Source organism: Lontra canadensis, unplaced genomic scaffold, assembly GCF_010015895.1.
Source record: "Lontra canadensis isolate GAN:19392208 unplaced genomic scaffold, GSC_riverotter_1.0 scaffold42, whole genome shotgun sequence".
Classification (NCBI taxonomy): domain Eukaryota; kingdom Metazoa; phylum Chordata; class Mammalia; order Carnivora; family Mustelidae; genus Lontra; species Lontra canadensis.
In genome coordinates, this window is record NW_022631036.1 from 1,594,052 (window position 1) to 1,666,140 (window position 72,089).

The window sequence follows — 72,089 nt, forward strand, 5'->3', positions numbered from 1 at the left end:
GCCTTGAGGTAAAGAAACCAGAGGGACAGGGAGTGAACCAATATCCCACTCAGGAAGTCTTTTGCAGGTGGTTCCCACTGGTCAGACACAACTGGAGGCCGGAGCCCAGGCAGAGGTCAGTCTCCCTGGGATGGAGAGAAGGGTGAAGGGACCTGGAGGAGCAAATGGTGGCTAATCATCATGGACAGGTCTGAAACAAGCAATCATCACTCAACCAGGGGCTGTCTTGTACTCGTCCTTAGTGTCCTCTGCGAGAATCAGCATGGAGAAATGGAAAAAGCATGGACCTCGAAATCAGAGGCCTGGTAAATGGATAGACCCTGTCAACTACCTGCTGTACAACCTTAAGAAAGTAATTTCACAGTAAAATCACACTGTGATTTACAGGGTTGCTGTGAGAATTAGAGAAGCCCTTTCCTCCTCCCTATTCTCTTTCTAACTAGGACTGAGGGTTTAGCTCTTATCTCCTCTGGATCCAGAAATGCTGAAAAATCAGTAAAAATGTGCATACTTGTTGATAAGAGAAACACTTCAGCGAATCCAAAGTCATTCTAGACAACTTAAGAAATTTGTATAGTCTTTGCTTAAAGCTGGCTTGTCCACGGAGAAAAGCTGAAAATTTTATCAAAGGGCCCACAGATCTTTAGAACCTTGCAAATCCAAGTATGGTCCAGCAGCATCCCCATCACCTGGGAGCCTGTTAGAAATGTAGAATCTCATGAGGCAATGGATATTAACTAAACTCGCTGTGGTAATCATTTCATAATATATGTATGTCAAGTCATTATGCTGTTTATGCCTTAAACTTCCATCTCAATAAAACTGAACAAAAATGCAAAATCTCAGGCTTCATACCCCCACTGGCCACCATAATTTGCATTTTAACAAGATCTCTGGGTGATGTGTATGCACATCAAAGTTTAAGAATTCCTTAAAAAAAAAAAAAAGTTTAAGAATTCCCGGTTTGGGGGGCACCTGGGTGGCTCAGTGGGTTAAGCCTCTGCCTTCAGCTCAGGTCATGATCTCAGGGTCCTGGGATCGAGCCCCTCATCAGGCTCTCTGCTCAGCAGGAAGCCTGCTTCCTCCTCTCTCTCTCTGCCTGCCACTCTGCCTACTTGTGATCTCTCTCTCACTCTGTGAAATAAATAAATAAAATCTTCAACAAAAAAAAAAGAATTCCCGGTTTTGAACTCAAGGAACCCCAGAGACCACGTACCTTCTAGTTGAAGCACCTCACTTTATAACTGAGCAAACTGACGTCCATACCAATACAAATTGTCCTGAAATTGTCTGAAAAGACGCTCACCCTTGACTAATCCTATAGGCATTTCCAACCCCCTCATCCCTTGCTACTTTCCACTTTACAGTGTGAAACCACTTCTTGCAAATCTGCTTTGTTGGTAGAAGAAGCCAGACATGGAAGCACTGTCCTTCCCTGTTTATGTTGCCTGAGTAGCCCTGGGGTCTGGAGTTGGGATGGGTCTCTTATGACGATAAAGCTACAAGCAGGAGGATAAAAGGGCCACATAAGGGCTGTACGAGGTAGACACAAGGCCCCTGGTCCTGGATGATGTCATTCAGCTGGCGGCTGAAATCTAACCAATGATTTCCTACTTTCAACTTTCCTGTCATCTAAAAGTAAATAAATTCCTTTTAGTGTAAGACACCACTTGTCCATCCTGTGTAATGTCACACAGCTAGCAAGTGGCTAAGCCAATATTAGGACTCAGGGCCCTGAATCCTAGCCCAGAAGTTCTTCCTATGCCTCCTTCCTGACTAAATTTTAATAAACACATATAGAATCAAGAAGTGCTAAGGGACGCCTGCATGGCTCAGTCAGTTAAACTCCTGACTCTTGATTTTGGCTCAGGTTATGATTCCAGGGTCATGGGATCAAGCCCCACATCAGGCTCCATGCTCGGAGGGCAGTCTGCTTGAGATTGTTGCGCTCTCTTTCTCTCCCTCTGCCCCTCCTGCTCATGCTCTCTTTCTCTAAATTAAATAAATAAACCATTATTTATTTTTTTAAAGATTTTATTTATTTGAGACAGAAAGAGAGAGTACAGAGGGAGAGTGAGAGGAAGAAGCAGACTCCCTGCTGAGCAGGGAGCCTGATGTGAGGCTCGATCCCAGGACCCCGAGATCATGACCTGAGCCGAAGGCAGAGGCTTAACTGACTGGGTCACCCACATGCCCCAAATAAATAAACCCTAAAAAGAAAAAAAAAAAAAAAAGTGCTAACATGGGGATGTACCTCCCATGAGAAAAGAAGTGTTATATCAATTCTTACAAAGTATACGGTAACATTTTAAGAGCGGATCATCAGGCTTAATCTAGGCTTTTTGGATGTGTGTAGTCTCCTGACTTTTAAAAAGGAGACTTGTACAAGAGGGATGAAGAGTACACAGCCGTTCATTTCACCAAAGAGTCTGCTCTGACCATTTGTGTACCATGTGGAACTTCATAAATAAAACTGGAATAAGTGCTAGGTATACTTCCTGTTCAGTGACACCGCTGCCAAATGTTATGTTGATTCATCCCTGTCTACAGATTCCATTCATATGGAATATGGATCTACAGAGATATGAAAAATGAATCTCTAACCACATGTTGCTATTCTCAAACTTACTTTTTAAAAAATCAACAAAATACAAGGGTTAGAATTCATTAAGGCAGAGAAACCATAAAAATAAATGAAAGTGCTGACACACCCAGAAATTGAGAAAGTTCCAGAAGCTGGACAGCCCATTGGAGGAAATGCCGATTCTGGCTGGGCCCAGGGAGGAGTCTGAAGAGGCATGGCCATCACAGCTATGGCTGATGGAACAGGGCAGACTTGCTTCCTTTCTTACACAGAAAGGCTTTTGAAGAGCTAAGGAGGGTCCTATTTGGGCTCTGGCCAAAACCAGTCTCCCATTTTTAAGTGACAAAAATGAGTTGCTAGACACTGAGCAGTCATAATCGTTCAGCTTCTGTAAGACTACGTTTTACGAAGCAACGTTTCATCCTTGCTGTGTCCTTGTCAGGTTGATTCTGTACACCGCTTTTACAGGTGAGATGTTAGGAAACTTACTCAAGATGACATACGAATAAGTATAATGAAAAAACCTCCATAAGCCCCTGCAGGATCTCGTCCTGCTTCTCTCTAACTTCACTAGGACACTTTTCCCTGTGTTTCCTCAGCCACAGCCGCTCTGGCTGGGCCCTGACTCACCGCACATTCTACACCCATTCTTACCTCTTATTTTTGGTCTCAGCTTCAAAGTTACCTATTTAAAATATCTTTCCCTCATGCCCTACCCCAATTATCCTTCTTGTGAGCTGCCACAAGGCCCTATACTTCTTTGCACTATGGCTGTCATTAACTAATCACTTGATTGATTGATTGACTGAGTAAATGAATTAGATAATGATTTGTTTACTCTGAGATGTTGGCACTGGGAGGTGGCTTTGTGTTATGGTGGGAGGGAGGGGTCTTTGACCACTTGACACTCTCCATCAGCTCTTCTCCACCATCTATTCCAAACAAACAGATAATGTGAGAGAAGTCATTTTGCAGAGCAAAATCACCTTCAGGACGAACCTTGACGCCACTCCCTTTCTCTGTGAAATCAGACTGAAGCCTTCATTCCCTCCTATGTAGAACTTCAAAATCATTTTTTAATGTCTTTCACTCTGACTAGAGTAAGAGCTCCACGAAGGCACAGACTAGGTTTCGCCCACTCTTGAATCCCAGCACCGAACCCAGTGCTCAGCACACAGAAGCACCACATTTGTTCAGGAAATGGATAAATGAATGGATGGATGACTTAGTCCTCCCAGATGGGTGGCTTCCCACTCTACCACTCTGCCTCCTGCCAGGAAGAAGGCTACAGCAACTGCCACTTTGGACACTGTCTTCTGCAGATCTCCAATGCACAGCCTTGGTGGGGTCAGGGGCTTGGAAACACAGAGCTCCCAATAGACCATTCTTGGCTGAGTTAGCCAAGATGTTTCATCCCACACTCAATGCCTTTTCAGGGGATTTTTCCCTTGGCTGGGGAGAAATCCTGAAGTGCTGGAGGTAGCAGGGCTGAGCAGAAGCTTCCCACCTGCCAAGACTGAGGGAGCCATGGTCCCAAGACCCTTGCTTCACATCTGTAATAAATCAAAATAGACCCAGGGCTTCCCTCCCAGGCCATTCTCCAAAGATAAGAGGAACACCCAGACCCAATAGAATGAACTCATGGAAGGAAGAATGTTGAAGGGACCAGATGTCCTTCTCTTCATCCAAGCTCTCAACATTTGGAAAAGCAAAACTTTATAGCCCCTTCCTCAAAACCACTTGGAGATATTGATCTATAAAACAGGAACAATTCCAGGACTCTCCCGAAGACCTACTGAATCAGAATCTTTAGGGATAATCTAAGAAATCTGTTTTGAACAAGCTCTCCAACAAATTTCTGATGCTCACTAAAGTCTAAGATGCCCTTAGCTCTCAAGTCCCTTCTTAACCTAGGACTTTTAGAGGCTGAGCATCAATTTTGGCCAAGCCAGGCGTTCGAGGTAGAGGAATTCCATGGGATCAAATGAGACTCCGTCTAACCTGATTCCTTGCCACCAATGGCAAGTGGCCTGGATCACTGCCTCTTCAGCCCTTCTTCAAGCTTATCCTTATCACAGTCAGAGTATCTCGGACCTGCCAGAATGAGAGGAAAACTAAAGGACTGGGACCTGGTTTTTGTCACTTAAAAACACAGTTCAAAGTACCAGACTGAACCTGGAAGGCACAGGAATGTGAGGCTTTTCTTTGTTTATTTTGAGGACAAGCAGGGGCATTTTGGCAGTCAAATCCCAAAACCAAGACAGAATCACAAAGCCCCTTTCATTTCCCAGTTACCCACTCAGTTGCTATTGGGTCTAGCCCCCCCTCCTACTATACAGCCAAACAACTGCTAAAAGTTCCCAGAGCCAGGTCACCCAAAATGCAGACTAGCAATTCATGGACTCTTTTGTTCTTTAAAAAATGGACACTTTTGAGAAATTGAGGACCACCAGAATCCCTCTCCTCAACACCATCAAAAAGCATATAATCCCCAAGATTTTTCATATAATTTCAGGGGTACCCAACTCTTTTGAGACCATCTATGAACCTCTGCCCATGAGCCCAGGTTAAGAATTACCATAAACATGATGGAAAATTAAGAACCAGAAATGGATAAAAATTCTTAGACACACAAAAGCAAAGTCAAGATGGGAATGGGGTGGGATGCATAAGGAAACAAGTTGTATGTGTGCTTTTTATTCGTGTTAATAGAAATTTGACAGAAATGCAGATACTTGCAATATTTAACTTTCTAGTGTTTTTGTTAATCTGAAGTTTTGTTATTTTAGGGACATTAATAATTGACTATATAGAATTTAATCCGCTCATAAAATAATCATGCTTGGCAAATTTAAAGGTATAATCTTCAAGACAATTAAATATTTACTAGTTGAATTTACTTGACAATGTTTTATATTTGCTGTGAGGTATGAAAACAGGTAAGCTTTTTAAGAATTCATTTAATTTTTTGCTATTATATATGAAGCATCCCCAAACTGTATTTTTCTTTAAATGAAAAACTATACTTTTTTAAAAAAATCCCTTTGTCCATCTCAAGTCCATACATCTCAGAGGACAGGTTCCTGCCCCCTCCATGCTCTTGAGACCTGTTCTAGTTCCTTTTTGGTACAGTCATTTGGGCACATAGCAGCAGAAGCATACAGTATGCCGCTACCCACACAAGGCTTGGTCAACGATCAGCCAGCCTTATGCTGAATCTCCTAATTGTAGGCCCCCAGCAGAGAAGGCATTGGATCTCTCTTTTCCTGTAAAATGGTAGTGGCTCCCTGAACTTTGTAATCCTGCATTTTGTACCATGTTCCATTAACTGTAAGGCAAACCTTTTCTTATGCATCACGTCCAATGGACATGTTCATTTAATGGCAACACATGTCTTAACCACAGTCCTCCGCAGTGGTGCAAGCCTTTTGTTGCTTTGACATCCACCCAACGTGGATGTCAAGGATGCTTTCCTCCACCCGACGTGCATTAGCAGTTTCTCCTGTCACTCGGCTGGGCTTGTGATGACGGCCAGCTTGACTGTGGATCTCAGCTAGAGTTTCTTCTACATGAGGGCATGGCTCTTCTGTTCATAGGCTCCAGAAAGCAGTAGGTTGTGGTTTTGCAAAAACCATGCAATTGTTCATTCCTCCAACCATGCATGTCTGCTTCACTGATATTAAATTCAAGTCCCGCAGCTCTGTTTCTGCACCTTTTTGCAACAGGACTTTTCTTTTCAGTGCCAAATAAGAGTGTCATCTTCTGAGGACCTTTTACGTAACAGTCCAACTCAATCCCTACAGTAACAACAGTACACTTACCTTGATTGTTGTGATGACGATATGAGCAGCTATGACCGAGTTTTGGCAATATTAGTAACTGTAACTCTGCTGAATTTAGCAGATGCCATCTGATTCCCAAAGATGTTGGAAGGTGGAAAATGTGTGTTCTAGAATCACTGAAATATGGTTTCCCACTCTTTACCCCTGCCCCCCATCTCCATGTCTCTAGCAGACCAGCAGACATAACTAAAATGAAGACGAAAAACTAAGAATAGGATAGTGGTAAAAATAACAATGTTTTTACTTCCCATAATGTTTTGACTCATTTCCATTACTCTGTCTTAAAATGAGGGACTCAATGCTATCTTTCTTAGCACTCACCTACACTATGTCATATTACTTTACTATGATCTTAATAACAGTATCTCATTACAGCTCTTTTTCTTTTCCTCTCTCAGTTTGTCCCTTTTTTCCCCTTCAGCAACCTGGAAGTGAAAGCAAGTGCTCAACTCCTACTTCACCTGTCAATACTATCTAGTACATGACTTAGAGTTTATGATAAAATTCCTTCCTCTCATTTTTATCATGAACCCCCATAATAACTTAATTGAGTGGTAGAGACAGGAAGAGACTATGATGTTTCTGATGATGAAACTGGAAAGAAATCCTGGAGTGTTGGCAGGGGAAACAACACTGGGATGCAGCCTCCCTAACTAGTATTTACTCTTCTCTGATTTCAAGACCCCTCTGAAAAGATCCATCCCGCAAACAGAAAGCAACTCTCACTGAGATCCCCAAAAGGGTCACCCATTACAAGCCCCCCTTCAGGATGGAAAGGCTTTATTGTGGATTCCTAGAAGCTCATATCTGCTTATATGTGTTCAATTTACTAAATACTCATTCAGAGACTGTGCATAAAGCAGACCAAGCAGGATGCTGCTGGATATTCAGGATGAAAGTTCTGGTGCTGCCCTCCAGTGACTCATAGTCTAGAGCTGTTCTCAGTTTGGGGATGGAGAGGCAGAAAGGGAGCATGGACCCTTTTGTGAATCAGACAACCTTTATAGGTCATAGAAAATTGTTCCAGATCTCCATACACCCACACAATTCAGCAAATAATTTCTTAGGGCTTATAGAGCTCCTGGATGTTGGACGAGTAGCTCATGTGTGTGTTCTGGAACATCCGGCCACAAAACTCATGGTGGGGGAGCTTTCTGTCATAGTTAGTCCTACCCAAATACAAAGAGACCAAATCAGTCAAATAGTTTAAGAAGAGAGTAATATCCTGCCCTTGGAGCTCAAGGTTTTCTTGACTAATAGCTGCTATTAGTCAAGCGGGGTAGATAGGGTGGCTGGGTTATGGACTTCGGGGCGGGTATGTGCTATGGTGAGTGCTATGAATTGTGTAAGCCTGTTGATTCACAGACCTGTACCCCTGAAGCTATTAATACATTATATGTTAATTTAAAAAAATAGCTGCTAGACAAAACGACTTAATCTCACTCAGATTTGTGTTTTGAGTCCTTCTTTTCTGGCAGGGACTGACTGTATCCTCCAGAATGCACAGCCAGCAAAGGCACTGTTCAGAAGAGCCAAGGCCCTCCTTGCTGGACTTGCCCACAATACTTCCTGCCCCAGCCCTCCATTTCCCCTTTAAAGCCCCTACACAAGACCTCCAGAGCCTCATTCTAAAATCTGACCATTCTAAAATCCTCTTTAAGAGGAGGGCTCCTCTTAAAGAGATTGGGGGATTCCACCCTTCCAGGGACATCTCTAGCCAGGGCTATGGCGACAAGGAGTTTGTGGCATTTGTGAGTTGGCTGGTGGTTGAGGATTTTCCTGTCTTTCCTAACTCTGTAAAAGCAACCAGATTTTTCATTTGAAGTTATTAGGATGTCGAGGTGTCACTGAATTGCTAGGGGTGATATGTGGGATCAGAGTCTCATCTTGACCACAGCCAGCGTCTCTGTATCACTTAAGAACACAGACACCCTGGCTTCTTCCCCATGTTAATTTGTGAATGTGAATGTGGGATTTTGTTATGTTCCCCACACCCTCTCTTAGGAAAGGGGTCAGTTCCCATTTGGCTTCTCTTTCTGATCCTCAGGCCCAGAGCCATGGGATTTGTTGGAACTCTGAGGTTGCATGCATTTTCTTGTGTCTGTCATTCCTCGTCTCTGGATGTCAGTGCTTCATGCCACACACAAAGGAAGCTCAGATATGGCCTCATTTGGAACACTACTACTTCGACTCCTAGTAATCATATATAGTACTTTTGGTTTTAAAAGGGCTTTCACCTTTATTGTTATTTTAACAATTGTTATTCCTCTCCAGATAGAGTATCATTTGGGATTGCACAGGAATCAAGGGCATCTTCAAAGAGTTTGACTGAAAATTCTTTAAAGAGGGAACTTACAGAGATATACCCACGTTCAATCAGGAAAACAGAAATTATGCTGACTGTTTTAATAACAAAGAATTACCTTAAAAGAGTTGGAGATCTTTACATAGCGTATTGAAAGCAGTCAAATTCATAAGGACAGAAAATAGAATGGTGGCTGCAAGAAGCTGGGGGCGGGGAGTTGTTTCAGAGTTTCAGCTGAGCAAGATGGATGAGAAAGTTCTGGAGCTCTGTTTCATGGCAATGTAAGCACACTCAACACTCCTGAACTGTACACTTAAAAATAAATGGTTAGGATGGTAAATTTTATCTGATATGTTTTCTGACTACAGAAAGAAAAAAGAAAAAAAAAAGAAAAAAAAAAGTGTTGAAGAGCTGAGTATGTGAAAATGGCTCCCTGAGGTAACACAGAGAAGTTAACTGCAGAGAAGCCTCAAGGGGCATGTGGGTGGCTCGGTCAGTGGAGCATAAGACTCCATCTCAGGATCGTAAGTTTGAGCCCTACACTAGGTGTAGAGATTACTTAATGAATATGTAGACAGACAGACAGACAAATTACTGTGAAAAGAGGGTGGCATTACTCTGGCCAGGGAAGCAAGGGATGAGCCTGGGAGTGTTATAACCCAGAAGTTCAGAGGCGCTGCCATGCTGATTACGGGTTACCCAGCTGTGCTAATGGCTCAGGAAATCCTGGCTGTTGTGAGGGAACTAGAACAGGAAAAACAAGCAAAGGGAGGACCAGGTCCCTCCTCCTCCTCGGCCTTGCAGGCTCCTGTGGCACCCAGTATTGGCAGAATTGACAGGAAATTGTTGGCACAGAGGGGTGTCATTTGCAAAGTCCCAACCCAGCACCACAAAGGGCACAAACGGGTTAGGAGCTTTGATGGATTCCAAAGTCCAAAAGTGAACGTAGGCAAGTAACCATGTTGACATTGGCCTCAGCAACTTCTTTCAAGACACGTCTCCAAAGGGAAGGGAAACAAAACCAAAAATGAACTTTTGGGATTTCATCAAGATAAAAAGCTTCTGCAGAGCAAAGGAAACAGTAAACAAAACAAAGTAGCAACCCACGGAATGGGAGAAGATATATGCAAAAAACACTACAGATAAAGGGCTGATAGCCAAGATCCATAAAGAACTTCTCAAATCAACACCCAAAAAACAAATATTTGAGTCCAAAAATGGGCAGAGGACATGAACAGACACTTCTCCAAAGAAGACATACAAATGGCTAACAGACACATGAGAAAATGTTCATCATCATTAGCCATTAGGGAAATTAAAAGCAAAACCACTTTGAGATACCACCTTACACTAGTTAGAATGGCAAAATCGACAAGGCAGGAAACAACAAATGTTGGAGAGGATATGGAGAAAACGGAACACTCTTACACTGTTGATGGGAATGCAAGTTGGTGCAGCCACTTTGGAAAAGTGTGGAGGTTCCTCAAAAAGTTAAAAACAGAGCTCCCTATGACGTGGCAATTGCACTAGTGGGTATTTGCCCCAAAGATACAGATGTAGTGAAAAGAAGGGGCACATGCACCCCAATGTTCATAGCAGCAATGGCCACAACAGCCAAACTGTGGAAAGAGCCAAGATGCCCTTCAATAGATGAATGGAGAAAGAAGATGTCCATATACACAATGGGATATTACTCAGCCATCAGAAAGGATGACTACCCAACTTTTGCATCAACATGGATGGAACTGGAGGAGATTATGTGAGCAAAATAAGTCAAGCAGAGAAAGTCAATTACATATGGTTTCACTTATTTGTGGAACATAAGGAATAGCATGGAGGACATCAGGAGATGGGAGGGAAAAATAAAGGCGGGGGGGCGCAGTATCAGTGGGAGATGAACCATAACTCCATGGTTCCATAGAAATAAACTGATGGTTTTAGAGGGAAGAGGGGTAGGGGGATGGGTGAGCCTGGTGATGGATATTAAGGAAGGCACATTTGCATGGAGGACTGGGTATTACAAGCAAACAATGAATCATGGAACACTACATCAAAAACTAATGATGTACTGTATGGTGACTAACATAACAGAAAAAAAGTGTTAGGAGCTGAGCAATATTAGCTTAATGTGCACAAAAGGTGTGGGGTGAGGTTAAGGGAATGATAAAACCGCCACCAACTGGGAACAGCAGGAGGCATTTACCACCCTAAGCCTAAGGGGTCAGAAGAAGGAATGACCTCATAGAGACCTCCTGAGGGTCAAGGCTGTGGAAAAGGGTAGACCAGTGGGAGTGGTGATCTCCTGCCTAAACTAGAGCCAAGCAAAGAGGGAGCAGGCCGGAGTCAGGGGATAACCCCCTCAACTCTCTCCTCCCACCTGCTCATCTCCTGAAAACCAGCCTCAGCTAAGCCAAACCAAACTGGAAGCCAGAGATCTGTATGTTTAGTATGCATTTTATGAAAATAAAACCTACCATATTCACGTATCTGCATCTTTGTTTCCCCACCTAAGGACAACAATAACAAAACAGAAATCCCTCCAAGTGAGTACCCATTCTTTCTTAGCAATAACTTGGCATGAAAATTTGCTTTTAAGGATAAAAAATTAGGAAAAAAATAAGTGAAAAATTGGAATATTTTTTAAATCTGTCAAATGCCTCATATACGCCACTAAAATACTTGTTGATTTTCACGGCCCCTTACTGTAAAGAGTGGACCAAATGTTTATCACCTGCTTCCCTTGCCCATGGTGGAGTTGCCTTTAGGTTCCTCCTCTAAAATGGGAACAATAATAATACATCTCAAAGGATTGTTTTGAAGCTGAAATGACAAAAAAAAAAATAGGTGAAAGTGCTATAAAAAGATGAGGTTTTATTTCCCCTTCAGTACCCCCTGGACCTCGGATCGCCACCATCACCATCACCACCGCCACCACCATGGCCAGCACCTTCATCACTGCTACCATCATCTTCAGCATCTCCACGGCTGCCAATAGCATCCCCATTGCCATTATCAGCCCTAAAACCATCTTGGCTCCAGTTCCTCAATTTCCTTGCATTTCATTGCCTTTGGGGCCTTCAAAATTTTATTGAGCAACAAAACACAAAACCCTCTTGCAGGGAAATAAGATGTGGGATTTGGAGTCGGAAGAGCTGCCCTGAGGCCTACTCCAGCCAGTGGCCGTTTGTAGGTGCCTTCTGAGTTTCCCAGTTTTCTCAGCAGTTAAGCAGGAATACCCACTTACCTCTGATTGTTCTCCTTTTACCCTTCCAAATCCATTCGTAGCCCATTGTTATTCTAGTCTGTGTTCACGGAGGACGACCTTTACAAACTAAATCATCTGAGCTCTCTTGTATGTGCACATGGTTGTACGACTATTGATAGAAGGGCTAGAAAATATACATACTAAGCTTAAGTTACCTGGTTTAAGGGGCAGGAGGGTGAGCATCTGCCTTCAGCTCAGTTCATGACCCAGGGTACTGGGATCGAGTCCTGCTGTGGGATCCTGCTCAGTGGGGAGCTTGCTTCTCCCTCTACCCCTGCCCTCTCCCAGCTCATGCTCTCAAGGTACACACATACTCTCTCTCAAATAAATTTTAAAAATAAATAAATAAATAGGGTGCCTGGGTGGCTCAGTGGGTTAGAGCCTCTGCCTTCAGCTCAGGTCATGATCCCAGGGTCCTGGGATCGAGTCCCACATAGGGCTCTCTGTTCAGCAGGGAGCCTGCTTCCCTCTCTCTCGCTCTCTGCCTGCCTCTCTGCCTACTTGTGATCTCTCTCTGTCAAATAAATAAATAAAATCTTAAATGAATAAATAATAAAAACATGCTGAGTGAAAGAAATGAGATACAAAAATCATACCTATGTATGATATCATCTGTGTGAAATTCTAGAAAATGCAAAATATGTAGTGGTGGAAAGGAGATCAGTGGTTGCCTGAGGCCAAAAGTGGAGGGAAAGGCTGACTGTGGCAGGGAATGAGGGAACATTTTGGAGTGAAAGAGATATTTGGTGTCCTGATTGTGGTATTAGTTACAGGGTACATACATTTGTCAAAGTTCAACTACCTGCATTTAAATTGGTATAATTCATATGTAAATTATACTTCAATAAATTTTCAAAATACCCACAGCATAATATAAATGGGAGCTATCTATCAGAGGATCCCAGCTGTGACATTACTATAAATCCATATAACTTGAATGTACACAGAGGACCAGAGTTGATGCAGGCCAATGCACACATCAGTCTGGTTTGCAGATGCTGGCGATGACAACACCAAACTCGTTGATGATGTGGCCTTTTACAGAAATCCATGACTACTGAAAGTGAAAGGAACAAGAGAAAACTCTACAGGGACCTGGTGGGTACCACATTTTTTAAAGAGTTTTATGCAATGGGCTGTTGAGTTATAATACAACTTAGTAGGAGAAGGAGAGTGGTCTCAGGGCCACTGCGGCCGAAGAAGTCTGCTAACCCTTCCAGATTTCACTTTCTTGACTTTATAAACTAAAAATAATACTAGCCTTCAAATGCCAAGTTTTCACGGCCCCTATTGCCACTGAGAAATCATTCCCAAGACATGAGAGGAAACATTGATGGGCTCAGACACAAAATAGATTTGGCTCCTCAGCCAGCCTTGTGCTAATGGTTCGGGAAGTTTAAAGCAAAATGATTAGACCCTTGAGTTCATGGAACTAAGCAAAGCCCCTCTTCTTTATGCCCGTCCAGTAGCTCTCATCTGGCCCATTTTCTAGAAACATCTGTGTAACTTTGAAAAAGTTGAGATACCTGAGCCCATCCCTTGAAAGGTAGGACTCGGGGGCCTGGGACATGGCCCAGAGAACTGGGTAAGTTCAAAGGGGGACCCTGAGAGTCAGCTAATGTTGAGCATGCCTCCACTGGGCACCTGCCCTGCTCTCCTCAAGCAGCCCAGGCAGCCCAAAACTGTCCTCTCAGAAGGATATTCCACCCCCAGGCCCCAAAGAAACACAAAGCAGCTTCCATACACAGCTGAGACCAGACACACCTAAACTGGATAAAGGAGATAGAGGTATTAGACGGTGTAGACACCCTTCCATGTTTTCATTCAAAGGGCTTATTCTGAATCTCCTTTCCTACTTCCTGAGTATTGGTGACTAAAGTTGGTTAGCAAATAGGACCCGAGAGGCACTGTTTGCGCCTTCTGCAATAAAGGTACAAGGAAATGAGATGGCTTCTGGACCTGCCTCTGACACCTTCACATACACCCAGCCTTGAGATCCAGGCTTCTCAAGAGCAAGAATCAGCTCTTCCTTCATGTCCTCGAACAGCATGCACTGGCTGCCTGCTACGTGCAAGCTCGATTCTAGGCACTGGGGACACAAGACGGAGTTACGGAAAAGCCTCTTGCTGTCCTTGGCCTAAGTCCAAATCAAAGAGACAAGTACAAAACAAAACAAAACAGATAGAATCCGATTTTGATCCCTGTAATGCAAGAAAGTAAAAATATGCAGTGATAAAGAGTAAAGGACAAGTGGCAAGCCATGGGGGTGGGCAGTGAGATGGGGAGGTAGTCAGGGAAGGTCTCCCTGAGGCAGTGACGTCTGAGCTCAGACTCAGGAAGAAACCAGCATGCAGAGAGCCCAGAAGGGAGCATGAGGGTATGATGGCTGAGGTCTGGCAGGAAGCAGGTGACACCCAAAAGGGGACTCTGGACAAAAGTACAGACAGAGTTTAATAAAACTAGAGAGAGAGTGGGATCTCCCGAAGGTGGGGGGAGCTAAGGCACTCCTGGGACACAGCCAATTACCTGTGACCTAGCCAGAAAGCAGCAGGGAGAATAAATATCCTGAATTAAGTATCTTTCCCTACCTCTGTCTGACCCCTTGCTAGTGCTTTCTGTTGGCTAATTCCAATAGGAAGCCAGAACACTAGTATGTCCATGGATGCAATTCATATGGTCAGCCTACGGGGTTACAGAACAAAGTGAGAAAGGATGGACGCTGGGAAAGAAAGGGTAAAGGGAAGGCATCAGCATAAACAGCAAGTATGAAGGCTTGAGATGGGAAAGAGCAGAGCTTGTTCATGGAACAGAAGGGCCACTGAGCTGGAGATCAGAGGACAGGGTTTAGGAGGACAGAGAGGAGACAGGCCCTGACCATACAGGGCCCTGTATGCTGATGTGAGGTGTTGGTACTTTATTCTGTGCCCAATGGGAAGACTTTGGACCATGTAGAAAGGTGTTACAATCCTGCTCGGCTTCCTGTGTGGAGTAGGCACTTGTAGGAGCAGTGAGGATGGATGCAGAAGCAACCGGCGTAGCAGGCTTGCAATGAACTCAGTCCAGAACTCCAATGTGGGGAGAAATCAGACTTCAGCTTGGTCCAGAGCCCATCTATTCTTGCTCACTAGCTCCTATCAACTCTAGGAAAATGAAAGGAGCAGGGAGATAACCCTTAGACCAATACAGTGATTGAAGCAGTCTTTTAAGGTAAAACTCAGCCTCTTTGGTTAGATGAAATTAATCTCTAGATTTTGGCAGTGCCCCAGGCTCCAGGATGGTGTACAGAGGGAGAGAAAGATGCATGACCTTATGGATTTGGGGGAAAAGAGTCCTCAAAACCTTGCAGGGTCCTCTGGCTCCCCAGCAATGTCCCTTGTCCCTCATGTCATTAGCCTAAATGGTGTCATTAGGGGCTACAGCTGAGGCTCAGCTGGTCTATATCTTGACCCGTACCAAGCTCTCAGCCGGGTGGGACTGGCAGTCACCTCCAATCTCACTGGCATAACAGGCCCCTCTGAATGTCTCGCAGCCCCAATCTCAATAGGCCCATGTCAGCCCTGGTGGCTTGCAATTCCATGTTCATGTCTTGGAATAACAGAGGAAGGCTTGGGGATACAAATGAGATCCTCACTCTCTCTGACCACATCTCTGAATTTACTTACATGTGGTCACCCTCCAGGTTGACCAGAAAGATCCCTCACAGGGCCCCAGGTGACTTTTTACCAGTGTCCCATACTAGAGGCCAAGGAGGAGGCCCTCAGCCCTACCTCCCGGTATCTAATTCACTTCTTTCTCCCTGGGCTTCCCTAACCGACCATTATCACCTCTCTTCTTTCCCTCTTGCCTTCCTCCTCCAAAAATCTGTGTAAGAGGGTGTGTAGGCCTCCTTACCATAGCCCCATCATCTGCACAGCCTTCTCACTCACTCAGCATGAGGGGTGAATAGTACAGACATTCTCTGTGTTGTTGGAGACATTTATAATCAAGTCTTTTAGTCCTGATCTCTGCTACGTAAATGGGCACTAAAAACACTTATAAAATCCTTTCTCTCCCTATAAAGACTGGCTTTCAAGTCTACTATCTTTCTGGACAACCCTATTTTTTAATGTCAGAAGCCAAATCTTAGCTTTTTCAGTTTGTAATTTTTTTTTTTTTAGAGATTTTATTTACTTGTTTGAGAGAGACAGAGAGCACACGAGCATAAGCATGGAAGGGTGAGGGGAGGGCAAGGGAGAAGCCGACTCCCCACTGGACAGGGAGCCCGACATGACATGGTGCTCTATTCCAGGACCCTGAGATCATGATCTGAGCCAAAGGCAGATGCTTAACCAACTGACACACCCAGGTGCCCCTCGGTTTGTATTCTTTTATCCCTTCTCTGAGCAGGTATATTTGGGAAAAAGAGAAAAGCACATTAAATTCTTCCAAGTCATTGCCATCATTATACCAGTTAGGAATCCATCTTAATGGTCTGGATGAGAGAGAAATGTAGCATGCTGACGTGAAGTAGAGAGCAGGAGAGAGAGAGCAAAGCAGGCATATGGAGGAAATATTTTGGAATTAAAATAGAATTGGCTGAAGGATAAGATTGTAGGGGGTGAAGAAAATGGGGAACCAAGAATGACTCCTTAAGTGAGTAATAGACAGATGGTCCATTTGGGAATACTAGAGAAGAAACAGCTTTGAGGCAGGAAAAGTCAAGGATTCTGTTTTGCACCCAGTAAATTTGAAATTTCAATTAAACGTCTAAGTGATCATGTCAAACAGGCCACTTAGAAGGGGGCCCAGAGATGATGATAAAAACCTTAGAATCCTAAGCATACAGATGGTGCCTAAAATATTATGAAGAAAGGCTAGGTCCATGCACGGACGGTACCAGGGGTGGAAGCTTCTGGAGGCCAAGTCACGTTAGGACAAGGGGGACAAGAAGAATCCCAACCCAGTCCAAACCTACTTCAAGGTAAGCTCTCAGGATTCACTGTAACATTTAAGGTCCAGACTCAGGCACCACAAACCCATCTAGGTTTTAGCTATAACCACAGGGGAGAGAGAAAATGTGTATGTGGGAACTAGGTAATTGTTTTTGTACAGACTTTTATCTGAGAGAAAGTAACAAACACTTGGGATCCTTCATCATGGAGATCATGGAGAAACAAAGCACTCCTGAACAACAGATCTTTCTATCCACAAAACATCTTGTGATGGACCAGTTTTTCAGCCCAGAAGCCAACCAGAGGGTGGGCTCTCTGACTACCCAAAACCATACACTCTAACACTTCTGTTGTTGGGTAGGAATAGGGGGAAAAAAGAATGCGTCGGCCCTCTGAATGGGGGGAGGGGTAGAGTGCAGTGATGGGGGTGGAGGACCAATACCATATCCCAAAAAATATCCCCAATTGCTGAAACAAATTTCCATCTGGGTTCCTTGAGAATCACTCTTCTGAACCAGCATAGTGGAATGGAAGCAAGGCTGGCAACTAGAAGTCAGACACACTTAATAAGGTTTTAGGGAAACCTATGTGGATGTCACATAAAAGCAGCAGGAAAATAGAAAATGATAAAGAAGACATGATTCTTTAGAACCAACATGTTGGGGCACCTGGGTGGCTCAGTTGGTTAAGCGACTGCCTTTGGCTCACGTCATGATCCTGGAGTCCTGGGATCGAGTCCCGAATCAGGCTCCCTGCTCAGTGGGGAGTCTGCTTCTCCCCCTGACTTTAACCCAACTCATGCTGTCTCTCTGATTCTCTCTTTCAAACAAACAAATAAATAAATAAATAAAATCTTTCAACAAAATAAAATAAAATAAAATAAAACCAACATGTTTATGTTGATAGGATAAAAGAGAAAAAAGGAAGACAAGAGGGAGAGGAGGGGTGAGAACGAGGGAGGTGAAAGTTTTTTTTCAGGATCCGTTACTATTTAACTATAACCCTCTTGCTCCCTCTGGAGGGCACGGGTGTGAATAACATGTCTGTAAACGAAAAATCACTGTAATAGATGCCTCGGTTTCATGTGGACGGCAACTTTCTTCACTTTAAAATATCAGGGAAAAAATAACAAAATAAAATCAGTATCAAATAAAAGGACAAAATACGGGTAAGAAATAAAAATTTCTCTGACTTTGAAGCACTTTCCATATATTCTGAAATTTGAAGCCCAAAAATTTGAGGTGATTTGTAAGCAAAGCCAGACTACAGCACTAATCAAAAATTTAAGGCAGGCCTTATATAGGATGGGGAAAAGGTACAATACTGCATTAGCCTACATTAGTCTATTTCCCATACAGCTCATTGTTTCTTTTGTAAACAGGAAGATTCTTTAGGATGGGTTTTTTTTTAAAGGTTTTATTTTTAAGTAATCTCTTTACCCAATATGGGGCTTAAACTCACAACCCCAAGATTAAGAGTCACATGCTCCACTGACTGAGCCAGCCAGGCACCCCTAGAAGAGTGTTTCTCCTCACATCAACGTAAAGTCATCTTGGAAGGACAACATCTGGACTTCATTTTAGATTTTTTGTATTTTAACAAGGATGTCATTGTTGCCAGGTAACTCTGTACTTAAGACGTAGGTATAACGTGAAAGTTAAATTATCTCATATTTCTAATGACTAGTCTGGTAGTAACCACAGTATTATAATTTGTCTCCCAAGATCTAGCAGCTGAATTAAGAAAACAAGTAAAGGAGCCAAAGACAATGAACCTTCATAAAACTAGTGCTCATGAGACCATTCTTCAAGGTCTCAATACAGTAGTTCCAAGCTAGCAGCCGTGCAACTCATTTTAAGAAGCCTCATTTTAGCCTAACAACAGAAACGGACTCAGATAACATTTGGGCAGAAGGAGCAATGCAATGCCTCAGAGCTGTGGGTTCAATTTGGGTAACAGTGTTTAATAAATACATAGCCAGAAGGTAAATTTCTCTGGCTTAATTAACTATTCTCTCAGAAGAACAAATATCAATCTGGAGCATTATATCTGGCCATAGGCAATGAACAGATAACATAACACCAACCACACCATGACTAAGTACAAAAAGAGCGAAAATGAATTTTAAAAGGTGATTTGATATAATTTAGTGTACGCTAAAAGTGACATCTCAAATCACTTTCGAGTGGTGTCAGGACAAGGGGGGAGCCATTTGGAACAAAAGGTAAAATCAGATCTGTATTGCACTCCATACAAAAGAATGGACTCTAAATGTATCAGATATCTGACAAAATTATCCAGGTACTGGAATAAAATACAAGTAAATTCCTCTTCAATTTGGGTGTAGAGACAAAGACTTAAAGAGGCGATTAAAGAAAAGACCAATAATCTGACCACATAAAAATAAGTACAATATAGAACAACAATAAAAAAAGCCCAACCACAATAAACAAAGATAAAAGACAATTGACAGAGTGGAAGAAAGTATTTGCAAGGCGTATCTATAATAGGTAAAGTGCTCTTGAAAATCAAGAAAGGGGGCGCCTGAGTGGCTCAGTGGGTTAAAGCCTCTGCCTTCGGTTTGGGTCATGGTTTCAGGGTCCTGGGATCAAGCCCCGCATCGGGCTCTCTGCTCGGCAGGGAGCCTGCTTCCTCCCTCTCTCTCTGTCTGCTTCTCTGCCTACTTGTGATCTCTGTCTGTCAAATAAATAAATAAAATCTTTAAAAAAAAAAAAAAAGAAAGAAAGAAAGAAAATCAAGAAAGGACCAAAAACCCCAGTAGAAAAAAATGGAAAAAAAATAGAGACAATTCACCCCTGAAATATAAAAAAGTCCTTAAAAACGTGAAAAAAATGTTAGAGAAATATAAATTAAAGAAAAAAAACAACACTGAGATACCATTTTTACCTATCAGACTGGCAAGAATTAGAAAGTATGATAATACATTCTGTTGGCAAAACTGTGGGGAACTATTCTTGTAAATTGCCAGTGGAAATGAAGATTGATACCATCCTTCTGGGAATGAAATCTGACAACACTTAACAAAAGCTATAGATGCACTTAACTTCTGCCCCCACAATCCCACTTTTAGGAGTCTACTCTGAAGATAAACCTCCAGCAATACAAAATGAGTAAGCACAAGGTGATTCACTGCAGCACTGCTTGTAACTAAAAAATATTAGAAGCAACCCAGATGCTCAATGCCACCAATAGGGGAATTGCCAAATACACTGAGACACCACACAGTGAAATAGTATGCAGCTATAAAAAAAGAATGAAGATCTCTGTGAATTTATATGGAGTGACTTCCAGAACATATTAAATTTAAAAAGCAAAATGAAGAGTATCTATAGTATGCTACCTTTTGTATAAGACAGAGGGGATACAACAATATATGTGTGTCTATGTGTACTCATTCATTTGTTCAAAAGAAATGCCAAAAGGTTAAACCATAAATTAATGAGCTTTGTCTATAGAAAATGAGTGAGGGGGGTGGGTGTCTGGGTGATTTTTAGCATCTTCCTTCAGCTCTGGTCATGATCTCAGGGTCCTGGGTTCCAGCCCCGCCTCAGGCTCCCTGCTCAGCAGAGAGTCTGCTTCTCTCTCTGCCTTTGCTACTGCCCCTGCTTGTGCTCTCTGTCACCTAAATAAAATCTTTTAAAAAATTAGCATTCCAGTTAATAAATGTGGAAGGAATGAAGGAAACAGAAAGTCACCATTAGGCAAATACCATATGTACTAACTATTGCACAGACGATCCATTAATGGACAATAAAATCAGGAAGCAAAAGTATTATGAGAAAAAGGATATTTGCATGGTTTCAAAGTATCTCCCTACAAAATACTAATCACAAAGGCAAAAACAGTTACCTTACAGGGCAGAAAGCTGCCACACAACACCTTAAGTAATCAAAGTGAACGTCACCAGGAATTAGGCACAGCAAGATCCTGTGCCCCTGAGAGGACACACTGAGGAGGGTTCAACATAACTTCTGTGATGTTCTTGCAGAAAAATACATCAACTCACATCTAATCCTCAGAAAGCATTAGAAAAACCCAAATTGGGGGATGTTCTAGAAATTAACTGATCAGTATTCTCCAGAAGTGTCAAGGTCAAGAAAGACAAAGGAGACAGAGACATGACAAATACACGCAGTGTGTGATCCTGGGTTAGATCTGGGACCAGAGGATTACTTCAATATGAGTGGGAAAATTGTTGAAATTCGACTAAAGTTTACAGATTAGTTAAAAGTTGGGTGTCTATATTAATTTCCCTCTTAATTCTGTTGACTACCAACATGACAGAATGTGAGTAAAGGTTATATGGGAACTCTGTATTAGTTTTGCCAATCTTTTCTGTATGTGTACACTTACTTCAAAATAAAAATTTTAAAGGATTTTTTTTAAAAAGTGGTTCTGTTAAGTGAACACATGTTCCACATGGCACATTTCTTTTTTATTTTTAAGATTTTATTTATTTATTTGCAAGAGAGAAAATGAGAGGGGAGAGGTCAGAGGGAGAAGCAGACTCCCCACTGAGCAGGGAGCCCGATGCGGGACTCTATCCCGGGACTCCAGGATCATGACCTGAGCCGAACGCAGCTACTTAACCAACTGAGCCACCCAGGCACCCCTATAAGGCACATTTCTGAAGGGTATTACATGTGCAAAACCTTATTATGACTGCTGGAGGTAAGCTCTGAAGATATTGATGTGTAAATTCTACAGGACAATGTTGGACCCCAGAAAAAAACATCAGCAGGACAATATCTTGTTTAAAACACTGTAAAATGAAGTATACCCTCTTTGCTAAGTGCATAAAATAGTCTTAAAGATGTTCACGAATGAGAATTTTAGCCATTACATGATATGTTTCAGATGGAGGCAGACTGTGAGGTGATCCCTGAGGAGTAATAACTCTTTGAGAGAGTAACTGAAAAAGCAAAGAGGGTCTCCCACATCCATGGACAGACAACACAGGACTCATATAAAGCTGGGTTTTCTTTTAGCCAACATGGAAAAAAGGACTGTCATAAGACTGCGATCAGCACTGCTCAAGGACGTATGTATATGACCTCTCAAAGAAGTCTACCACTAGCCAGCAAAAGATGAAAAATGAAAGCATTCTTACCTGGAAAAGAGAAAGGTATATTGCAAGGTTGTTGATAGGAAATGTTAAGTCCTACATTTTCTTAAGGGAGAAATTTTTTGTGTGTGGAATACCTGATAGGAAATAATTGATTTATAGAAAGAACAAAAAGCAGAAAAGCCTAAAAGAAATACAATTTAGCAAAATTTCCATTTGTTAATAAAAATGAACTTGGCCCTACTGATGCCTGAGATATTTTTTAACAAACCAGCTGCCTAATAATTTGTGCCAATCATATCATTTTATGTTTGGCAAACAAAGATTTTGTTGCTCTTTTCCCCATATTTCCTTTCTTTCGGTAATGTTTTCTTTGAAAGATCTAGTAGCTACTTCCTTTAAAAAGAAAAAAACAGAACTGTGAACTAAAACTATGGTTAACCAGTGCCCAAGTTCCTTGCCAGTCTGAAACGTCAGCTGGAAAAACAGCCACTTAGCATGGCACATTTTAAGCCCAGTCTTCAAAAAATCCATCAAGTTTTTATTTATTTATTTTTTGAAGATTTTATTCATTTAACAGAGAAAGAGTAAGAACAAGCAGGGGGAGAGGCAGGCAGAGAGAGAAACAGGCTCTCCACTGAGCAAGGAGCCCAATGTAAGACTCGATCCTACGACCCTGAGATCATGACCTGAGCCGAAGGCAGACGCTTAACCAACTGAGCCACCCAGGCATCCCTCCAACAATTTTTTAAAGATCTGCAGGAGAGCCACTTCTCTGAGGATGAATAGCCCTCCCAGATGTGGTAAACACACACAAAAGGATGTCAGTATAAATAAAAAAGATCTGTTAACATGAAAAATAAAGTCTGACCGAGAGACTTTACTATTATCACCTCCACACTTAACACACCTGATAAGGATGACTTTTAAGGGTTGCTGTTGTTTTTTTTAAAGATTTTATTTTTTATTTGACAGAGAGACTGCGAGAGAGGAACACAAAGGCAGGGGAAGTAGGAGAGGAAGAAGCAGACTTCCTGCCAAGCAGGGAGCCAGATGCAGGGCTCGATCCCAGGACCCTGGGATCACTACCCCAGCTGAAGACAGACACTCAATGACTGAGCCACCCAGGCACCCCCGACTTTTAAGTTTTTAAAATCCCAACCCCATAAGACAATTTTTCTTCAGTATGTAAAATCATGTTGCTTTCATTTATGTTTTTCAGTTTCTCAAACTATGGGATCCAAGCTTTTGGGAACTCTACCTACCATATATATACAGTTACACAGTTTGTGCACTGCATAAATGTACCTTATGCCAAAAGGAATGAGAGATCTAGGGAGGGTTGGGGCCTAGGAAAACTCAAGAACATAATTATATCTGTAAAACTATACATAATTTCAGGGGCTCCCAAACCCTATGAAGCCCAGATCACAAGTTCAGGCCCTTCTGTTCTATTGTTTCTACCCAAATAAATGAGGTTTGCATTTTACCATATTGAGAATTTGTTGCTGGGTCAATCCTACCCCAGACATAAAACTAATTACAAATGTGCCCTTTCCAAGGTAAAAGGAAATTTATCTTTACCAAGTTAATTAACTATTTTGTCCTTTGTTACAAAACAGTTTTTTTTTTATATGAATAAGATCTTAAGATAGTAACTCTCAAGTATTTTCATTTCTCTTCTGTCCCATTAAAAGGTCACTCTCTGCCCTTTATAAATTTAATAAAGAGCTAACATTATAGAAAGCACATCTAGGAGTAAAAGTCTCAATTTTATAACTTTATGATATCTCCTTTATATCATTTTAAAGTTTCATTAAAAATGAGCAGAATTCAGAGTGCCTGGGTGGCTCAGTCTTTAAGCGTCCACCTTCTGCTCAGATCATGATCCCAGAGTCCTGGGATGGAGCCCCACATTGGGCTCCCTGCTCTGTGGGAAGCCTGCTTCTCCCTCTCCCACTCATGCTTGTGTTCCCTGTCTTGCTGTGTCTCTCTCTGTCAAATGAATAAATAAAATCTTTTTAAAAAATGAGTATTTATCAAATGAATCTATCAGTAATAATAGCTTAATTGAATGAAATGACACAGGAACATACCTTTAGATACACACATTCATCTGCAAACCCAACTGATCTAATGAAAATATCTGACAATAAAAGGAAAAAAAGCATCACACTTAATTTTCAGGATGCAGCTATAAACTTAAATTCAATTCTGTCTGTGACATCACCACCCCATGTTTCAGTATATAAAAGTCCCCAGTGTAATAGCTAAAAGACCTCCCACAACAAAAGTTTTTGTTAATCTCTACATTTTCTCAAAAGACTATTAAAGTAATGGTAAAGAGATTTTTTTTTTTTTAAGTGTAAACCCACAATACCAGAAAGAATAGGAGAGTAGTTCTGTTTCAGGCAAAATGATTTAGTGGAATGGATAACTTAAGAAAAACTCCTGGGACAGACATCTAAAATTTCTGGATAAAAAAAAATTTTAATCTAATTATATTCATGGCTGGGCATTATGAAGAAACACTCCATAGGCCAAAAATGAAGCAGGAACTAATCAAGTGAGACAGCTAAGTGTAAGAGCTAATAGTTACCACTGATGGTTCTGCTGATCAATGTTAGTGGATTCCAGCTTTTTGGTCTTTATAAAAACAAGGGCACTAGAGAAAAAATCTAGGACTTAGGTAGGATGACAGGTCAGATGAGATGAGACCCACCAACAACTCCCACAGAAATAAGATAAACACAGAAGGAGATAGGAAGGAAATGTACCTATTTTACCTTAGCTCTGGAAGCAGGGAAGATTCCTCTGGGAGTTTCTCCACAAACTGGCCCTGCACACACAAACAAAACCTATAGTACCTTTGAGGGTGAAAACAACTCCAAGGTGAGAATTTAATTTAAAACACTCCTTTGGGGTGCCTGGGTGGTTCAGTGGGTTAAGCTTCTGCCTTCGTCTCAGGTCATGATCTCAGGGTCCTGGGATCCAGGCCCGCATCTGTCTCTCTGCTCAGCAGGGAGCCTGCTTTCCTCCCTCCCTCTCTCTGCCTGCCTCTCTGCCTACTTGTGATCTCTGTGTCAAATAAATAAAATCTTTAAAAATAAATAAATAAAAAATAAATAAAACACTCCCAAGTGACTGGCAGAAATAAATGCAAATCCTAGTGGAACTTTGTAAAGCCAGGCCTCCAAGAATTTACAGATAAAGTAAATTATGAATTAAGATAAAAAATTCCTAAGGTACAAAGTACCATCCATTTTTTTTCAAAGAAATGGAACAAATAATCCTAAAATTTATATGGAACCAGAAAAGACCTCGAATAGCCAAAGGAATATTGAAATAGAAAGCCAAAGTTGGTGGCATCACAATTCCAGACTTCAAGCTCTACTACAAAGCTGTCATCATCAAGACAGCATGATGCTGGCACAAAAACAGACACATAGATCAATGGAACAGAACAGAGAGCCCAGAAATAGACCCTCAACTCTATGGTCAACTAATCTTCGACAAAGCAGGAAAGAATGTCCAATGGAAAAAAGACAGCCTCTTCAATAAATGGTGTTGGGAAAATTGGACAGCCACATGCAGAAAAATGAAATTGGATAATTTCCTTACACCACACACGAAAATAGACTCAAAATGGATGAAGGACCTCAATGTGAGAAAGGAATCCATCAAAATCCTTGAGGAGAACACAGGCAGCAACCTCTTCGACCTCAGCCGCAGCAACATCTTCCTAGGAACATCGCCAAAGGCAAGGGAAGCAAGGGCAAAAATGAACTACTGGGATTTCATCAAGATCAAAAGCTTTTGCACAGCAAAGGAAACAGTTAACAAAACCAAAAGACAACTGACAGAATGGGAGAAGATATTTGCAAACGACATATCAGATAAAGGGCTAGTGTCCAGAATCTATAAAGAACTTAGCAAACTCAACACCCAAAGAACAAATAATCCAATCAAGAAATGGGCAGAAGACATGAACAGACATTTCTGCAAAGAAGACATCCAGATGGCCGACAGACACATAAAAAATGTTCAATATCACTCGGCATCAGGGAAATACAAATCAAAACCACAATGAGATACCACCTCACACCAGTCAGAATGGCTAAAATGAACAAGTCCGGAAATGACAGATGCTGGCAAGGATGCGGAGAAAGGGGAACCCTCCTACACTGTTGGTGGGAATGCAAGCTGGTGCAACCACTCTGGAAAACAGCATGGAGGTTCCTCAAAATGTTGAAAATAGAACTACCCTATGACCCAGCAATTGCACTGCTGGGTATTTACCCTAAAGATACAAACGTAGTGATCCGAAGGGGCAAGTGTACCCGAATGTTTATAGCAGCAATGTCTACAATAGCCAAACTATGGAAAGAACCTAGATGTCCATCAACAGACGAATGGATAAAGAAGATGTGGTATATATACACAATGGAATACTATGCAGCCATCAAAAGAAATGAAATCTTGCCATTTGCAACGACGTGGATGGAACTAGAGGGTATCATGCTTGGCGAAATAAGTCAATCAGAGAAAGACAACTATCATATGATCTCCCTGATATGAGGGAGAGGAGACGCAACATGGGGGGTTAAGGGGGTAGGAGAAGAGTAAATGAAGCAAGATGGGATTGGGAGGGAGATAAACCATAAGTGACTCTTAATCTCACAAAACAAACTGAGGGTTGCTGGGGGGAGGGGGGTTGGGAGGGTGGGGTTATTATGGACATTGGGGAGGGTATGTGCTATGATGAGTGCAGTGAAGTGTGTAAACCTGGCGATTCACAGACCTGTACCCCTGGGGAAAAAAAATATATGTTTATAAAAAATAAAATTAAAAAAAAAAAAACAAAAAAAAGCAAAAAAAAATTCCTAAGGTATAGGAGAAAACAAATCAGCATACATGACTGACACTCAAACAGAACACAACCATATCAGACTCACAATGTCTGGAAATAATTACACTGACTATATTTAAATATAAAAAGATAGTACTTAAGAGTATGAATAGGCATATGTCATAAGTAGAGTGTCTAGAAATTTAAAACATATAATTGGATTTAGAAACTCAATAAAGAGATGAAAAGAAAACATTGTTGAAGAATTACTATTAAAGGTAATTTTGAAGAAATTATTTAGAATGAAGGAAGAGTTTAATAAGAGATGAAAAAAAGGAAATTTAATAAATACTGAGAACAGAGGGAGAATGTTTAACACATCTCTAGTAGGACTATCAGAAGGTGCTAATAAATAATATAGGGATGAGGCAATATTCAAAAACATAACAGCTGAAAATTTTCCAAAACTGATAAAAGGAACAAATCCTCAGATTCAAGAATCTCGATGAATCCTAAAATGCTTAAATAGATTCACAACTAGACGTTACAGAACAACAAAGGGTAGATCTTAATGCAGCTAGAGGAAAAGATTACATCAAAGAAATCAGTCTAATAAAATCAGTTTAATAACAGCTTCTAAAATTCAGAAGACCTACTCCAGAAAGAAGTAAAAGGGACCCTCCTAAAAATGGTCTGTGGTGCAGAAACCAATGGTGAGCAAAATAAGTGGAAAATGCATAAGAAAGTCTAAACTACTACTGTATAAGGCAGTGACAATGATACCAAAATTGTGGGGTTAAATACAGAGAAGTAAAATAAGAAGTAATAAAATATAATTTGGATGACGGGCAAAAATAGCAATCACATTTTGTATCTGTTAAGTTAAACATGCTTTTTAGAATTTCTGGGAGCACAAAAAAAATTAGTAAGAGAGAGAATCAATTCAATGGAGAAGATGGATTTTAAAACAAAATTTTAAAAAATCTCTATTGGAAAAGAAAGGGGAAAATAGGTATATAAGAAGAACACTTACAAAGCACAAAATAAGATGGTGGAAAGAATTCCAAATTTGTTAGTAACCACAATAAGCTGTAAAGAGCAAATTCTTCAGTAAAAGAAAATGTCCATATACAGTCATTTGTTTTAGAGATAAAGTAGTATTGGGACACACCTACACTCATTCATTTACAGCTTACCCCAGGCGATCTTTGTGCTCCAACAGCAAAGGTGAGCTCTTCAGCAATATCTCAGTATGGGTTTTCCTATTTATTAAAAAAATTTCTAACTGTACAAGAGGAACCTGAACAAACTTTTAACGTTCTGACTCAATTTCATGGGAATCACTAAAGGCCAAGTGCTCGCTACAATCTTCCTCTAAACCTAGCAGCAAAACCTACTGACCTGGGAAGAACAGCAGCTAACCTGCAGACTTGGTTTTGGAATCTCCTTTAAATGTGATGGTGTCTCATGCTGTACCATCTTTGGTACATCTTTTGGTACTCAGCAGGTAATCCTATCTTCTACAAAATCCCATTATTTTCTCGTGCGTGCATTTATACTCATTGTTGCCATACTTTCAATACTGCTGCCCTTCTATGACCTGAAGGAGACACTCATAACTGTTTAATCTTTATGCATGGACGACCTATGCTCCAAATTGATTTATTAGAAAACACAGACTTAAACTTCTTTGTGGATGAACCTACCCAGAAAAATATTAGAAGAAAGACACTGTAACAAGTCTCACGCTTCACCTCTAGGACGTGACTCCCTGCAAGGGGCAGATTTGCCATTATACTCAAGAGAGCTTGCTGACTACTTACACATAAGAGAATCAATACATTAACTGGTAAGAGGTAGGAGTCTGGATCTCAGCAGAAAATCTAATTAAGATCAGTCAGCAGATTAAAGAACTTCCAATACTCTAATGTTTCCTAAAGTACTGGTTATTATAATGGTTGAAACTCATCTCAAAAGGGATAACACAACACAAAACAAAATACCCTGGCTGATCACAATGCGAGACAGGCATCTCTTGCTAACATCCTAGCATCCATGTAACCCCAAAAGACCAAACCTTTGGAGAGGTGAAGTTATATTACAAGATGCCAGCAATCAGATCCAGAGTTAGAAGACAGCTACTGGAAGAAATCTGGATGCAAACTGCATACGGATGATCTCTTGACCTCTCTCAGCACGGGATGCTGTAAAAAATTTACATGAAACTACTGACCGCAGTAAGGAAAATTGGCCACGGTACTGAACCAACATTGGTTTATCAGGGTTATCCAGAAAAACAGAAGCAACTAACGAACGAACTAAATAAATAAATGTATTTATTTAGAGAGAAATAAATGAGAGATAAATAAATAAATGTATTTATTTATTTAGAGAGAGAGAGAGAAATTGGATCACATGGTTATGAAGGCAAGAAGTCCTGTGATCTGTCATCTGCTCTGCGAGCTGGAGAAACAGGAAAGCCAGGGAATTATTCAGTCCAAGTTCAAAGATCCCCAAAACAGGAACTTTGATGTCCAAGGGGAAAAGGAGAGAAAATTCACTCTCCTTCAGCCTTTTTGTTCTGTTTGAGCCCTGAACTGACTTGATGCTGCCAACCCACATTCATAGGGCAGACCCTTACTCAGTCTAATGATTCGAATGCTGATCTGACTTCAGAAACAAACCAGAAATACTGGTAACTTTCTGGGTAACTAAACTCAATCCTTTCAATAGGAAACTTTTTAGATGGCAAATGACACACGGAGAGCCAGAAATCTAAAATCCTCTATGAGGGGCGCCTGGGTGGCTCAGTGGGTTAAAGTCTCTGCCTTCGGCTCAGGTCATGATCCCAGGGTCCTGAGATAGAGCCCTGCATCTGCTTCCTGCCCCCACCCCCAACCTGCCTGCCTCTCTGCCTACTTGTGATCTCTGTCAAATAAACAAATAAAATCTTAAAAATAAAAAAATCCTCTATGACAGTCTATGCAGAAAAAAAGACTCTCATATCCACCAAAACTAGTATTTGGGACCTTTTGTAGGAGCTAGCTTTCATATCTGAACCTTCAGATATTGACCCTGGAAGAGAACTAGGGAACATATGGTAGAGATTTGGAAGCTGTCTCACTTTATCTAGTTTTACAGGTAAAACACACTATTTCTTTCATTTTAGATGTGCCTAACTGATGACCCTGACACTATAAATTTCAACACCTGGGGCCAGACTACTCTCAAGTGGCCCCAAATCATAAACTATTTGACAACCCCACAGGGTATTCTGACCAAAAACAGATGACTGGGTGGCCACCAATAACTCCATTTTGTGACACAAAATTCATCTGTAATCCAGTTAGATCTGTAACATGAAAGCCTATTGGCTACTAGCAGCAAACTGGACAAGGGCTTGTCACCAGGGTAAATGGACACCTGCCTAGAGAACAGTCTGATATCAGCCACTCTGACTCATTCATCTGCCTCTTAGAAAATGTAATTAAGGTGAATTAGTGAAAGGAGGAAAAAATGGGCTTTGTTTTGAAAATTGAAACCTTAGCCACTCACAGCGGATCCTAGACTGCTTTCTTTTCTCTGATAGACTCTTCATTTCACTTTGCAAGTGGCCTAGAAATAGGGAGACATCTTACATGCTATGGTTCTGAGAAAAAAGCACAAGAGCTAGACAAAGCCACTAAGCCTATAAAGTTCCACCAAGGTAATCCTCATCCAAGAGATTCAGGAAACTGAACTGAGTAGGAGCCCATTAGATATAATATTGGTGTCTTGAGAGGAAGCATGTGCTGTTTTAGGGGAAAATGGTGTGATTATATCCCTGCAAACCGCTCTGGCATCTTTAATACTTCTAAAGAGATCTGACTAACAAAGAAATCACAAAATTAGGTAATTTGGCTAATAATCTCATGTCTGGTACTGCAGACTCATCACGATGGAAATGAAAACTGTTCTTCCATCTTAATTTGGGCACTCTTGGCTCAGGTTTAAAAGGTACTCAACAAACTCTGATCATAGCCCTTCTCCTAGAAGCTCTCTGTTATAGAGGGGCTCAGATGGGTGATGGCAAATTTGTTTTAATTTTTTTAAAGATTTATTTATTTATTTGACAGAGTGATGGCAAGAGAGACAACACAAGCGGGGGAGTGGGAGAGGGAGAAGCAGGCTTCCCGCTGAGCAGAGAACCCCACAAGGGGCTCGATCCCAGGACCCCAGGATCATGACCTGAGCCAAAGGCAGAGGCTTAATGACTGAGCCACCCAGGTGCTCCTGCAAGTTTTAAATGCTGCCATGCAACTGGTGTCCCACCATATAATTAAACAAATGATCTATGAAAATTTAAAAAAAAAACGTAACTTTATGGATGTTGAAACAATCATCTAGGAACCGTGATACATGATCACGATGCCACAAACATCAGTGAAGATCTATAGTAAAGATTATGGGACCACAGCCCGTTATGAATCTCTCAGCTCAAACCAAAGAATGGCAGTAAGAGGGTGATAGTGAGAACTGAAACTACTTGCAATCACATAGCTGTCAACATTAACAACTTTACTATTCTATTGTCTTCATTCACATGGCATTAATATTCTAGGTAACTACCCCAGAAAGCTCAAGTTGCAAAAAACTTTATTGTTCATTTCAAGAACTTCCTTAAAGTCAATTATCTGACCACGAGACTATACAACTTCCCCTAAGCAAAGTATACACTCCCTTCTCAGAACAGGTAGCACTGAATGACTATTTACTTTCCAAGATTTACTTTAAAATTCTAGTCCCAAATTTGTCCAGTCATAAAGACCTCCAGTAAAGAAACCCACCTTAAACCAGACCCCAAAAGAACTCAAATAATCTGCCTTTGTTCTCCCTCTCTCCAGAACACAGTACACTAAGACTCTGTCAATGAAGTGATTGTCCTAACCACGGTAAAGAATAAATTCAGCTTTGCTTAATCAATAAGATTATTTTGGTGTATTTTCAGAAGCCAGCATTCAACTGAGTAGGAAGCTTAAATTACGAGGTACCATAAAGTAAGCCTCCTATAAGGTGAGGGTAGCATGGTATAGAAGTTCCTACATTAACACTCCCCCAAAGTGTACTTTAAGGGAAACGAACACCTTGAGATGTTTAAAGAATGTTAATTTAAAAAGAGGTTCTATGTTCAAATAAAGGGAAGCATCAGGTTAAACAAAGGTAACCTGGTCTTACTGGCCAGGGATTTTAGACTGAACTAAGAACATCCAGAAGGAAAAGCATATACAAGCTTTCCCTAACTCATTTTACCATGAGACTCTTCTTCATGAAACATCTTGTGGGACTAGTGAGCTTAAGATAATCTGAGAAACACCGAACTCTACCGAAGTGCGTGCCCAGGTTCAAGTCTTAAATCCACCCCCTTAATGGTCATGTAACCTCAGAAAGGTCTTTTGGCCTGAGTTTCAATTTCCTTAACAGTAACATAATAATAGTTGCCCTGTCCACTCATTAAGGATGTTGTGAGTCAAATGAGACAAAGCTTGTGAAAGCCCTTTGTAAACTCTACAGTACATTCAAGTAAAGTTTGTTTTTTTTTTCTTAATGATTGTATTTATTTATTTGAGAGAGAGAGAGAGAGCACAAGAGAACATGAACAGGGGAATGTCAGAGGGAGAGAGACAAACAGACTCCCCCAGGGACGCAGGGCTCATCCCAGGACTCTGGGTTCCTGCCCTGAGCTGAAAGCAGAGGCTCAACAGACTAAGGCACCCAGGTGCCCCGTGAGTAAAGTATTCTTAACAATACCTCACAGGAGGGGTGGTTGAGTGCCTCAGTGGGTTAAGTCTCTGCCTTCCGCTCAGGTCATGATCTCAGGGTCCTGGGATCGAGCCCCACATTGGGCTCTCTGCCGAGCAGAGAGCCTGCTTCCCTTCCTCTCTCTCTGCCTACTTGTAGTCTCTGTCAAATAAATGAATAAAATCTTAAAAAAAAAAAAAAACAAAAAACAATACCTCACAGGAGAGATAAATCCGTGGGGATCATGGGGCAGAATATTATTAGAGAAATAAAATGGAAAATATTCTAATAAAAACCATTTTGTGTGAAGTCAGAGCTTTCTTTGTCTACCTCAAGATCAGTGGTAAACAGCTAAGAAATATACTAAGCAAACATTTGTTGAGCTTTGCAGTGCCAGAACATGAAAGTGACTGATATGAACCTAACTTGGGTACTTCTTGCTACAATATGTAATAATGATGCTTCAACCAGAAAAAAATAAGGCTATATAGACCCTCAGTGTGCCCAACTGGTACTTTCTATTCCTTATCACCGGTATCAGATTTAAACTGATCTCCCTATATGAACAGGTGGAAATGTTACTGATGAAGCAAAAATTCAATTGTTCTCCTTGATGAGTCCAGCATAACACAGAGACAATGAAAAATGAGGTTACTACAGGCTTCCATTGCACAGTAATACAAACTGTGACCTGCTAGATCTCCTATAAGCCAACAGCCCTGCTTGATCAGACTTGGGTTCTATTTAACAATGTGAACAGAGCATTTAAGCTTACAGTTGCGTAATATGGCATGGCTTCCAGTAGCCCCACTAAGAGAAAAATTTATGAAGAAATAAGAAATTGGTTGTGAGGAGACTGGAATTCTTACTCTTTGTCCTTCAAGAGCTGTCTAGGGAAGAAATTTCAGGTGGTTCCCAGACTTCAAAATGTTATGGTCCACTAAAATTCTCTAAACTTAAGATACTCACAAGAGACTGTGAATTCTTTTTTTTTTTTAAGATTTTTTTTTCTTTTTTTGACAGACAGATCACAAGTAGGCAGAGAGGCAGGCAGAGAGAGAGAGGAGGAGGAGGTAGGCTCCCTGCTGAGCAGAGAGCCCGATGCGGGACTCGATCCCAGGACCCTGAGATCATGACCTGAGCCGAAGGCAGAGGCTTTAACCACTGAGCCACCCAGGCACCCCGAGACTGTCAATTCTTAACTTTACCAAGGTAAGATCATTTTTTAAAAATCTTACATTTTTAATTTTAAAAACATTAAGAAGGATACATTCCAGAATAAAAGACAGCCCATTAATGAAAAACTCATCAGTGTCTTATCTTTGTATACTATAATTTCCCTGTAAGCTCATATCCAAGGGTGAGAATATGCAACACGTCATTTTGCACAATCTGCATATCCTCAGAATAAAAATCAGCCTGAAAGCTCAAGCCATTTAACAACTTGGACTCATACATAAACACCAAACATAACTACAATTTTTTACATGCAGCATATAACTCAAAGTTAGCAAGCAGTGTGACTCTTCCAACAATAAGGTATCAAAGCATACATTGACAAGGAGCTCAGACATCAAAAAAAAAAAAAAGTAACTGCATTCTCGACAGGTTTGCAAAATCAACACTTCAAACTACAGTGCAAATTACAGTCTATTAAGCAGTAGGGTTATTCAGCTGGAATCTCCTTTCATAAACATCAGATTAAGAAACATTCCATATCAATCTGTTTGCATGTGCTAAGTTATGACTGGCATTTTCACATACATTCTCATTTAATCTTGACAACAAACAATAAACTTAGAAGAGAGAAACATTCCAGAAGACATAAACAAACTTCACCCTTTATTACCTCATCCTTTATTTGCTCCACCTCAAATGGGACAGAATGGCAAAATAATTCCTTCTTACCATCTTCAAATTCATATTGTTCTCATTCTCAGTAGAAAACTTAAGTCGCTGTCAAATATGATAAGCTTTACTCACTAAACACAAAATCCAAATAAAAGAGGATTTTACAAGCCTAACACAGCTATTTCAGGCTCAAAACCTGAGTGAACGCTACATAGCTAGCTATGCTTACACTCAACATACTATTTTTAGCTTCCAGGATTTCATCTCTAATGCTTATAGATCCTAACATTAACGTAATAAAAATGTGAGCAAAATTTTTTAAAAAAAGCTCCCCCAAAAGAAAACTATACTCACTTAACTTTTCACTACCAAGCCTGTTTGACTTATCCCATTAATTAGTTTCAACCACATATATAAAGATAACTCTTCTTCCTGACCTTGGAATGTCACAGGAAGAAAAGTAAACCACACAGCTTGAGGTGAGCAATCTGAAAATGACATGGAATTGAGCTGAGTTAAGCCAAATCAAGACGCCATTGCTCACAAAGTCCAGAAAGGTGACATGCTGGTAACTTTAGTTACAAGTAAATGAAAAGCCTTATTCAACATGGTTAGGTAATAAGGAAAATGACCTCTAATAACAAGACGTCTGGAGGTAGGATGTGCTCTAGCTTTGCTTTTCCGATTCTCTTAGCTATGCCCCATTTGTTCATTTCATCTTCAGGCTCTCAGTGAGGTGGTCACAAAATTCTAAGAAAATAGCCAACTCCAAAAGAAAAAGACATCTCCTTTGAGTCCTCATTTTTAAGCAGAAACCTTATAAAAAGCCCCCACCTCCTCACTGGCTCAAGCTGGACCACATATCCATTGACGATGTCAGTCACTGGTTTGGATCATCAAATCTTAATAATCCAAACTCAACCCTAGTAGGTGAAGAGGGAGTCAGATTATCTTGAAGAATATGGCTGCAGAGAAGATGGAGAACGGAAAATCTTAGTTCTGCTGTGAAGGATGTAAATGTCAGAGAGTAGACTACACATCAGTGCTTACAATGATAGTGAAGGCAGACTAAATAGGCTTTTTTCTTTTCCTGCTCCCCCATCTAGGTAGACTGAGGACCCAAACTGGTGCCTAGTGACACCCAGTTTACTGTCAACATGAACAGCTTGACTATTCAACTGTATTCATTCCTGTGGCATTAATATTCTAGGAAACCTGCCTAGGAAGCTAAAGTTGAAAATAACTTCACTGTTCATTTCAAAAACTTCCTCAAAGTAATTTATCCAACAACTAGACTACTCAACTTACACTCCTTTCACAAAAATGAACCATCAGTGTAGAGAGGTTGTAGTCACATTCTTAGTCAGGGACAGAAGCAAGACTTATATCCAAGGTTTCCTGATTTCTGCCAAGTCTCTGCATAAGAGTATGCTTTGTCTCAAACTAAGGTATTTTCAGGGCTCAAGGTGATGACAATCAGGTTTTAGAGACAACTTATGAATGCCTTGACTATCTTGTGAAAGGTAGAGAACTCTGAAATCACTTAACTCATACATTGAGGCCAAGGGATGTATTATGATTTGCTCTATCACTCAGTTAATTGATATAATAAATGTGAGAAGAAATATCACAAGACATAATCTGATTTAACTGCCAGGGAAGGATGAAAACCTTTTAGTTTTTAAAGAAAAATGAATTTTTTAGTTTAGTTTTTAAAGAAAAAATTTTAGTTTAGTTTTTAAAGAAAACTAGTTCAGTTTTTAAAGAAATTTAGTTTAGTTTTTAAAGAAAAAATATTGTGGGCCAAAAAGGACTTAAGGGATTTGAGCTGACCCTTAAACCAACAGATGGAATGTGAGACATCTTCATGGAACAACAGAGGATTTGTTAAAATAGTTTCAGGAATATTAGTTAGGTTGGGGGGAGGGGGAGATAAAGTTGATTTCATTTAAAATTTCCAACCAAGTATATAGTATGTATGCTTATGATCTTCAGTTCAGAGACATTTTCCTCAGAATGTCCAGGTAGTAATAAGTTGAATTTTCCTAAGTACTGGGCTTGATATCCTCAATCTATTAGTAACCTTATTTCTGTGACATACTGTATTAAAAACACTGAACCTAGGAAAGTTTTTCAAAAATACTTAATTACTTAAGTTATTCTTCAAAATTAAGGATATTTTCACTCAGTTTACAACTGACCTTAATTATATTTGGATCTGAAATTTCAGAGAATCAAACCTCTATTTGGTCAATTGACTTCTTATATTTTCATTTTTCATATTTTCATTTTCAGGGATACAACCAGTCTGAGTTGTCAAAACACAACCAAAATAGGTGTAAAAATAATGTCACAGACAGCCAGGTGGGTAGAAAGGAGAAATAGCTGATTTCACTAATGGCCACAATACTGATATTACCGCCATTTGTAATTAATGAGTCAAAAGAAATAATCATTAAAAGAAAGGATATATTTTAGATCCGTCCAAGTGTATAACTTGACCTTACTACTTGTGTAATATCAAAGTTCCAATTTAAATTTATCATTGTTCTACTTTTAATGGTTTTAAAACAAATGCAAAAGTTGCTATATATACAACACAAATCTAAATCTGCAAGATACTTAAAATTTTACTTGTACCATTATAAAATTACTTAGTAGGACCACTCACTTAAATTCCACCCCAAATCAATCATTTTATTAATAAAAGAGCCATATCAAAAGTAATTTGTTTTGTCAATCATACCTCAATAAAACTGGACAGAAATAATTTATTGGAAGACTTCTACCTTAAACTGTTGTGATGGATCAGAATATTCTGGGTAACCCTAAAATGAGTCAAAATGTTTACTTTAATGTTAATCTCATCATGTAATAGCATCCGGAACAATGCCTTTGATGCACTGGGCTGAATAAAGACACATCCTGACAGAGAACTGCTTTCAAAGCATCATTTACAAATGAAACTGGGCCATTTTTTCACACCATACATAAAAATAAATTCAAAATGGATTAATGACCTAAATTTAAGATCTAAAAACACAATACTTCTAGAAGAAAAGATAGGCAGTAACTTCTCTGACGTTGACCTTAGCAACATTTTGTTTCTTCAAACAAGGGAAACAAAAGCATAAACTATTGGGACTACATCAAAATAAAAAGGCAACCTACTGAATAACTGAAAAGATATCTGAAAAGATATCTGCAAATGATCTATCCAGTCATGGGCTAATATCCAAAATAAAGAATTTATACAACCTGACACCAAAACACCAAAATGATTGGATTAAAATGGGCAGAAGACCTGACTAGACAATTTTCCAAAGACGACATCCAGATGGCAAACAGACACATGAAAAGATGGTCAACATCACTCACCCTCAGGGAAATGCAAATCAAAACCACAATGAGGTATCACCTTCCACCTGTCAGGATGGCTAAATTCAAAGAGACAAGGGATAACAAATGTTGGCAAGAATGTGGAGGAAAAAGAACCCTAGGGGTCCCTGGGTGGCTCAGTGGGTTAAAGCCTCTGCCTTCAGCTCAGGTCATGATCCCAGGGTCCTGGGATGGAGCCCTGAATTGGGCTCTCTGCTCAGCAGGCAGCCTGTTCCTCCTCTCTCTCTGCCTACTTGTGATCTGTCAAATAAATAAATAAAATATTTAAAAAAAAAAAAAAGAACCCTGGTGAATGGAAGCTACTATGAGATACACGGGACTCTTCATTACAACTCTTCTCATTCCTGCTCATTAAGTATCTAGGCAGTATGTGCTAGAACTGCATTCTCCATCAGAGTGATCAGATTTTCCACTTCCATGGTAGCACTGAATAATTACTGGGAGTGGGGAGCAGAGTTCTCCAGAACGCTCATACTGCACCTTAATCTCTCCTAAGCTGCCATATAGAGCACAGTTAACCCAATAATGGAAACAAAAGGGATCTGTTAAAGGTAAAATGATCCCGTATAGTTTCTGCATGCTGCTGGTGTGACCAAAAATTGATTATTCAGATGTCTAAAGTGACTGAAGAGTCACTGGAGAGATGCCAGAGTCCTGATGAAATGCAAGATTATGTTTTCTGAAATATCATGTCTCTGGCTGTTAGGGCTGCTTTTAAATTTCTACATATATCGTATTTTCTCACCACTTAGAAACTTAAAATCTATGTCGTGTATACTAGAATAATAGAAAAAAACATGCCTGATTAAAGAGTACTGTTTTTCTCTGTCATCTCAAGAAAAAGATGTGTAGGACTCTAGCCTTTTGACTGTACAGATCAAGAACACACAGTGACACAACTATTCATTGGAACATCAATAAATACAAAGTAATTAAGCTTTTCTATCCAGAAATCACACTTATCTCCAGCTTTAATGAAGTGCTTAGAAAAGTTTATTTTGTGCTTAGACTATTTTTCTAAAGCAACACAAAATTATTATACATCCAAACTCTGCAATGGTAGAATATTTAATATTCTAAAGGCAAGGCCTTTCAAGAAAACTGCTGTACATTATGATACTGTGTAAGTCTAATGGATTCACACAGAAGCAGAATCTAGACAAAAGAGGACATTACAGAAACTATTACATAATGGACAAGTGATTCACTCTGAGTTATGGTTTTTTCCCTTCTTGTAAATAATACAGTTCTTACTGCTACCCAGCACCCCTCCCCACTTTTGCTGTAAGGTAAAAATTCTGTGCTCTAACTCTCTGTGGAGTAAAACCATACTAAATATCCCATCCTGCTGATGTCCACTTGTGAAATACTACACAATAAAAAGTACAGCAGAACACAGATTCTGTGTGTCCAAAACGTAAGAATGCTATGATTTTTTAAACAGCAAGCATATACAGACTTTGTAAAATTAAGAACTTTGTGAGGGTGACTATACATTGAAAACATACACTAAACAATACTTTTTCCTGAGTAGAATGCTAACTTTATTTTATATCAAACTAATTTTCTATGAATTTTCAAAATGTAAGATATCAAGGCTTTTCCACAGCATCAGATAAAAATCAGGAATGTTCACCTTCATATCAAAAAAAAAAAAAAAAAGGTTCAAGTAGAGGTTCAACAGAATGATATAAAATCTGAAATGAATGGCCAAAATTTTAAATGATCGGTAGACAGCTCTTCAATTTTAAGGATCCCTCAGTAAACTTTGATTTGAAACAACAAAAAAGGGCTATTTATTAAGAATGAAAAACATTTCCAGAAAATTATCCAATTTGGAAAATGAAAAATGTAACCCATGGTTAAGAAAAATACAAATTGTACACTGAACAGAGGGGAACAAAAACGATAACCAATCTTTACAGGAATCAAGACAACACCATCGACTTATATAAAAACTTCCTAAATCAGTAGCATATCCTGTATTATCACATGTAGAAAACTGTAATTAAGCAAGGTAGTTTTTATTAGTTGCATAATCTAAAAATATGATGAAATTTTGGGCTCTATCTCTAAAACCACCAGAGTTGTCACTGAAATACATATTTCTTGAGACAATGGGCAAAGTTCCCATTTATGGGAAATATGTTCTTTTTTTCACACAGTGAAACTGAGAAAAATTATACCAAATGAGAAATCTTTTTCTCCAAAGTAATCTCCTTAACTACCTCAATAATGCAGTGTTTGGGAAATGTAATTTTTCAACTCAGAAAACTTGAAACAGATTATTAAACAAACATACTGAAATCTTATTGCTTGGCACCAGATTTTTCAAAAAATTAAAGAATTGTTTAAACCATCACTGCCATTCTTAAATGCTATTTCAAACATTTTTATGCATTTTTACATAGTGCTACTTTTATTTTCTGAAGGTAGTCTGTTCAATCTAATGACAATCTAGACCGAACCCTGCAATGTACAAGCATGTCACAGTTTACTTCAAACCAAAAGAATGTTCAATCTTCTCTTTTTGCCAAAATAATATTATGGTATTAATAAAAACCAACTAGGATTTATCTGTGGCCAATGAAGGACCCACAGAACGTTGTCGTATGGCATTCTGTGCAAAGTCTTTGTTTGTTCCTTCTTTACTTCCTGCTTCCTCTTCTGAAACATCATCTTCATCATCCTCTTGTTCCTCCTCCACTTTTTGCAAAGGTTGAGAAGATTCTGGTAATAATTTTTCTTAAAGATAAAGACCAGAGGGAATTAAGAGGTACAAACTTCCAGTTATAAAATAAGTAAGTCACTGAGATGAAAAGTACAGCATAAGGAATACAGTCAGTAATAACGTAACAACATTCACGGTGAGCATTAAAAAAAAAAAAAAAAAGATCAAGACCAGAAATGTTTTTTGTTGTTGTTGTTGCTGTAACAGATTTGCATTAGAGTAAAATGAAGACACAATTCTTATGCCCATAAACTGCTTTGCCACTTATTTATCAACCATAAGTTTAGATTTCCAAAGGAAAAAGTCATCTTTAAGAGTGACACCATAAAAACAAAAAGTGGTTAGGAAGATCCATTTTACTTACCAAATTCATTTATGAACCAAACTGAAATTAATAAATCAAAATTAATGCTGTGAATGTGGATGCTGTAAGAACATACACTGCATTCACTAGAACCACATTAATTTGCTATTAAATCTTCCAGTGAACACTGAAACAAACTCCAACACTACCCTTGTTTCAGTTCCCAGGTGAACAAGAATGAGACATTTACAATTGAAGGTTATATTCCCACCCAGGTTTTTTCCAGGGAGTTTCAGAAATGTTCTTCCTTACATAACTTCATTAAGACATAATTACAAATAATAAAATGTGCAAATCTTAGGTGTACAGCTCAATGAATTTTTAACTCTGTCCACACACACATACCATTTCCATCTTTTTAAGAAGGCCTATTGATAGTTAGCTTAAACTTAGAACATACCAGGTTACTAAGAGATACAGAACACAGAACTGGGCCAAGGAGTTTCAGCATGTTCAATGATCCTAGACTGCCCCTAATCTTAGGCAATCCAGAAGAGAGTAGGGAGATGCGAAGGTGCAAGGCAGAAGAAAACACCAAAGTGATTACCACATGGTGAACAATCTGTTGTTTGGTCTGGAACCCCTCTTTCTGTTGGGTTAATAGTCCCTTCCCTGTACCACATAGCATGTAGTTGTGGTGAGCACCACATACAGTTCATAGTAGTGGTTCTCCACCAGGGATGATTTTGCTGCTGCCCCAACCCCCTCCACCCTCCACCCCCTGCCAAAAGAACACTTAGCAATGTACGGAGATATTTTTGGTTGTCACAACTAAGAGGAGTGGTGCTATTTCCAACCAGCGGGATGCTGCCGAACACCCAACAATGTACAAAAGACAGTCTGTCACAATTAAGAATTAACCAGCCCAAATGTGAGACGTGTCCAGGTTGAGAAACCCTGATTTACAGTGATTGTTCCAAACAAGTGAGCTCTTTACACTAGTGGAGTACACCAAAATTTTTTAAAGATAGGCGGGTATAGTGGAAAAGTGTATCTCCTTCTTTGAATTGTGAGCTTAATCATTTTACACGAAGGACTAGAAAGAGCCAAAAATGGAACAAGCTAAGGCATAGAAAAGTAAGCAATTCAGAAACACAACATCTTAACATTTGAGCCCTAGGATCCAGCCATCTCTGCCCTCAGACTTCCTTGCTCCCTGAGGCAATAAACTTCTATTTTGCTTAAAGCTGGACTGAGTTGGGTCTTTCCCTAGCAACTCAAAATCTAAGCTAAATACATCCTAAAACAACTTAAATCATGTGGCCTGCTATAGAAGGGGCGGTATCACACTGAACTGTGGTATCTATCAGTTGTGCCACAGATTACTTAAGAGACGAATTTGTTAAGGTTTTTCAAGTGATATAAATATTAAATGTACATTCACCAACTTTTATATTGTCTTTTACAAAGTAATCTGTGCTTGCATTTCCTTCCCTAGAGGTCACTGGCTCTTGTTGGATAAAATGATTCCTTCCCCTGTATATGTCCTTTTCAGTACTGACGTAATGATCTAAGAAATGAAAAGATAATCTGTCAGTTATCGGCAATCACCACTGACTTCATTTCCCAAGTCCTGACCTCAATAAATCCTAAGTCATGAAAGGCAGCACAATGAAAATGTCATGCGAACAGTCTAATTTAGGCCCTAATCTCCACTCTGTCACTTCTGTGTGACCCTGGAAAAATATTTCATCTCTCTGAGCCTTACTTTCCTCAACCACAAAAAGGAAAGAGTATCATTTATGAAATCCAGAGTTACAGGAAAGTGAATGGGATTGTGCAATGTGAAAGTTCTTTATAAACAGCAAAGAGGGGGGCTTCCATAACACTGTAATTTTCAAGATTAAATGCATGTTTGAGAGGCAATTATACTAAGACAGACATCAGTGAGTACTTCTAATTATATAAACTCATCTTGTAGTACCGTGTCAATGCCACTCCTAAATCAGCTACGGGAATTACTTTTCCCAATATCCTACCATAAAAACAGACTTGGCTAACATACAAAGAAAAATCTTCAAATGTGGTCACTATAATAATGAATGACTTCAAGAGCAGAATATATTCAACTTCTTCTGATTCAAGTATACTCAAATGGATCCATGAATAAGATGGTTCAAATAAAATGACATCTGATCAATGTCATTAAATATCTACAAGTTATATGCAAAGTTAAAATTCTCTACATCATAAAAGCCAAGAAAATAACTGTTTCAAAATCCACCAGGCTGTCATTCTTACATGAAATAAATATTCCCCTGCCCCTTCCAATATAACCTATCATTCCACATTTAGAACACTAAGCTAGAAGGGCAACCTGTTAGAGTTGTGATTATATTCACAGAAATGAACAGGATTACAGTGAATAAAAAATAAACACTAAAAAACATACTTACTGGAAGGGTATGGCTGTGGTCTGCGCCTTTTTGAAGGAAAAAGGCAATCTGCCACAAATATCATACACTACAAAGACAAACAGAAGAAATCTCAATGTATGTGACAGAGCTAGTGTAACTATATTAAATTATCAGATGTAAAGGTTTTTTTCCTAGTACTCTGAAAAACTAAATACTTACAAGTCCTAGTAGTAGTCCTGAAAGCAAAGTTGCTAACGCAAAAACTGCATATGATCCCCAAACTGGTAATCCAAGGTCTTCAATAAAATAGTTATGGCAAGTCTAAAATGAAAATTAAAAAATAAACTAAAAACCTGGTTGTTTAAAATAAAGGGGTGGTGTCAAAAATGTTAAGAGAAATAAAACTTTAGCCCATACCCGGATCCACATAGAGAGCTGAAAGAGTGCAGACATACTGCTCATCCTGAAAGAAAGGAGAGAGCACTGAGAAACTGAGTAAAACACACAGCTTTGAAGCAGAACGTGTGTATATCTATACCTTCCCTTCTGGGTAAATTTCCATAATTTCTCTGACATGATAGATTTTATTGCTAGTGTTAATCAAGATTAGTGATACATCACTGATTTCAAGCCTGTATTAAAAAGTCTCATTAATGAAAATTAACAGTTCTTGAATTGTTATCACTATGTGATGTCCTCATAAATAAAACACTTGATAACTTTTTTCCTTTTCCCTATGCTTTACCATTAGACTTTCACCTGATGATTTCTCCAATATACTCACAGCTTACAAGCTCTATGGAACCAGTTAGAGTCAAGTGTACTGTAAGCCAATGGCAACTCTTATTGATCCTTAAAATTCTTCAAAAAATGACCAGAGAAGGGATTCTGAAGGAAGAACTGGGAGCACTTGTGGAACTGATCCTTGAATTAACCCCCTTTTGTATTACAACTAAATAAAACTTACAATACCATTAGTTTGATATAGCTTAATGATATACAAAGAAATTACACAGGAAATAAATACTAATAATATAAATAAAAATAATTATTATTTTCACATAAACCCAAGTAGTTTAGATGGGCAGTTAGAAAGGCATGCTCGAGAACTAAAAGGGTTTGTGGGATCCCAACTGTTTCCCCTCTGGTGCAGGTGTTGCCACCAACACATAAACTAATTCACACCTAAGCGAAAGTTCCTGTACGCAGGATCACCTAATCCATTGCCCATCAGTGGGTGGGTGACCATATTAACACTTGAAAATACCTCTTACTCGGTCCACCAAGACAAAAGACATGGACTCCTGAATCCCTGAGGATTCAACAAAGACTTACAAGCAACCCCTTCTTCTACTCGAGAAGGGAGGAATCATTTATGAGATTTCAAATTAACAAAGTCAGTTGCACTTCGGTTCAACATAAAAAGGTGATTCAATCATATTCCTTCCGTTGTTTAAATTGCAAAATGGGAAAAGGAACAAAGAACTGAAACAAAGCACTGTGTAGCCTCACTACAGTCAGCACTAATTAGGCTTTATCAGGAATATTAGGTGCCTTAACTGGGTTGGCATGGTGGTTCAGTAGGCGGAATTCAGACAAATACAGGACAATTCAATTCAGATTCTCACAGGAAGAAAGATGTAAGGGAAAGGTGCTAAAGACAAAATTCTATTTCAAAATACTGCTTATGGATCATCTTTCCTCCACTCCCAGAATCCACAGCATTTTTCTCTCTTAGACCATTGTTTAACAACCCCTCCATCCTCCAAGAGCAAGTGTGATGAGGAGATAGGAAGAGATAGCTTAGCCACACCAGCATGAGTCCATGGGGACCTCAGCAAAACTCAGTATTTCTAGATGTCTCTCAAATGACCTGTGAGGCCTTACACCCCAACAGGTAGCAGGAAATATGCTAGCCATCTACAATTCTTACTACTCCATATATCTAGCTATATATATTAAGCCCAGTGGTTACTCAGGCCATTAGGGTCACTGTTCATCCATACATTCATTCAACAAAAAATTATCAGATGGGTAGAATAATTCAATCACATTAAGAACTAAAATCTAAAAGTAACAAGAGGAGGTATATGTTTAAGGCTTCTTATTTCAGTATTAAGCTCAAATGATAACTTTACCCATCATATTGCTCAGGAAGATTGATTAGTTTTTGATGATAGAAATGATCATAATCCACAGAGCTAAAATATTCCTGAAAAGGCTTTCAATTCTAGTGAACGCCTCCTTTTAGCTTAAAAAGGATCAAAGTACTTTTGTCTCAGAAGAAAAAGTCAAACTAAAAATATCACAGCAAATATGAATGTACCTTAAAGGTCCAAGAATTAAAAACCCACTATAAATGCTTTATTTCTACAAAATATAACTGGTCCAGTTAATTCTGAAATAAATAAAAGAAAAATCCTCATACTTACAGAACAGAACCTGGACCAAACCATGATGAAACAGGTTCAATACTCTTCCACTCTTTCTCGCTGATAAAGTTTATGAAGTCCTTCTTAGTTCTTGGGCCCTGATAGCGCCTAAATTCGCCATCTTTACAACTAAAGAGGATCAGAATCACATATTAAACAGAACCAAATAAATAAACTTTGTATTTGTTTTGCTATTTTTAACCTCATTTTACAATCAATCCTTATATTCAAAATCATTAGTAATGCACAAGTAACAAATTAAACTAATTGCACTCCTAACATCTTAGCTCCAAATTTATTTAAACGGGGTTATAAACAATCATAAGCCTTCAGACTAGTCTTATCTTTCCAAATAATAAAACAATGAAATAATAAATCAACTGTATCTCAATAAATGTGTGATGCCCTCATAAAAGAATGACTATAAAAAGTTGTTAGAACAGTGTCTGCACTTATTAATTACTAGTTACTTTTAAATACATAGGTTAAAAAATTTAAGGCATTTTTCTGGTATTTTCAGCCCTAATAACATCATCTTAACCATGCTACTTCAAATTGCTGGAGGTATCTGGTCGTATTTCCTTTCCTATTTCAGTCATTCTACTCTACAGTCTACTTTGCATTCTTCCTGACAGCCCCCTCCCTCCTTCCCATTCCCAATGTATGGAGTTCTCATAGGTTCAAAAATGCTCTCTCTACTCCTACATCTTCACTATTTCCAAACTACCCTCAATAATACTGCCAGTCTAATCCTATAGAATACTTCTCTCTTTATCACAAAAGTGCAAAAACTTTCAAGAGCTCCCTACTACCACCTATAGTAGGGTTAGAGGATCCTTCAGTCATTCAGAGTCAAATACCACAAGAAAGCCCCCACCCAAAAAAGAACTTTTTGTAAAGGCAATGGCATTTGAGCTGTTTATGAAAAATAGGTAGGAGTTCAACAGGCAAAAGAACAGGCATGATATACAATATAAGCTAAAGAAAGGACAAGAAATTCTTAGTTCTTAACATCCCCTGAACTTACCTGGAATTAAGTTCAGGGGATGTTAAGAACTAAGGAGGAGGATGACAAAAATAATCAGCTCCAGTTAAAGGACATGTGGAGAAAAGGACTGAGTGAAAAGGGACAGTAATACTTATGGTGACATGAATAGACACAAAGGGAGTAGGGATGAATACAAAGGTAGAGGGAAACAGGCATTAACATGAAAATAAAAAAGATGACCAAAAAAAAGGAGCTATAAACACACAAAGAATTGCCAGCTTGCTTTCATATTTGAAATGAGAAGTACCTCCTGGCATTCAACCCACCAGCTAGATGAACTTTAAGGTATCAGGCAGGTACAGGCACACCTTGGTGGTATCACAGTCCCACCCCAGTAAAACAATTATCACAATAAAACAAGTCACAAGACTTTTTGGTTGCCAACTATATGTAAATATTTACTATACTATAGTCTATTAAGAATGCAATAGCATTATATCTTTAAAAAAAAAAGTATATTCCTTCATTTAAAAATATTTTATTGCTAAAAAATGTAAACCATCATCTGAGTTTTCACCAAGCCATAATCATGGGCCACCATAAGAAACAGAGTAATGAAAAAGTTTGAAATACTGCAAGAATTACCAAAATGTGACACTGAGACACAAACTGAGCAAATGCTGTTGGAAAAATGGTGGATAGATTGGCTTGATACAAGGCTGCCACAAATCTTCAATCTGTAAAAACTGCAGTATCTGGGAAGCACAATAAAATGAGGTATGCCAGCACAGAATTGAGATTTCCTATCCCCAGTTTATTAGACAAATTCAAACTAAAAGATGATACTGGAGACTACATAATCTTGCTCATTCCAATTTAGCACTGTCATTTCACCTACTACTGTCCGAAGACTAAGCTACAGCCCTTTCTTAGCCAATTTTTGAACATACCATGTCCCTATTTATGACCATTCATGAGATTATTCAAAGGATGGAGTGCTTACTTCTGTACTCTTTCGAAGATTCAGGGTTGTGTTTACATCCCCATTTCTCCAGGAACCACCCTAACCCAGTGATTTTTTTTCCCTTACCAAGCTTTCTACAGGACTTAACACAACTCTGGGCTCAAATCATTTATGACGCTATATGGTATCACACCATTTCATGTGTGGAACACCCTCCAAAATAATTACAAAGTTCTGAGACCAGGGACAGTTTGATACCTCATCCATCTACCTAAAGACACCTAGGATAGCGCTAAGAGCAAAATGAGCCTTACTGAATATAATGCTCTTTAAACATGATCCAGGCCAGAGGCCTACTATTCTCATTATACTATGTTGCATCCTTCTCCATAACTAAAGAATCTTCAAATACTTACTGATAAATAGTAGGAAGAGCAGTTATGATAAATCGTCCACTCAGCCCTAAAAATGATAAAGATTAGAAATAAATACAAGAAAGAACACACAACAGATTTTCTATGAGCCAACAATCACTACTTAAAAGTTGATTCTAGGGGCGCCTGGGTGGCTCAGTGGGTTAAAGCCTCTGCCTTCAGCTCAGGTCATGATCCCAGGGTCCTGGGATCAAGCCCCACATCGGGCTCTCTGCTCAGCAGGGAGCCTGCTTCCCCCTCTCTCTCTGCCTGCCTCTCTGCCTACTTGTGATCTCTGTCTGTCAAATAAATAAATAAAACCTTAAAAAAAAAGTTGATTCTGAATTATTTAAATACTAACGGGGAAAGCATATGAAATTATACCTAAAAACAGCTGAGCTTTGTAACAATGAAAAAAAATCCCAATTACATACTGAAACCAACTTTAAATAAATGAACACTATTGTATATTATCTCAACTAAAAGTACATAAAAGTTTGACTACTGAAGTGATCTGAATATGTATTTATTAACATTTGATCATTTATACCACTGTATGATAAGACTACTAGCGATAAGTAATGGGGCAGCACAGTTTAGCAGTAGTCTTAGAAAGGTCTAAAATCAAACGAAATTGCATTTGAAATTCGAAAAATAAAGGCAGAGTCAAACGTGTTAAAAATGGAGAATATTTTGAACCTTTTATAAGATGAGCAATAACAAAAAAAAAATTAGCCATGTGTTAGACAATAACATAACTAACGATTAATCTATGCCTCAGTTTTCTTATCTGTAAAATGGGGATATTACCTACCCCACAAGGTTGTATAGGATTATACAGGATAAATGCAAAACACTCGAAGCAATATCTGTACTAGGTAAGTGCTCAATAAACTTTAGCTATTATTACCATCTGGAGTGGGAACAGAGTCAACAATCTAGGTTTATTGTGACCAAGAACAAGTATGATGAGGCTGGCCTAAGAAAGAAGTGTCCTTAAGAACAGGCCTGCCACTTATTCAGGGAGCCAAGTCAGGAGTATGTTTGACTCCACAACCATGATTAAAATACACAACCATTTATTAAAAGCATGTCCTCAAATCACAGGTATTAAATTTGAAACCCACTTAAGAAATTCGGATCACTCGTCAGAGAACATGACCTTGGCTCTACACAGAACCTCAACCAGGTTCTTATTCTGAAGCTTGGTATAGATGCAAATGATGGGTTGGCATCCACAGTATTCTAGGACTTCTTAAAGGCATCTACACGCTAATCTGGGCCCTGGGATACAAAGGAAAGAAAGATCAGGGGTAGTTAAATGGGCAAGAATGGGGAGAGGGTAATGTTTCCAAGGTCCCTTAGAGCAACACATAAAAGGGATGAGCTGCATATACAACCACAGACCTGCTTTCTACAGCCACTGCACAAGGATCCTTCCTCAGAGAGGTGGGTGAGTCAGCTTAAGTAGTACAGTTATGTTTTCAAAACCTAATGAAAGGTAGTTAAGATCAAGCGATGTGGCAAACAGGATGAACTTATGAACCCAATCTGCGAAGACTAACCACAGACCTACAGTACCTGGCTGCTCTGTGACATCCACTTTTGCAACATTGACCTCAAGATCTTCTCCCCATTCAGCAAAATTTTCCCATTCCGGTTGAAGATTCTGACAAGCAGGACACCATGGAGCGTAACTGAGAAACAGAACAGAAAAAAAGTTAAGCACTCTAATATGATCATATGGAGATAAAAATTCTAAGCGTATAATTCATGAAGAATATTTTATACAAAAACGAGATAGCAAAGTGACTAATTTTGTGAAGATGAAAAAGTTTTAACTGTGGGTCTAACATTCCGGCAATCAAAACTAAATGATAACGCTAATCACAGAAAAGTAATTCTGAGAGGAAGTTCTTAAGCCACAAAAATTAGCTCCTAAGTTCACATGCAAAACAGCTCTTTAAAAACCTATGAATTTCTCAGGGTCCCTGCGTGACTGAGAGTTAAGTGTCTGCCTTCAGCTCAGGTCATAATCCCAAAGTCCTAAGATCAACCCCTGAATCAGTCTCCCTGCTCAGGAGAGGGGAGTCAGCTTCTCGCTCTGGCCCTTCCCAGACATGTGCTCTTTCTCTCAATAAATATTCTTTAAAAACAAAAACAAAACCTTTGAATTTCTCCCTAAGTATGTGGCCACGAGAAACCTCAAAATCGAATTTGGAGTTCACTGGTTTTAACAATTTGCACTACAGGAGTCACACATGGGAAAAATATAGTGCCCAGGGCTGAGGTGAACAAGGAAATGCATGGCCCTACTTAAGAGGGGAACCATCCCTCAGCAAGACCATCAGGAAGGGAATTATAGCTAGGTAGCAGGCTCTAGCTTATTTAAAAGAAGCTGAAAATCTGCATTTTTATGTAAAAATGCTACCTCAAAACTTAACCCAGACACAAACACTACGCAAGCCAAACAAAATTCCTTTGGCCAGCTCTTGGTCAGCCAGTTTCTAAGACCTCAGGTTTACAAATCTATGGGTAAGTTTATTAGCTTTTTAATTACTCCTCTGATATTCCACATCTTTCAAGGCCTGACTTCTCTCTAGGATTTTATTCTTCACTTTATTGTACATCATCTTCTAATTTGCCTCAGTTTTTTTTTAATGGAACCAAGAAGAATAAAGCGAGTACTTGTTGAACACAAGAGTACAGTTTCTAGATTTCATTATATTTGAACTTATTTTATGAAAACAGAATTCCTAAAAGTAATTGGCGCTATAAAACAAGACTAGTACCATACATAAAAGGCCAAGTCCTTAACAAGAGATTATATTTCATTGAAAGCATCTCTGTAACAAAACTGATCAGAATGGATATAATGCAAATAACAAACTTGTAATAAGTAGACTATCAACAGGACTAGTACTGGGCCCCGTTTTCAGGTTCCTTTTATTCTTAGATGATTTTAAAGTCTTAACCTCAAACTCAGAAAGCTAAAGGAAAAAAAGAATAAGTACTACAGTATATTCTAATTTCACAGAGCAGTTCTAAATTCAAATCTAATAAAATTTTGACCATAGTTTGATCAAATGAGCTAAAAAAAACTTCATGTATTACTTGAATGAGCTAAATAAAAAAAAACCTCATGTATCACTTGACTGTATTTTGCATATAAATTCATAATCACTATTGTTTAATATTCATGAAACTATGAATATTTTATTGACACAAGCTAAAACAAGTTATTCATGACAATAAAAACCCAATGTTGTCTCTGATTATATTTCCTCTCTCCTGTAGCTTCAGTGGTGTCTGAAAATTCATTTCACTAAGTTACAGATTATGTGCACACCACGTAAACATTTTTCCCTATCTTTTCCCCCATATAAATGTTCTATGCCTTTTTCAATTTTATGACTTTGATAGAGTTATTGATTTGGCCTTTTGTGCTCTCCTTTAGGAACATCCACCTCCATCCATTAACTGGCAACCCAAGCATACAGGAAAACACTCACTGAACTCTGTTAAAGAAGGGGGCTGTTCTAACAATTATTGCATACCTACTCTTAGGCTTTGAAAACAGAAAGGAAGCCAGTATTGCCATACTGGGCCAGATTAATGAAAGCCTTTAGTTATTTCTCTCACTTATAAAAAGAGGAAAATAATACCCATCTTATGGACTTTGTAAAGAATTAAATAGGATAATGTATAGAAAGTGGTTAGCAGTCTTTAGTACAGTTAACACTCAGTAGTGGTGCTCGTATCAATAACATCACCACCACCAACTTAGCAACTATAGCAAAAGCAGGCGGTTTATTTTCTACCTATGCAAAAGAGACATTATAACAGAATCCCCAGAAATAAATGATTTCCTCTGAAAAGTAAATGATGACCTGGTGGTCTTAAGAGTTTATAATCACACTCATACATTAATTTTTTAAAGCAGTATCACTTGGACGTTAAGAGTAACAATCCAGGATACTCAGTACTTTGCAAAAACACACATCCAAAGGAAAACTGAGATGCGGAGAAAGAGAAAAGAAAATTTAACAATAACCCAACTTGAATTTACTCAGCACCTAAAATAAAAATATACCCAATCTATAAAATAAAATTTAAGAGAAAGGAGTCTCAAATCCCAACACTGTAAATGGAGTTTTAAAGGATAATTAGACAAAAGGAGAAGAGAGGTTCAGTTCAACTTCCTGTTTTGTAAAGTTTGATATAAGGTAAGTCTATAAGTTTGTGAAGGATCATTCTAAAATAACTGCATAGAAACTAGTCAAACGAACCACCTCCACCCCCAAATTCATGAGAAGTTGAGAGAATTCCAAGTTGAACGCTGTCTTTTAGGCGCACCACAGCGCTAAAAACGAAACTAGGGTGCACATTTTAGAAGAAACTTCATATTCCCCGGTAAGAAACGAGGAGGGGGTGAGACCAAGCTGATCCAAAGAGGAGTTAAAGGATCTGGAAGAATCAGGGACGCCTGCTCCACGGCTCGGAGTGAAGTACTGGAGAACCTGGGACCCGCAGGAGGTGGTGAATGAAGGTGAAGTGGGGTGTCCAGACTCGGATCGAGGACACGGACATTCCGGCCCACCGAGGGGACCCGAGACAACGGTCCCACACTCACAATTCTATCATCCACTCTCCTTCCAGCAACTCTTTCCAATTCTCGTCCGTGATGATGCGCACGTCGCTCCGCCGCCCGTGGGTCCAAGGAGCTCCCCAAAGCAAGAGCAGCATCATTGCCACGGGAGCCACGGGACTCCCGGAGGGCGTCATACTGCAGCTCGCCCACCCCACAGCAAACGCGGCAGCCCCCCACCTCCGCGCAGCCGCTCCTCACTTCCGCCCTTACGAGCTTATCTGCTCATGCGCCTGACCGCGCGGTCAGCGCGCGCGTGCGCGCGTTCCTGGGAACTCTTAATGCGCATGACGAGGTCGGGTCCTAGTGAGTTGGGTTTGTGGAAAAGAGGGAAGCGCGCCTATCCCTAGTGCGCATGACAGAAAAGCGGTCTCTTCCCACCGCCTCAGGAGCCCCAGTACTTTTGGGAAGGAGAAGAGCAAACAGGGGGCATGGCGTAGGAAATGGGGCGGCGCTTCGGAGACGATAGGCTTGGAAACTGCTTCAGCTTTTTGGCGCCAAGTAATTGGTATTCATACTTACTCAAGCAGATTGGTAAGTTTCCACAGTTTCCAGTTAACTGCTCTTCAGAGCTTTCATTTGCTTCTTTTGAAAACTTTTGTAGTAAAACTAATGAACGTTGGACGCCTGGGTGGCTCAGTCGGTTAGGCGGCTGCCTTTGGCTCAGATCATGATCTCGGAGTTCTGGAATCAAGCCCCGCCCTGGGCTCCCTGCACCGCGGAGAGCCTGCTTCTCCCTCTCCCTGCTGCTCTGCCTACTTGTGCTTTTTCTCTGTCTCTCTAACAAATAAATAAAATCTTAAAAAAAAAAAAAAAACTAATGAATGTTTATGTAAATCAGAGTATTAGTTTACTTCTGGGGGATTGCAGACTGGAAAGGTTCACAAGGGAACCTTAGGGGATGCTTTTCACATTCTTTATCTTGGTCGCAACAGTTGGTTACACGAGCGTGCACGTAAAAAACCATCAAGTCGTACATGATGAGGTGAGTGCACTTTATGCACTTTAGGGTGTATGTTGTCTCTCAGTTTATTTCTAAATGTAGTAGTTACAGAGATGCGACATCTGAAATTCAAAACACATAGGCTTATAACAAATATTTGAGAATTCAAAATGTGCACTGTCTTTAGAAAGTACTAGTCAAAGGATAGTCTTTGTCAGTAGATCTCCTCACCTCACATTGTTGCCTAAACTCACTCCAGTTGGCTGACTTACTCACCACTCCTTCCACTGAAAGGCACTTTCTAGGACACTAGTGATTTGCATGTTAACAAAGCTGATTATTTCTTCTCAGTATTCATCTCACTCCACCAGCCAGCAGAATTCTACAGTCCCCACACTTGAAGCTGGTTTACTGTCTTCCTTCAGTTGAGCCTCACCTTGATTGTTTTTTTCTCCTTCCTCACTAGTGGCTGCATCTTGGCTGGTCCTCCTCTATGTGATTCTAGTTATCGGCTTGCCCCAGAATGCTGTATTGGCCCTTCCTTATCCTTGTATCCACACACTGCTCCAGGTAACCTCTATCTGGTTGTATACCTGTCATTCCCGCTCTGACCCTTCTGGGAATTTTGGACATATGTATTCAACTCTTTGCTGGACAGCTCTTGGATATCAAATAGGTGGTTTAAACATAACATGAACAAAAAATAAAATTCTTGATTCTCCCTCTCCTAGACTTCCATCTCAGTAAAGAGCCCCAAGGACCATCAGGTTCCTCAAGACAAAAATTTACATTTTAATTCTTTGTTGTTTTCTCTCTTTACCATGTCCTCCATCAGCAAGTCCCAAAAACTCGATCTCCAAAACATAGCCTGAAGCTGAGCACCAATTCCATCTCCACAGCCAACACCCTAGTCCAAGATTCTATCATCTCTTGCCTCTACTATGATGATAGATTCCTAACTGATCTCCCTGTGTCCGCTCTTGCTTCTCTAAATAAGATCAAGACATTTCTCTTTAAAACCCTCCAAGTGCTTCCCACTTTATTTAAAGTTAAGTCCAAACTTCTTAAACTCCTTACTATCACTTAAGAAGTCCTACATGATCTGAAACCTGCCCAACTGCTCCTTCATGTAGTACTTGCCCTCCTCCTCTTTACCCTGCTACATTCCAGTGGTTCCCTGAAGATGCCAAACTTATTCCCACATTAGAGAATTGGTATTAGGTGTTCCCTCTACCTACACTACTTATCCGTTGGTCTTTGTATAACTGACTCCATTTTGTCATTGATCTCAAACATTACCTCTTAAAAGTCATATTACCCATCATATTAGTCCACTCTAAATCTCTGCATAATATTAAACTGATGTCCTTGTTTATGATCTGATTTCTTTCCTCACTCATTAAGAATATAAGTTTCAGGGCACCTGAGTGACTCAGTCAGTTGAGCGACTGACTTGATTTGAGTTCCGGTTGTGATCTCAAGGTTATGGGATGGCTCCATACTCAGCACAGGGTCTGCTTGTCCCTCTCCCTCTGCTCTTTCCCTTCCCCCACCCACCATGCTTATGCTCTCTCTCTCACTCTCTCTTAAATAAATAAATAAATAAAATGTTTAAAAAAAAGGAATTTAAGTTTCATGACATTGGAAAACTTCTCTGGTTTGTTCACTACTATAATCTCTAAATTATAGTGCCTAGCCACTATTAGAAGTTAGTACATAATAGGTGCTCAGTAAATATTTGTTGAGTGACTGAATGAGGAAAATCATAATTAAAGATATGCCATGCTTTTATTATATTGTATGAGCTGTATTAAGGAAGAATGTAAATATATCCTTATGTGTAATATAGAGATAATGCCTGCTGTTTATATTCGCAGGGTTGATAAGAGGATAAAATGAGTATTCTTTTAAACTGTAAGTCATTCAAGGTAATTTATTAAAATTTCATTTTAAGGGAATTTTTATATTATAAAAAAATGTACTTATGGCTAAAATGTGCAAAGTACCAAAGATTGTAAAGTGAAAAGAAATACCCTCTAAAATCTTTTCCCAGCTCCTGTGAGAATTTGCACCGTGTATGCAACTCTATTAACATTTTCTTTTTTATGCTTTCAGAATTTTTCTATGCATGTAAACTATTTCTAAAAAAAAAACAAAAAAAACGACAACAACACAAGGACAAGAACAAAAACATACATAGGGGCACCTAAGTCTCAGTCAACTAAGTATCTGCAGGAAGCTCAGGTCATGACCTCAGGGTCCTGGGGTGGAGCCCAGTGACGGAGCCCTGCGTTGGGCTCCAGGCATCAGCTATTTACTGGCCAAGTATTTCAATATTTTATCAACTGGTACAGCTTACTATCACAATGTAACTGAAGACTTAACCCAGGCTAGGGCTGTTCCTCTTCCTCTGAGAACTAGTTTTTCACTGTTTTGGTTTTTTACATTAGGCTTCGGGGGAGGAGCCACTGATGATCTAGTGTCACTGCTATGGCTTAGACAAAACTCTCAAAGAAATACTCTTAAATTTGAATTACTGAAACCAGATTAACCCTCCTAACCAATCAACCAAATCATCAAGTCCTGTTGATTTTAACAACTAAACTCATCTCAAATCTATCTCTTCATCCCACTGTCACAGCCCTGGTATATGCCATTATCTTTTTTCTTCTGGAATCTTGAAGGGTTTCTTTTTTTCCTTTTTTATAATAATCTTATTATTGATATATAATTCATGTACCTTACAGCACAGCCATTAAAATTTGCAATTTAATGGTTTTTAGTATATTCAGAGTTGTGCAACCATCACCACAGTCAAATTTAGAAAATATTTATCACCTCAAACAAAAACTCCATACTCATTAGAAGTCATTCCACATTTCCACCCAACTACCCCTTTCCCAGCTCTAAGTAACCACCAATCTCCTTTCTGCCTCTGTGGTTTCGTGTACTCTGGATAGTTCATAGAAATGGAATAATATAATATGTGTTCCTTTGTGACTAACTTCTTTCATTTAGCATAATGTATTCAAAGTTCACTCATGTTATAGCTAGCATGTATTAGTACTTCATTTCTATTTATTGCTGAATAACATTCCATTGTACGAATAGAACATATTTGGTTATCTCTTCATCAGTTGATGGACATTTGATTTGTTCTGCTCTGTGACTATTAGGAATAATACTGCTATGAACATTTATGTACAAATTTTTGTGTGGATATAGTGTTCTCATTTCTCATGGGCACCACCTTGAAATGAAAGTGTTTATGATACAATATCTAAGAAACTATTGCCTAATCTAGGGTTACCTAGGTTTCATAAAAGAGTTTTTATAGTTTGGCGTGCCTGGGTGGCTTAGTTGGTTAAGCGTGGGATTGAGCCTCACATCATGCTCCATACCTGGCATGGAGCCTGCTTAAGATTCTCTCTCTCCCTCTCCCTATCTTAAAAAAAAAAAAAAGAACTTTATACTTTTATCTCATTCATTTAGATCTTTGGTTCATTTTGAGTTCATTTTTATATATGGCGTGGAAAAAGAGGTCCAACTTTATTTTGTAGCATGTGGATATCCAGTTGTCCCACAACCATTTGCTGAAAAGACTATTCGTTCACCATTGAATGGTCTTGGCAACTTTGTCAGAAATCAGTTGGTCATAAATGTATAAGGTTGTTTTTTTTTTATTTTTCCCCTGACTTTTCAGTTCTGTTTTATTCATCTATATGTCTCCCTTGATGCCATTACCATACTGTTTTCATTACTATAGTTTTGAAATCAGGAAGTGCAAGTCTTCCAGCTATGTTCTTCTTTTTTATCTATTCTGAGACCCCAAATTTTTAAATCAGTTGCTTGATTTCTATAAAAAAGCAAGCTGGAATTTTGCAAGAAACTACATGAAATTTGTAGGTCAATTTGGGGAGTATTGCCCTTTTAACCATATTAAGCCTTCCAATCTATGAACATAGAATATCTTTCCATTGATTTATGTCTTTTTAATTTTTTTCAGCATAATTTTGTAGTTTTCAAATTACAAACCTTGTACTTTTATTAAATTTATTCTTAAGAATTTATTCTTTTTGATGCTAGTATTAATGCAATTGTTAATTTCATTTTTGGTTTGTTCATTGCAGCTGTATAGAAATGTAATAGAATTTATATTTATCTTGTATCCTACAATTTTTTGGATATGTTTATTTATTCTAATATTTTTTAATGGATTTCTTAGGAATTTTTTTGCATATAAGATTATGTGATCTAAAGGTAGAGATGGTTTTACTTCTTTTTTTCCAATCTAGATGCCTTTTATTTAATTTTCCTACCTAATTTCCCTGGCTAGACCTACAGTACAATGTTGAATAGAAGTGGCAAGACTAGAGAACTCTGTCTTGTTACTATTCTTAGGAGGAAAGCATTCAGTTTTCATCATTAAGTATGAAGCAAGTTGGGTTTTTCATGAATGCCCTTTATTAGCTTGAAGAGATTTCCTTATGTTCCTAGATGATTGTGTATTTTTATCATGAAGGAATGTTGAATTTTGTCACATGGTTTTTTTGCATTTATTGAGATGATCAACGGTTTCTTTTATCCTATTAATTTAGTGTATTGTATTAATGGATTTAAGCCAACCTTGTATTCCTGATATAAATCCGACTTGGTTATGGTGTTTAGCTCTTTTTATATATTGCTAGATTCACTTGTTAGTATTTTATTGAGGATTTTTGTGTCTATATTCATAAGAGATACTGATCTGTAGTTTTCTTTTCATATGATGTCTATGTCTGGTTTAGATATCAGAATAACACTAGCCTGTAAAATGAGGTAGAATTGTTTATGAAGAATTCTATTAATTCTTTAAATGTTTGGTGGAATTCAACAGTGGAGTCATCTAGGCGTGGGATTTGCTTTGAGGGTAGTTTTTAAATTACTAATCCAATCTTTTGTTACAGATCTATTCAGATTTTTGGGCACCTGGTGGCTCAGTTGGTTGGGTGACTGACTTGGGCTCAGGTCATGATCCTGGAGTCCTGGGATGGAGTCCCGTATCGGGCAGGGAGTTTGCTCCTCCCTCTAACCTCTACGCCCCGCCCCCACCATGCTCACTCTCTCTCTCTTTCTTTCTCTCTCTCTTTCTCAAATAAATAAATAAAATCTTCTTTAAAAATTAAAAAAAAAAAAATAAAAAAATTAAAAAGATCAATTCAGATTTTCTGCTTTGTCTTATGTCAGTTGAGTAGTTTGTATCTTTCTAGGAATATGTCTATTTCATATAAGTCATCTAATTTGTTGGCCTGTAGTAGTTCATAGTATCCCATTATAATCCTTTTTATATCTGTAAGGTCAATATTAATGTCTCTTCTTTCATTCCTAATTTTAGTAATTAATAATTTAATAATATGAGTTTTTTCTCTTTTTTCCTGGTCAGTTTAGCTAAAGGTCTGTCAATTTTATTGATCTTTTCAAAGAACCAACTTTCAGTTTCATTAATTTTTTTCTATTTTTAAAAAATCCTCACTTTTTCATTATTTCCTTCTTTTTGCATCTTTGGATTTAGTTTTTTTCCCCCCTCAAAGTATTTTAAAGGGGGGGATTTAGTTTAACTTGAGATGTTTCTGCTTTTTCTAATGTTGATAATTGAACCCATAAGTTACCCTCTAAACACTGCCTTAGCTGCATCCCCTAACTTTGTCCTGTTATGTCATCATTTCATTGATGTCAAGGTATTAACTAATTTTCCTTTTGATACCTTCTTTGTCCATTGGTTACTTAGAAGTGTGTTGTTCATTTCCACATATTTTTGAATTTCCCAAATTCCTTTGTTATTAAATTCTAATTTCATTCTACTGTCATCAAAGAGCATACTTCATGTGATTTCAGTTTCTCCTAATTTAATGAGATTTGGTTTATAGCCTAGCATATGGTCTAGTCCACAGAATATTCAGCCCTTGAGAAGAATTTGCCTTTTTCTGTTGTTAGATGAGTGCTTTATAGATGTCTGTTAGGTCTAGGTGGTATATAGTGTTCAAGTCTTTTGATTCCTTGCTGATCTACCCATTATTGAAAATGGGATATTGAAATCTCTAACTCTTATTGTTGAACTGTCTATTTCTTTCTTCAATTATGACAGTTTGTGTTTCATGTATTTTAGAGCTCTGTTGCATGTTTTTATAATTGTTACACATTTCTGATAGATTGGCTCTTTTATTATTAAAAAAAAATTCCCTCTATATCTAGTAGCTTTTTTTGTTTTATAGTCTATTTTGTCTGCTATTAGTATAGCCACTTGTGACTTTGTTAAATTAATATTTGTTGTTAGAGCCCTGGGTTATCAGATGGCAAGTTGAAGTTTAATAAAAGACCACAAGGAAAATTGAAATAGAGAAGTTTATTACAAGTCCTGAAAGAAGAAGAAGACAGTATGCCTTGAGGGTTGGTGGGTAGAGTGCTTTGGGGCTCCTTGGCTAAGGCCAAAGTGGTTGGCTTACACCAGAAAAAGCAGGATTTTGGTAAATTTCACAGGGTTTTTATCTAAGGGTCTACACACAGTGGAAGTCCTAGGAAGAGGTTGGGGGACTATTTATCACAGGGGCCACTAAGGGAGTCCTATCAGGAATTTACATTTATTTGTGACTCTCTGGGGTATTATCTAGGGCATACACTCATAGGAGGGCCTAGTGTCAGCTCAAGTCCCCTGCAGGCTGCCTCACCACCCCAGAAGATGCCAAAGCAGCAATATTATGGAGTAGCTTAGCTAAACTCTCTGACAACCTCCCTGTGAGATAACATCTTTAGATGGCTCTCCAAGCCAAGACTAGGAAGATTAATTATTCTTTCCCATGCAGATGCAGAAAGGCAAAAGTGAGGACCATTCTTAATTTATGAGGTTGACTTTAAAATTCCCATTTAAAGAAGCATATTAAATATTTTATAATGTTCTCATTCATGCATAAAATGTTTAAATGAAATTAGAGAAAATTCCAAATGTTCAAAGGGATACTGTCACATGAAACCCTAAATTAGAGTTAAATGAAGATCTGGCCATCTGAAGGACTATAATCACTGACATAATTACTTGGCAAGTTAGAGGCAATTTGTAGCTTGAGATTAGTTTAAGATATATATTGTTGCAGATGTCCACAAGACATGAGGAAAGCTAAAGCCACAGACACCAGACATACATTTTGAAGTCTGGCCAATTTCAAAAGAAGAAAGAGAAGTGTGTTCACTTAGCATTGGAGTCTTTGAAACAATAGCAGCTCTTCCTGCACGGATGGCCAAAGGCAGAGAAAGGATCGTAAGTGTTAGATTCAGGACAAGAAATGCTTGAACTGGACCTGGACAGAGGTGGTTATCTGGGCACACCTCTGATGTCACAGTTTCCCTGCCCTTGAGAATTGGTAGTTAACACAGAGCAACATTGCATACTAACTTATATATTTTTTAAAGATTTTATTTATTTATTTCACAGCAAGAGAGATCACAAGTAGGCAGAGAAGCAGGCAGAGAGAGAGGGGGAAGCAGGCTCCCCGCTGAGCAGAGAGCCCGATGCGGGGCTCGATCCCAGGACCCTGAGATCATGACCTGAGCCAAAGGCAGAGGCTTTAACCCACTGAGCCACCCAGGCACCCCAGCATACTAACTTATATTTACCTATTACATTAATTATAGTGGGTTAAATACCAATTTCATATATATATATATATATGTATATATATATATATATATGCCACACTTACACTAAAGTATCTCTCTGGAATTCAGCAATTATAGAAAATGACCTCTTAATTTTTGTTATGGGTTAAGTGCTTGTATCTTTCCAAAGTTTATATGTTGAAGCCCTCTAAGCCCCTATGCAATGGTATTAAGAGATGAGGTCATTGGGAGATCATTTGGTTTAGATAAGTTCATGAGAGTGGAATCCTGATGATGAGATGAATGCTTTTATAAAAAGAGGAAGAGACACCAGCGCTGGTTTTCTCTGCCATGTGAGGACACAACAAGAAGGCAGGCATCTATAAATGAGGAAGAGGGCCCTCACCAAGAACCAAAAGTGTCTGCAACTTGATCTTAGACTCCAGCCTCCAAAACTGTGAGAAATAAATGTCTGTTGTTTAAGCCACCAAGGCTATGGTATTTTCTTAGAGCAGCCTCAGCAGACTAGGGTAGTCATTTTTAAAAAATTAAAAGGGGCAAGTCATGGTTTTTGTTTTGTTTTGTTTACATTTTATTTATTTATTTTTGTGAAAGAGAAAGCATGCACGCACAACAGAGGTGGGGAAGGGGCAAAAGGAGAGGGGGAGAGAGAATCTTAAGGAGACTTCGTGCTAAGTATGGAACCCAACACAGGGCTTGATCCTATGACCGTCTCTCAGAGTTTCTATGTGTTAGGACTTCAGGAATGACTTAATTCCTGGTGGTTCTGGCTCTTTCATGAGGTTGCCGACAAGATGTTGATCAAGGGACATTCATCTAAAGGTTTAACTGGTGCTGGAGGATACTCTTCCAAAGTGGCAGTTCATGTGGCTGAAATGTGGGAGGTACAGGCTGGTGGGAGGCTGTAGTACCTTCCCATGAAGGCCTCTCCATAGGCCACTTGAGGTTTTCATGACCGGCTTTTTGCAGAGTGAGCAACCCAAGAAAGCCTGGCAGAAACAGGGATGTCTTTTATCAACTGGCCTCAGAGGCTACTCACTGTTGGTCACTTCCACAACATCCTTTTGATCCCACAGGTCAGACCTGTACATTGCGGGAGAATACTACATGAGGGAATGATAGAAACAAGCAAAGATTACTGGGGGACGTCTTGGAGTCTGGTTACCACACCTAACAGCTCCATTTTCCTGGTCATGATAGCTTAGGTCTGGTGGCTAAGAACCTGGTTCTGGAGTCAGACAGACCAGTATTCTAATTTTAATTGCACTACCTACTTATACTTTCCAATCCTCTGTTTCCTCATCTGTTGTATGGAAATATAGATCTACCTCATGGGTTTTCTGTAAGCATTAAGTGAGTCAATGTCCACAGGATAATTCTTTCTGTCAGATCATGTCATCTCCCAACTCAAAATCTTCAGACTTAGAAAGTCAACTAGCCTACCAGATCCTGACCTACCTGCAACTGACTTAGCTACTACCATTATTGCTGCTACTACTACTAGCACCACCACCAACTGATCTTGTTTCTTCTTGCTGTCTTTCTCCCTTCCTAACTTCATTCTATCCACTGGTCTCATTAGTCTTCAAACATGCTTAGCTCTCTCCTACCTCAGGACCTTTGTACTTGCTGTCCGTCTGCCTGGAACACTTTCCCCTTATGTTTTCATGGATCATTTGCCTACTTCGTTCGGGTCTCTACCTAATTGTTACCTCATCAAAGACCTTCCCTAACCATTCCTTTTATCTCTTAATCCTTCTTCTCTTTTCTATTTATAGCATTTACCACTACTTGATATTATATGTTTGCCTATGTTGATTATCATGGCTTTCCTTCATTAGTATGTCACTTCTGTGAGGACTGTGTCTCATTCACCATCTTATCTTTAGCATTTAGAAATATGCCTGGCTTACTACAGTAGATGTTCCAAAAATAATTGGTTTTTTTTTAAGATTTTATTTATTTATTTGACAGAGAGAGAGAGATCACAAGTAGGCAGAGACTCAGGCAGAGAAAGAGGGGGAAGCAGGCTCCGTGCTGAGCAGAGAGCCCAATGCGGGGCTTGATCCCAGGACCCTGAGATCATGACCTGAGCCGAAGACAGAGGCTTAACCCACTGAGCCACCCAGGTGCCCCAAAAAATAATTGTTTAAAAATTAAATAATGCATATGAATTACTCAGCGCATTGCTTGACCCACGGCATCATGAGAATTCAGTAAATCTTAAAAGACTTCAACTTTGTCATCATATCTCATCAGCAACATCCTTCCCATCACCCCCTGACCATCCTAGTCTCTCAGGTGTATATATATATATATATATATATATATACACTTTACAGTTTTCAAATTCCTTTACTATTTATAGAAATATGTTATATTTTTAAAGCAAAGCTGTAATTGTGTAGGTATAGTTGAAATGATTTGACAAGTAATAAAACTGGTAAGTACAAGGGGAGGATTTGTCTCCAGTATGTGACTTTTTTTCAGATGGTCTTGCCTGAAAATTGGTCTTTCTCCCCGGCAAATTAGCAGGCTTTCTTTAGGACAAACAAGTCTGTTATGAACGATCATTTTAACTTCATTTAAGATTTGCCTCTTAAAAGAGTCTTTAGTGATTGGGTAGTGCCCTGGATCTTTCTTGGCCAAGCTCTGAAGCAGAGAATCATGCTTTATGACTCTTTGACCTTGGAGTTGTCCTAGAAGCTTAGTGATTTCTTCTGCACACTCACTAGCCCCTTCATCTACCCTCACCTTCCCTGGCAAATCAGATCTCCATGGGAGGCTGTTTGCCTATATTGTGCGTTCATGTTAACTAGGAAAAGGCAAACTTTTGTCCTGGCAAAGGAACCCTGCAGGGGACCAGATTTGGTGTGAACAGTAGCCTTGGCACATGGCTTTGCCAGCAAAGCACAGGCTGAATTTAAGCCCCACTCAGCCCTTGGCTGGAGGCCCCAGAGCACAGTGGCAGGCCAGGGACATCTCTTGTTCCCTCTGTGCTGCTTGCAGGCTGCACATATCTCCACTGTCATCCTAGGAGATGACCACCCTGCCAAATCATACTGAATACAGCAATCTTCACTGACAGGCAGTCTAGCACAGTGGGGACTGCAGAGTAAAATACTTTAAGAGTGAGGGTTCTAAAGTCAGATGCCCTGGCCTTGAATACTGCCTCGACCAGTTATAATCTGAGATCTTAGGCAAGTGATGTAATCTCTCTTGCCTCAGTCTTGGGTCATTGTGAGTCTTGCATGAGCTATTATATAAAATCCATACTCAATACATGTTATTTATTAATATAGGGTAGACTAGAAAACCTAGGAAGATTCAAAATGCTTCCTCATGCATTTAGGAAAATGCAGTTCCATTTAAGATTGCTTCACTTCCTTGCCTTCCATCCACCCTTTCTGGACTCAGCATTGAGTCATTGAGCAAGCATCTGAACACTTACAGTCCACAGTGGTAGACAAAAACATTTGAAGAGACAGTCCTCCACCCCAAAGTATGTTCCCTAGTTCTCAAAAAGTCAATCAAAAGAAGAGAGTGCTACATAATGTCCTAAAACAAATGTGACCATATCAGGAAGCCTGGCATAGGCCTTCTGGTTTGGAGTCATACTTTAGAGATAGATCATCTTTGAATTCAGGCTCCTTCACTTACTAGCTTTGTGACTTCAACTAAGTGACTTCTGTGAGCCTCAGTTTTCCAGTAGGTAAAATGGGGGGGAGGGGATCAAGGGTTATTGTAAGGACTGAGGTAATTTTAGAACAAAAGGGGTCTGGCACGTACGAGGTGATTATTTAGTGGCAGCTTTCATCCGTACAATTTACTCTGCTGTAAAGTTCTATGATGGAGCTCACAGGTGAAAGTCAAGATACCTCACATTCCAAGCTTTTGGAAATCAGACCCCACCCACCTTTTTACCCTCATCTTTTTACCCCTTGAATCTTGTAGCCCACATATGTAGAATGACTTGAGGTTTCCAAAACCTGGTATTAAACATACCTGGCCTTTGCACCCAGTGTCCCCTCTGTCTAGATGACCCTTTTTGCCTCTTTTGCCCAATGAACTATCATTTTTACATAACACATATATATATATATATATATATATATTTAAAGAAGAGTAATAAAATAAACATTTTCTTACCCCCAAGTTAAGTAACAGAAATAGAAGGCCCCTGAGCATCCCATTTTTTTTAAAATCAGCATTTGTGATATTTATATTTTAAAAGCATGGCAGAGGGGCACCTGGGTGGCTCAGTCAGTTGAGCATCTGCCTTCTTCTCAGGTCATGATCCCAGGTTCCTGGGATCAAACCCCACGTCAGGCTCAGTGCTCAGCAGGGAGCCTGTTTCTCCTTCTACCCCCGCTCATGCTCTGCCTTGCTCTCTCTCTCAAATAAATAAAATCTATAAAATAAAATAAAATAAAATCATGCAGATAAAATCCTTATATAAATGTACCACCTATGCCATGAAGAAACCAAGGAATTTAAATATGGCATAAAAGCCCATAGGGCTACTAGTCTCTCTGCAGAAATGCCATTAGCAACTAAATATTCAAATTCTATTTGACTGATATAATATTTTGGAGAAAAATAATATTTCAATATTTTAAATTTAAGCATTTTCTCCTACTATGTATTGTTTCTTTTAGAAATCTACAGCATGATTCCTTTGTTTAAAATAAGTATGGTGGGTTTTTTTCTTTTTGCTGGGGGAGGGGCGGTATCTTTTATGTTTTCCTTGAGTGGTCCTAAGGAGCCACTAGGTGGCAGAGGATGCTTTTTTTTTATTACAATGAGAAAACATAAAAATCATCATACTATGGACTTCATACATTAACATGTTCCACTAGTACCCCATGGCCTTGCAATTAGCAAGTTTGGCTTATTGGCTGTATTTTAGTAGCAACCACAGTAATACCAAAACCACAAAGATTTATTAAATGATTACTGTATACCAGACTAAGCATACACATTTTGCTGTTTAACCCTCACAGCAGCAGGAGGTCAGATTCAAACCAGGTTTGTTGGATTCCAGAGACTGAAGGATTAACAACTTAACAGACTCTCAGCACTGGGAGAATATTTAAATCTTTTTGGAAGTATTAACTGTGATAGAATTAGTTTTAGACATGTGTTGACCTCACATATTTTCTAATATTTTAGACATCACATTAATATCTGTGAGCTTAATCCTTAAAGACCTTATAAAATAAAAAGTTTATTAAGGACTTTACAAGGGGGTAGGCCCAATCTCTTATCTCTTTTCCCATTTAGTGACCATTTGAACCCAATTCCTATTCATCTTGTTTTATCTATTCCCTTAAAACCTCCTTTCTGTTATACCTTTATGCCAAGAAAAGGCAATATATGAGTGAAAGTTTTTCCAATGTTTTATAGATCTTTCTCTAACCGGTCAGGTTTGGCCAGCAAACCCTGAGACTGCAAATGGAAAGAATACTCCAGACACCTTAGTAGGAGAAAGGAGAGGCCTGGGGACCAGATATTCTGGTGGCAAAAAGCCTCGAACCAAGCTTTGTCTCTACTTTTATTGGGGTCTTATCAATACACCAAGCACAAGCAGAAAACAAGGAGGCAAGGAGTTCGTGAAGTATATGACCACCACAGGTGCCTGTTTTTTTTTTTAACTTAAACATTTAGGGGCACCTGGGTGGCTCAGGCATTAAGCAGCTGCCTTCAGCTCAGGTCATGATCCCAGGGTCCTGGAACTCCCAGCCCAGCTGGAAGCCTGCTTCTCCCTCTCCCACTCCCCTGCTTGTGTTCCCTCTCTCACTGTGTCTCTCTCTGTCAGATAAATAAATAAAATCTTAAAAAGAAAACAAAAACTTAAACATATACTCCCTAGGTGAGAACCTTGAGCTGCTGTAAGAATCTGGCTGCTTTCAGCCAAGAAACTTCAAAGGAGGCCCAGCATTGCAGGCACTCCTTCTTTGCTTTTCAGTTAGTCCCATCCAGGGGGGCTTATTCGAGTTAGATTTTGTCTATCCAGGCACAATGAATTCCACACTAACCAAAAATTTTTAAGCTACCTGCAGCAGCATAATTGACAAGAACAATATTATAATGGTGTCGATGACCACATGTAGAAAATAAAGTGAAATCAAATGACACAGTCTAATCGTTTTTACAATCCAGTCCGTCATCTTCAGAAAACTACACCATGTTCTTAAGCCTCTAGCTGACGACATAAGCCATCAAAGAAGCATTTTTAAAAATTTCCTAAAGATCGCTTTAAAAAAGTATTAAAGATATACACTGTGATGGGAACAGGGAGAGACTATAGACACACTATTAGTTAATGTTAAGCTTTGTGGCAATACATGACTGTTACGTCAATCCAAAATGGGGCAGTGATCATGTAGAAATTTCAGAGGGCAATGGCTGGGTCCTCCTTCTAATTGGTAAAGTTTTACTTAGTGCCTTTATCCTTGTCTTTCTTTTATATCTTTTCTTCTTTGGAAAAAGAAAAGATCAGGGGAGGGGGAGGTATGAAGTTGATATCCCATAACTACACAGATGGTATTTAAATCAAAGAAGGATGTTCTTACCTGTACCCCTGGGGCTAATAATACATTATATGTTTATAAAAAATTTAAAAAAAAAAGAAAGATGTTCTTAAATCAAATCTTCATGTTCTTGGACATGAAGGTGGGAGTACAGGCCAACAAAAGGAACCTTGAATCTCATATGTCTATTACTTGTTAAATTATGTTGTTATCCTCAAATCATCTAGATTGAATGATGATATTTTATTTACATTCATAAAATGCTTTACAGTTTAGAAGATGCTTTCAAAACAATCAGCTTATCCTTTGAAATAGGGGAGGAAGAGAAGCGAACAGATTAGAATGGCAATTAGTAGTTCATTGAATGTTGGTGGTTTGTTGGGTATTAAATGTGATACTTATTTGTATTATTGTTTAAACTAGATTTTAGCGGGTTTTTAGTGTTTTTTTAACTTTTCACTTAGAAAATCTTCCAATTATAATAGGCAAAATGAAAATTCAAAAATAATATTCCTCTTTTGATTTCCTTTTAAATATTCAAACTTTATGTTGGTCAAACTTAAGTGTCTACTGTGGCTGTACATTTTAAGTGTGCCAATAAGTTGTGAATGTTTATAATGAGGAACTTCTCTAAAAACAAAATAGATTAATAAAACTTTTAAGAATCCAATGTTGTAGGAATTTGGGAGGGAAAATTGCTATCACACTGATTATAAATTTTACTATTTTACTGACAATTTGTTAATATTACTATTTCTTTAAGCTAAAGAAATAAGCAGAAGTATGTTAGGAATTAGTGAATTATAGCTATTTACTATCCCTTACTTGATAAATTGTTTTTTTGTAAGTGGTTTACAAGCTCCTTTTTTCCTTTCTTTTTTTTTAAGAGGTCATGATTGCCTACTGCAATTCTGAGAGACTTCTTATATCAAAGAAATCTCTCTTCTAATTTTACAATTTTAAATACCATGTATTTAGAATGTAATTACACTGCATAATATTATTTTAGCCTACTTGTTTACTCTGTTAGATAATATTCTACTTCATCCGCTAATTGTTTAGGAAGAGATTTTTGCCTGCATTGTTTATGTCTTGCATGATTTGTCTGTGTGTGTGTGCATGATTATGCAGTAAATCACTAAGAATCAGACATTTTATATATTCATACCTTTCTCCCTTTCTCTGAACCTATAATGCCTTTTGTCTTCCTACTAAAAATAGCTATTTTTAGTTATCCAATATGCATCAGGAGCCATTTCTCAATTGAAAATAGTAGTGTAGTTTTAACAAACAGGGGGCAGCCTTGGCAAAAACATCAAAGATAAAAAATTTCATGTTGTAGAAGACTGCTTCCCCTTTCCCCATATACTAGAGTGAGAAAGCTAGCTGCTAGGACAATCAATTCTCAAAATGTCAGTAGCTTGGGGCGCCTGGGTGGCTGGGTAGGTTAAAGCCTCTGCCCTGGGCTCAGGTCATGATCCCAGGGTCCTGGGATTGAGCCCCACCCTGCATCGGGCTCTCTGCTCAGTTGGGAGCCTGCTTCCCCCACCCCACCTCACCCCCCCACCCCCCACCTGCCTCTCTGCCTACTTGTGATCTCTGTCAAATAAATAATAATAATAATAAAAATCTTAAAAAAAAAATCTCAGTAGCTTAACACAATAGAAGTTTATTTTTTTGCTTTCAAGTAAAGTCTAATGAGGGTGTTCTGGGTTGGAGAACAACCTTCAGTGTAGCCACTCAGGGAAGCTGTCTCCTTCCCATGCATGGCTCCACCATCTCCCAGTACCTCAGACTTCTCTGCTGGATCCTCTGCATCCAGCCGGCAATTAGGGACTGAGAAGATGTGGAAAATCACACAGGAAGTTTGCAGGATGGGCCTGGAAATGGTTAACATGGTTTGGCCCTCGTTCCATTGGCCCTAACTTGAGTCATGTGCAAGGGAGGCTGGGAGATGTTGTTTAGGCATGTGACAGAGGTAAAGGAAAAGGTTTTGTTGAATGTGTGGTGGTCCTTGCCGAGTCCATGATAGTAATCCTATGAAAGAAGTTACTTTCAGCAACACTCACATCTACCTTGTGCAGAAACAATTGGAGTTTGGGACTGCAGGATTTTCAAGCTATATCGTTGCCCTGTTACCATGCCTCATCTTTGAACTTCAGAGTAGACGCTAGTGAAATCTGTCACTGAGAGGCCTCACATGTTATGTGGCTCTCAGAGGCTTTAAAGCAGACAGTGGTTGGGTAGAGGCATGAGAGAGGGAACATGGACATCCAGTAGCTAAAACAAGGGCTCATATTACCTGTCTCCACTGAAGGCAGTGCCCAACGCCGTAACAAGAGCTCTCCTGCCATCTTTCCAGCTCTCCTCTGAATCCATTTTCCAGTGCCTCTAGCATGACCTGGCCTCCACCTCTGACAGCCAGAGAACTCATGATCAATGTGGCCAATATTCATTAGTAGAATGAAAACTGAAAAACTGGACAAGAAAATTAGTAAGGTTATAGATTCATTAAGCAAATGTATATTTTGTATAATGTATAGTGAAAATGTATAATGCATAGTTTAGTGATATTTGCAATAGATTAAAACATTGTCTTTAGCTTTATGCCACAAAGGACACTTGAGCCTAGCACTGAATTTGGTAACTGGGTTGTTGGTTGTTGAAAATTATATCCAAGTTTATTGATCACCTTTTTAATCTTTGAAAATGACTGAATGTAAATTTGATTTGAGGGCTTAAATTTGAATATGTCGTAAAAGGGCCTTAACCTCTTTTATGGGGATTAAGAGAACGTCTTCTGTTAACTTGTTTTATTGTTGTTGCCATGGAGGCCACAGGAGACTCATAAATATATAAATTCGTAACCCAAATGAATTAGCCTCCAAGCAATGAATGTTTTTGTATTTTTTTTTTGCTTCAAATAGTTTTTGAGATGATTTACATTTTTGTCAAAAATGAATATGGATTTTTTTTTTTACTTGCCTCAGATTCATAAATATGTAGCCCAGGATCATAGGTTATAAATATAAAATTAATTCACTGAAATATTCATTTTATGAGCCTAAAGTTATGAATTAGTTCATCACAAAATGTCATAACAAAAAAAGCAATTTAATGGTATCACTGTTTTTATCAGCTGCAGATCATTAAAATGTGCAGTTATAATGAAAAATCTTATACGTAATACCCAGATTAATGTTAATATTCTGTTCAAAATTACCTAATATTCTGTAGGACATATATTATTCTGTTCTAAATCTCAGAATAATAATTATTATTTCAAAACATATACATAAAATGAGAACCACTAAAAGTCATGCCAGAAAGTAATTGACTGTTGTCAGTGTAGTGTTAGTAATGGTTATGACCAGCGATATTTAATCAATTCTCATAACAAACTGTTTGCTTGAAGGGTAACATTTTCTTCCCCTAAGTATTGTGTCTTTCTCTTTTGGAATTATGACTGACTCAGAAATCTCTATGAGGATTCTAAAGAAAATATGGATTTAGCCTAAATGACTATCATGAGTCTATAAATTCATTCATCTTAGCCAGAAATGACTGCCATAAATTTAAGAAGAATAACTTTGCATTGCTATTCTCCCCAAAGAATATTCCACAAGATTCTGCATATTAGCCGGAGTTCAGACACAGCCTCCTTCTGGGGTGCAGAGGAGAGAAGAAGCAGTCCTTTTTTAACTTCTGGGGTGTGCCTCAAGCCAGTCTTATACCCATCTAGACTGCAGAGTCATCCACTTGCCCCTAAAATTATCCCCCCACTGAAGACCTGCAGAATAGTTTTGCCACAACCGGTAATTAGAGGTAATTAGAGGTGAATTGGGGGCCCCTGGAGCTGTTGTAAATCTACACTTCCTTATCAGAGAAGCAGGAATACTTTGGAGCCTTAATTTGCTATCCCAGTTCAGCCATTCACAAATCATGGAACCTTAGGCAAACCACTAAACTTTTACTAACCTCTGTTCCTCAGTTTCCTCTTAATGTAAAATGGAGATAAGAAGAGTACTTACTTCACAAGCTGCTGTGTGACGGTTGATGTCTGTTTGCAAAAGCCAGTAGTTAAATTTTCGGGAATTTTGCATGGCACTATTAAACACAGTCCCTATTAAAAATTAAATGATATAATTTAACAAGTGAGTCATGTTAAATCAAAGT

At 39.1% G+C, this 72,089-nt stretch overlaps 1 protein-coding gene and 1 non-coding gene across 2 annotated transcripts; both read right to left on the reverse strand.

Moving 5' to 3' along the window:
- Window positions 1–38,860: 38,860 nt before the first annotated feature.
- On the reverse strand, window positions 38,861–53,008 carry TMX1 (thioredoxin related transmembrane protein 1). The gene is made up of 8 exons (XM_032871124.1): window positions 52,773–53,008; window positions 49,721–49,836; window positions 48,143–48,188; window positions 45,775–45,903; window positions 43,760–43,805; window positions 43,562–43,663; window positions 43,382–43,448; window positions 38,861–40,635 (listed from the first exon to the last, which is right to left on the reverse strand). The coding sequence occupies exons 1-8, from the start codon at window positions 52,922–52,924 to the stop codon at window positions 40,457–40,459; spliced, it is 837 nt and encodes a 278-aa protein (XP_032727015.1). The 5' UTR covers window positions 52,925–53,008; the 3' UTR covers window positions 38,861–40,456.
- Window positions 49,483–49,615, reverse strand: LOC116875703. The gene has a single exon (XR_004384255.1). It is a non-coding gene; the product is annotated as a small nucleolar RNA SNORA70 (small nucleolar RNA).
- Window positions 53,009–72,089: the final 19,081 nt, after the last annotated feature.

Bases quoted from the DNA above. Each gene is read 5' to 3' on its own strand.
- TMX1 (XM_032871124.1), bottom strand. From the start codon at position 52,924: ATGACGCCCTCCGGGAGTCCCGTGGCTCCCGTGGCAATGATGCTGCTC. The intron at 48,189-49,720 runs GTACTGTAGGTC...TATCATTTTTAG, and splicing joins GGATGTCACAGAGCAGCCAG to GGCTGAGTGGACGATTTATC. The intron at 40,636-43,381 runs GTAAGTATGTTT...TTTATCTTTAAG, and splicing joins ACCACAGCCATACCCTTCCA to AAAAATTATTACCAGAATCT.